The sequence below is a fragment of the Chenopodium quinoa genome, unplaced genomic scaffold (assembly GCF_001683475.1).
Source record: "Chenopodium quinoa cultivar QQ74 unplaced genomic scaffold, ASM168347v1, whole genome shotgun sequence".
NCBI lineage: Eukaryota > Viridiplantae > Streptophyta > Magnoliopsida > Caryophyllales > Amaranthaceae > Chenopodium > Chenopodium quinoa.
The window spans coordinates 1-56534 of NW_018744149.1; the positions used below are offsets into that span (position 1 = coordinate 1).

The 56534-nt window shown below is 34.7% G+C and overlaps 7 protein-coding genes and 1 pseudogene across 7 annotated transcripts; 3 read left to right on the forward strand and 5 right to left on the reverse strand.

The window, feature by feature from the left end:
- Window positions 1-120: 120 nt before the first annotated feature.
- Window positions 121-3207, forward strand: LOC110693340 (annotated as a pseudogene).
- Window positions 3183-14806, reverse strand: LOC110693342 (probable lactoylglutathione lyase, chloroplastic). The gene is made up of 9 exons (XM_021870481.1): window positions 14453-14806; window positions 13139-13343; window positions 12931-13055; window positions 12705-12769; window positions 11435-11647; window positions 11286-11333; window positions 4637-4744; window positions 4385-4525; window positions 3183-3392 (listed from the first exon to the last, which is right to left on the reverse strand). Exons 1-9 carry the CDS (start codon window positions 14607-14609, stop codon window positions 3351-3353), a joined length of 1104 nt encoding a protein of 367 aa, XP_021726173.1. The 5' UTR covers window positions 14610-14806; the 3' UTR covers window positions 3183-3350.
- Window positions 14807-20949: 6143 nt separating this feature from the next.
- LOC110693343 (aquaporin TIP4-1-like) lies at window positions 20950-23425 on the forward strand. Its single transcript, XM_021870482.1, has 3 exons — window positions 20950-21279; window positions 21949-22190; window positions 22906-23425. The coding sequence occupies exons 1-3, from the start codon at window positions 21150-21152 to the stop codon at window positions 23281-23283; spliced, it is 750 nt and encodes a 249-aa protein (XP_021726174.1). The 5' UTR covers window positions 20950-21149; the 3' UTR covers window positions 23284-23425.
- A 1664-nt stretch (window positions 23426-25089) lies between these two features.
- On the reverse strand, window positions 25090-26902 carry LOC110693347 (protein JINGUBANG-like). The gene has a single exon (XM_021870486.1). The coding sequence runs from the start codon at window positions 26469-26471 to the stop codon at window positions 25290-25292; it is 1182 nt and encodes a 393-aa protein (XP_021726178.1). The 5' UTR covers window positions 26472-26902; the 3' UTR covers window positions 25090-25289.
- A 5419-nt stretch (window positions 26903-32321) lies between these two features.
- Window positions 32322-40029, reverse strand: LOC110693344 (exosome complex exonuclease RRP46 homolog). Its single transcript, XM_021870483.1, has 8 exons — window positions 39655-40029; window positions 38839-38952; window positions 38273-38373; window positions 35888-35908; window positions 34909-34981; window positions 34634-34701; window positions 34141-34270; window positions 32322-32678 (listed from the first exon to the last, which is right to left on the reverse strand). The coding sequence occupies exons 1-8, from the start codon at window positions 39758-39760 to the stop codon at window positions 32563-32565; spliced, it is 729 nt and encodes a 242-aa protein (XP_021726175.1). The 5' UTR covers window positions 39761-40029; the 3' UTR covers window positions 32322-32562.
- A 2018-nt stretch (window positions 40030-42047) lies between these two features.
- Window positions 42048-44460, forward strand: LOC110693345 (2-dehydro-3-deoxyphosphooctonate aldolase 1-like). The gene is made up of 2 exons (XM_021870484.1): window positions 42048-42222; window positions 43318-44460. Exon 2 carries the CDS (start codon window positions 43350-43352, stop codon window positions 44220-44222), a length of 873 nt encoding a protein of 290 aa, XP_021726176.1. The 5' UTR covers window positions 42048-42222; window positions 43318-43349; the 3' UTR covers window positions 44223-44460.
- Window positions 44461-46631: 2171 nt separating this feature from the next.
- Window positions 46632-48129, reverse strand: LOC110693349 (protein JINGUBANG-like). Its single transcript, XM_021870487.1, has one exon. It carries the CDS (start codon window positions 48025-48027, stop codon window positions 46714-46716), a length of 1314 nt encoding a protein of 437 aa, XP_021726179.1. The 5' UTR covers window positions 48028-48129; the 3' UTR covers window positions 46632-46713.
- Window positions 48130-53977: 5848 nt separating this feature from the next.
- On the reverse strand, window positions 53978-54844 carry LOC110693346. The gene has a single exon (XM_021870485.1). The coding sequence runs from the start codon at window positions 54842-54844 to the stop codon at window positions 53978-53980; it is 867 nt and encodes a 288-aa protein (XP_021726177.1).
- Window positions 54845-56534: the final 1690 nt, after the last annotated feature.

Below are 56534 nucleotides of genomic sequence, written 5' to 3' on the forward strand. Positions count from 1 at the left end.
GTCATCAAGTATCTCGCCGCTCAATACTTTAAGACAGTCTTTATTTTTTACTCTTTCACTAGTTAAAAGCACGCTTAAAAGAGATATCACTGAAAATAAATTCTGACAAAGTTGATTAATCTTTATTTCTGTCTTTTCGAGTCGATATATAGAATATATTACTCTGCTTTCATTCCTTGACTTTCACTATTGGTTCAAAGAATCAGGTTATATATATCACACTTCCCTGTAACATTCTTCATTATCCAGCTAGAGTTCTAGGTTAGACAACTACAATGAAAGGTAATTATGATATCTAATAGATAATGCGAGGATGGAACACTCGCTAGTGCTTCCATTCCTACCACCCTGCCTCCTCGAAGGCAGGGGTTCAATTCTTGGAGGGTGGGGGTGTTATAATGCACCCGGCAACCCAGGTGTACCTAGAGCTAGGTGCATATAAGGATATTTTTTTGCTCATTTGATGATTTTTGAAATGAGCAAATGTACATCTGAGGGTGCACCTTATACTAGATACACCTGGGTACATGCAAGAATTTTGGGGTGCTATGGGTAGGTTATATTAGGGGGGTCCTGTAGGAGAAAGTTGCTGTGATTATACAAAAAATAAATAAAAAAAATTAAAGCAATGATATCTAACAGCATTGTATAGGAAGGAAAATTTCATAATGTACTTTACCTGTTTTGTGGATGCAGAGATTAGTATGGAAGGCATGAAAAGCGTGGCAAATAAGCTTGCAAACATTGATGAACATGGTCCTGCAAAATGGCTGCCGACATCTGTACCTCCACCAGAGACTCCAACTGAGTCCATGGAATTTTTTTAGCAAGATCATGGAGTGTTTCAGCGACTGAGCTCTCCAAGGCCCTCTCTACCACCCATGTGACGCCAAAATTGACTGAGAAGACGGCATTTGATTTTCTTAAAGATGAACTGAAGCTGAATGTTGCAAATACTCATACCATCCTTCCAAATAATTATGTAATATCATCTTATCTAAACTCATCTGATAAAGGAACATTGGTATGTAGACGTTATATATAGATATAGCAATCATTCTTATGAATTTTGTTCTCTTTTGGCAGGAAGATCAACAACCCCATCGTGGAGAAAGTCCTCCAATTTCTCCAAGAGGTAGTGATGATACAAAGGTATATACTTCTAACTTCTTCAGTCCCATGCCTTCCATCATCTTGATTCCTTCAAATTATCATGATCAGAAAATGAAGTTCTATTATTTAGACACAGTAGAGAACTAAGAAACAACTTACTGTATGTACAAATTCTTTAAGCGTCATGTAGGAGAGGGTGAAAGCTTAAGAGTGATTACATGTCTTACACAGTTATGCAAAAGAGAGCGAGAGAGACAAAGAACATGCAACTATGCCAGTGCTTGAAAAATTCATCTACTTTAAATTTGTTTATTCCATATTTCTACTCAATATATATCATAAAATGTAGAGATGAAATAATCATTGCGTATTAATTAGGGTGATTGAAAAACCAGACCTTTCAGCTTTCTAATGTTTTACATGGATTTTGGTGATCAGCTAATCCTGTTTACTCGTCACCTCACCTATATCTGACATGGGTCTAATTTGGCTAGGAACTCTTCTTACTTCATCAAGCACTTCACCCTGATTTTCTATCCAATCAACAGCTGTTAAGAAGTGGGGTAATTAAAAATCTACATCCTTTCGATCTGGTATTAAATTTAAGTTGCTAATTTTGCAAACATAACAGCAACTATTTAATACATGTTATAATTATGCAGCTATGCAAAAGCATAATAAAAGGGAGAACAATGGGGAGACGGATGAAGGATCAAAGGGAGAGAAAAGAAGCATGAAATAAGAACTCACAATGCACAGCTACATGCTGCAGTGTCAGTAGCAGGTGTGGCTGCTGCTGTTGCGGCTTTAACAGCCTCAAATGCAACACCAACCGAGGCATCATCCGGACAACCAAAGGCACCAATAAGACCAACTACTGCGGGTACTGCCGTTGCATCTGCTGCTGCACTAGTAGCATCCCATTGCATTGAGATAGCAGAGGATATGGGGGCTGATCAACATCAGATTCTTACAGCTGTTAATTCTGCAATAAATGCAAGGACTAATGGAGATATCATGACTTTAACAGCAGGAGCAGCTACTGGTATAGTAATACTTACACAAACTATCTAATGTGGTATATTTGAACTAAAAAAAAAAAGCATAACCAATACATGCCACTATATAATAAGAAAATATCTATAAATTCCTACTTCCAATCCTAAACACTCCATAAGAAAAATTTATTGAAAAATTCTAATCACACTATGCAGCGCTAAGAGGAGCTGCAACCTTGAAGGCAAGGCTACACAAAGGGTATGGAGCACCAGGTCTTGCTCTAAGTGAGGAGCAGTCTGAAGATGGCAACAGAATCAAACTCAATGACCGCCATGAACTTTGTGATGCAGGGTGGAGAACTTCTGAAACGTACCAGAAAAGGTGATATAGTAACTACTGAGTCAGTCATAGGCAATGTCCCGGTGAAGAGTGGCTAACTTTTTGTAAATGTTTGACCCCAGGTGATTTACACTGGAAGCAAGTCTCTTTCAGCATAAATTCAACATTAGAGGTAGAACAAATTGTTAATATTTTTTTTCCCCCACTTTTAAAGGAAAGACAGTATAATGCTTTGGTTTTCAACTATATTAAGTAAATAACATAGCATATAAGCAGATAACTAAATCTTTTGTGCTAAGCAGATAGTAGTAAAACTAAAAAGCACACATATAGCAGGGCTTTCACGAAAAAGAAGAAATGTAAGCAACTGATTTCCTCCTCCTTTATTAGCACTCAATATGAGCAATATCTTGCTCACCTTTGTCATGTCTGAATTTAACTAGTGACATCGTTTCAGCAGTTACAGTATCTGGAGTATATTCTGATGTTTTAGCATGGTCTGGAAGAGAGCGAGAAGACAACAGCGAGCAGAAGGCTTACTTTGGGATACAAACAGCTGACAGGGTCATAGAATTTGAATGTAAAAACAAAGGCGAAAAACAAAATGTGGACTGATGGGATCCAAAATTTGCTGAATTGCCGCATTAGCATGTAATTACAAACTACTGTAAGTGTAAGAGTTATGTTGCAGGTTGGCTGGTATAAAATCTGAAATTTCTTTCACAAGTGCATAATGAAAAAAGTTTCCTGATAAAATCTCATGTCATTTATAAAGAAACTTAAATTTACAACATACAGCAATCTTTGACATGATGCTCATACAGATAATTTCCAAGCATCAGAATTGAAAATTGTACCATCTCCATATTACAGAAAGATGGAGAAGCAGCAGCCCTTGGTCACTCAAGTTCCTTAAGAAAATCCTTGTTGTCAACAAATACCTGCAGAAATCACATTTGCAAAAACGTAAAACTGACATCATATAATTGTTCAAGTTCATACAGAATTGTTTAACAGACACTAAAAAAAATTAGAAATTGAAGGGCGAATCCACATTTGTGAAAGGAAAGTCACAAATTCCATCACAGTACATCTCATATTCTCATGTTGACAACGATTACTCTATCCTGCTTTATGTAATATGTTTATATTGGGATGAAGCAAATAATACAGCGAAGTGCAAGAAGAAACAACAAAACTGTTAATACTTTCCATATCCCCACCCCCCTCTTTTTTTTTTAAAAAAAAATGTATCTTAAGAATATTTCTATTTATCAGCAGTTGAAGTAATGTCACACTAAATCCACGCTTCAGGCAGCTTTTGGAAAGCTAAAGTACTAAAACTGTTGAGGAACTGGAACTCTGCAGGCGCATAAGGGTAATATTATTGACTTAATGTCTATGTTTTGCTAGTGTCTCAAATTAGTATAAAGGGAAAATTAAAAAATACAGTTTCATCCTCCGAAGTCAAATGCACAAAGCCTCACGCATTCAGGAGACACTCACTTAGCATCATAAGACCCAAAGAAGTTCACCCAACAAAACTAGATCTTTATAAATAAAATTAAGCCAATGTGACATGACTAGCAGTCTACTTGGTTGGCATTTGCACCTTATTTATTCCAGCTTCCTAAAATTATAAAGCTTAAACTCCACAACGGAGGCATGGTGGCCTATCAACTCCTCTAATTTAATAGGTGCTGGCCTGCAGCTTGGAGATTACTGTATCAAAAACTTACTAATACAATGCATTTAAGGAACTTTCCGGTGTTGCTTCAATCACAATGTAACAATTTAGAACTTCAAATTTTCATAAGGCTAATTAAAAATCTCCCTATACCATGAAATTGCCACCAAGAGGAAAAATCATGAAATTTAAAGCTAAATAAAAATAAAATTAAGCCGTTTCATGATTAGAGAAATCAGATCATACCGTCTTCCAGCCATCAGGATCCAAGCAAGCAGTTATCTTGGTATTTAATCCAGGCAATGGGCCTGGATCGAGTACAATTTTCCCTCCATTAAGTTTAACTGCCTCAGCTGTTTTATATACATTGTCTGTTCCAATAGCAATCTGAAAGAAAATAAATAAATAATTCACACATATGAAAGTTAAAGCCAAGGAAACTAGAGTAGAAGCAGATACCATACTTCAAGTCCAAGTTCATCAAGATCAGAAGTTTACCTGTGCATAACCATTTCCTTTGTCATACTCTTTGACTCCATAATTGTATGTTAACTCCAGAACAGCATTGTTATTCTCTGGACCATAACCCATTATAGCTGTTGTGTACTGGAAAACATCATTTTTCAGTCAGCAAAGAGGTTTAACATACAATACCAATCAATAAATTTAAAAAATAATACACCACAATGAGTCAATGACACATCAAGAATGATGAGATAGCACTAAAAGCCACTCTTTTCCATTGCTGGATCCTAAGATATCTTAACTACTTCCTTGAAACTTAGAATTTATCTGAATAGATTAGGTTCCAAGCTATTCAGTTCACTATGAGCCAAAAGTCAGCTTCCTGAAATGGTCAAGCCATTTTTTCAACGCTAATGCTTCTAAAGAGACTCTTTCCCTAGGTGGGAATCCACTACAAGAAAACAACTTATTTACAACGGAAAAATTCCGTCGAATACTTATGAAAATGTTATAGGACTGTCCATTGCAACGTAATGAGTCCCACATCGGTCATATGGGGGGCTGATGTAGGGTTTATACAAAACAATGGGCTCTCCTCCCCTTGAGCTAGCTATTGGGATGGCTCTCCTATTGTCTTGTATCAATGGTATCAGAGCCAACCTTGGAGTGGTGGCCCATGGAGTTGGTGGCCTGGAGAAAGCCAGTCGTGACCAAATGTGGCCGTGACCAACGAGGACGTTGGTCCTTAAGGAGGGACGAATGTTATAGGACTGTCCGTTGTAAGGTATGGGACTCGAGTCCCACATCGGTCATATGGGGGGGCTGATGTGGGGTTTATATAGGACAATGGGCTCTCCTCCCCTTGAGCTAGCTTTTGGGGATGGCTTTCCTATTGTCCTGTATTAGAAAATCCGTCAAAAGCCAGCTTTCCTGTCGTAAATTGTCTGTTGTTGGAAAATCAAATCCGTGGGAAAACGTATTTCCGACAGATTCTTTTCTGTCGGACCCAGATTAGCCCTGACATATAATTCCGTCGCAAAGTTCCGACGCCATGGGATCTGTCAAAACTGAACATATTTCCGACGGATATTTATTCTGCCGGAAATGTAACGACGAAATTCTGTGTAATTTTTCTGTCACAAATTTCCGATGGAAATAAAATCTATCGGAAATACATACAATTCCGACAGAAAAATCTATCGGAAATGGTTGTTTTCCTACGGATTTAAACTTAATTTCCGACAGATTTTTTTTTTCGTTTCATGTTTTTTAATCACCATAAATACCTGCACCTATTTTTGGCCTTAATTGAAAAGAATTTCATGAATAAAGCAAAAATACGCTTTTTAAATTACTACGTAAATTATGTACGGGCAAAATACATAATTTGAAGTTACTACATGTTAATACCAGTACAACAAAACATACACCTAACCAAAGATAATAACAAAAGCTATGCTACATAAGAGTTGGGGTACCTGCTAGCTCCACAGCCACCCCTGTCGTCCCTAAAGGTCTCGATGCTGAGGACGGATGGTAGAACAAGTGCCGAAATTGGTGAAGCAACTCATCATCTCATCCATCGTCTCCTCGTTTCTCTTCTCAATTTCGGCCACCCGGGCATCGAATTGAGTTTCCAATCAGCTTTCCATCTCATAACCGCACCCTATGTTCAAACTGATCCTACATTTGAGAAACAATCAAACACATGTATTGTTGTGAAGAACCGAAAACTCGACCCATTCGATTGACGTAGTACAGCTCTGCTTTTTGGCCAAGTCCCTTAACACGGCCCTTCTTACTACGCCCACCAACCGTTTGCCAATACAACTCTTTTGGACTCATCTGAATCCCTTAACTGCTTGCTTCTTCAACTTTCTTTAGGTACATCTCCTACAACATATAAATGATATGCACAAATAATCTTAAAAACAACCACCAACAACATAACTTAAAGGTTCATATTCATGGAAAATCAAGCAAATTTGGCGAAAATGAATTCTACTTTGCCTATTTTTCTCATTTCTTATCAAATGAACCCATTCTAGCTCATAACACACCAATATTAGTTAGTTTTAGGTGTCTAAGGTTTGAAATCACATGTAAGGTGCAATAAACTAAGTTTTAGGGTCATTTTCATCCAAATTGAAGCAAATAAGGCCAAAATGACTTCTACTTTGCCTATTTTTTCTCATTTCTTATCAAATGAACTTATTCTAGCTCATAACACACCAATATTAGCTAGTTTTAGATGTTTAAAGTTTGAAATCACATGTAAGGTGCAAGTAACTAAGTTTTAGGGTCATTTTCATCCAAATTGAAGCAACTAAGGCCAAAATGACTTCTAGTTTGCCTATTTTCCACATATGCCAAGATTATATGTAAAATTTCATTTTATTTAAGTTGTTACTCCAATCTGCTTGGATTTGGTGTTCCCAGGCACTTTGCCTTTCCCAAGCACGTCCTTGAAGTGTGTCTTCGAGAAAAGGTCAGGAGCAGTTGGTATCTGGCCTTGATTCTTCGCTGCCTTTGAATGTCCATGCTGAATATCCATATTAATATGTCATACCAACCTTGAACCACAATACAAATATTCCTTGTATTTTACTATTATGTTAAACAAACTTACCATTCTTTTTGCATGTTGTACAGCTGAGATAAAATCTTGAAAGTGGGTCGGTTCAACCACATTTTCCATGAAACTGCCTCTTATGTTCAATTTTTTTATGTGGAGACCGCTTTTTATGCGTCTCATCTTTGGCTGGAATTTCCATTATTCTCTTGTGGACGTCTTCCCTGATCCAGCTTGGCTTGACCCCATTCGTCTTTGTGTAACTGTGTAGAACATGTCACATAGGCGATTTTCGACCCCGTATTCGAAGTTATGCTTAAGTGCCTACACTAAGTCACAGACACAGCTTCAGGGGCAAGACGTATGAGCATGGAGGTAGCTCAAACGCGTCAGTTTTCCCAATTTTAGACCCAACTACGCTATGGTACGTCATACGCTGAACAAATTTTAGGCCCAACTACGCTATGGTATGTTATAGTGTAGTTGGGTCTAAAACTGGCAAATCGAACGCATTTAGGCTACTTCCATGCTCATATGTCGTCGTAGTATGCGAATGCTCTTGCCCCTGAAGCTATGTCTGTGACTGGGTGTTAGGCATTTACGTGTAACTTCGAATTCTATACAGTCACACGGAAAATGAATGAGATCAAGCCAAGATGGACCAATGAAAACATCCACAAGATAATGAATGATGTCAATGAGGTGGGGCGGGGCGGGGCGGATGTTGGCCTTCCCATCCCCATCCCCATCCCCATCCCCACCTAATATTTTCATCCCTATCCCAATCCCCACGACTGGTTTAAAATTCATCCCCACTTCAACGGGTACAATTCCAAAATTATCCGCGCGCCGCACCCCCTACTTGGATATCCACCCCTACCTAAAACCTGCCTAATCCCAAAAAATCATTGTTAAGATTACACACTTTTTGTTTATAATATAAGTGGATTACAAAGTATTATATTTACTATTTTATTTTACATAATTATTTAATAAAATAGTATAAAAGTATATAGTTTTGTTTTAAAAAATATATATAGATGTGGGTATGGGGCGGGTACAACTAAAATCCATCCCTTCACCCATGGCGGTAAGGGTGTCCGTTCGGTTTTCGGTTTGGATTTAGTCCAAATCCGATCCAATTCGAAATATAATTCGGTTTTCAATTTTCCAATCCGATCCGATCCGAATTTCTCTCTTGATCCAATCCGAATTACAATTCGGTTATTTGGATCCGATCCGAAAATCCGAATTATAATACATTATTTTTTTTAGCGCCTAATACAATTATAAAAATAAAGCTTTACTATAAATAAAAGTCTTCAAAAACATGATTAAAATACATAGTTCAACGTCAAGTCATTAATTAATTAATACAAAGTCTCTCTAATTTATTTTATGTAGTATTAAGTATTTGAGTTAAACTTCAAAATATACAGAAATCCATATTTATACAAGCTTAATTTTACAATTCGGTTTTCGGTTTGGATTGGATCCAATTAGGGTTAATCCGATCCAATCCGAAAATCCGAATTTCCAAAAAATCTCAATCCGATCCGATCCGATTTAAAGTTCGGATCCGATCCGAATTGATAATTCGGTTTGGATTGGATTGGATTTCGGTTTTTATCCGAATTATGGACACCCCTACATGGCGGGTATGGTTTTTATCACCATCCCCGCCCCACCACGCGACAAACTGAGACCCATCCCCGCCTCACTAGGGCGGGGCTGGGACAGGTCTCCTACTTGACCCGCCCCACTGGCATCCCTCAAAATTATAGAAATTCCAGCCAAAGATGAGACGCATAAGAACCGGTCTCCACATAACAAATTGAACAAAAGAGGCGGTTCCATGGAAAATGTGGTTGAACCGACCCACTTTCAAGGTTCTATCTCAGCTGTACAACATGCGAAAAGGATGGTAAGTTTGTTAAACATACTAGTAAAATACAAGGAATATCTATATTATGGTCCAAGGTTGGTATGACATGTTAATATGGATTTTCTGCATGGACATTCAAAGGCGGCGAAGAATCAAGGCCAGATACCAACTGCTCCTGACCTTTTCTTGAAGACACACTTCAAGGACGTGCTTGGGAAAGGCAAAGTGCCTGCCAACACCAAATCCAAGCAAATTGCGGTAACAACTTATATAAAATGAATTTTACAATATTCTTAGCATATGTGAAAAATAGGCTAACTAGAAGTCATTTTGGCCTTAGTTGCTTCAATTTGGATGAAAATGACCCTAAAACTTAGTTAGTTGCACCTTACAAGTGATTTCAAACCTTAGACACTTAAATTTAGCTAATATTGGTATGGTATGAGTAAGAATAAATTCATTTGATAAGAGATGTGAAAAATAGGCAAAGTAGAAGTCATTTTGGCCTTATTTGCTTGATTTTGGATGAAAATGACCCTAAAACTTAGTTACTTGCACCTTACATGTGATTTCAAACCTTAGACACCTAAAACTAGCTAATATTGGTGTGTTATGAGCAAGAATGAGTTCATTTGACAAGAAATGAGAAAAATAGGCAAAGTAGAAATTATTTTCGCCAAATTTGCTTGATTTTCCATGAATATTAACCTTTAAGTTATGTTGTTGGTAGTTGTTTTTAAGATTATTTGTGCATATCATCTATATGTTGTAGGGTATGTACCAAAAGAAAGTTGAAGAAGCAAGCAGTCAAGAGATTTGATGGGTCCGAATGAGTTGTATTGGGAGACGGTGGGTGGGCGCAGTAAGAATGGTCGTGTTAAGGGACCTCGCCAAAGTGCAGAGTTGTACTAGGCCAACCGAATGGGTCGAGTTTCCCGTTCTTCACTGCAATACACGCCTTCAATTGTTTTTCAGATGCAGGATCAATTTGAGCATAGGGTACAGGCTATGCGGACTGAAATAGAGGTTGAGATGGAAAGCCGATTGAAAACTCGATTGGAAGTCCGGATGGCCGAAATCGAGAGGAGAAACAAGGAGATGATGGATGAGATGATGAGTCGCTTCACCAACCCCGACACTTGTTCTACCATTCTTCCTGAACATCGAGACCCCGGGGACGACGAAGGGTAGTCGCGTAGCTGGGTAAGGTACCTCAACTCTTGTGTAAAATAGCTTATGTTATTATCTTTGGTTATATGTATGTTGTTGTACTGGTATTCACATGTAGTAACTCCTGATTATGTATTTTGCCCGTACATAATTTACATATTAATTTTAAAAGCGTATTTTGCTTAATTAATGAATTTCTTTTCAATTAAGGCAAAAATAGGTGCATGTATTTATGGTCATTAAAAAACATAAAACAAAAAAAAACAAAAAAAAAAAAAAATCCGTAGGAAAACAACCGTTTCCGACGGATTTTTCCATCGGAAATTTGCGACACAAAAATTACACAGAATCCCGTCGCAACATTTATGGTGGAATCAATATCCATCGGAAATATGTCCAACGGAATAATCCATCGGAAATATCTCCGACGGAAATATCTGTCGGAACTGGAGATAGTTCCGACGGAGACGGAACTTCGCGACGGGATTACATGTCAGGACTAATTTGGGTCCAACGATTTTTCATCGGAAAATGTTGATTTTCCGACAAAGTGGTTTACGACAGACAATTTACGTCGGAATCCCGTCGAAAAGCTGGTTTCTGACGGATTTTCTTAAGTTTCTGACAGCATTTTTCCGTCGTAAATAAGCTGTTTTCTTGTAGTGGAAGAGGAAGCCAGGCTACGCAGCCTTACCCCTGCAACGAATAATAACAAGGCTGTTTCAAGTTGACACCTGGACACCTTAAAAATCCTTGAGAGCTATGAAGATTTAAATGTGCTGGCAGAAAGTTTGAGCATAGAACTCACGAGTCCATCACATAGACACTGATGCTTTTTACAGGCTCACTTCTTTGCACAAGAGGCCAAAGCTCTAGAGACAGAAAAGACAGTACCAAATACCCTTTTACCTCATCATCGTCCCATAAAGCAATGTTTTATGATGAAGCAAGTCACTGAAAAATACTAAACCAGCCCTTTCCACTCCACCATACGGTAACAAAAGAAAACTTTCCCCATCTGATTTATACCTAATGAGGCAATGGTTTTTTTTTACCTTGTGCTCAGGAAAATCCATCTTGCGGAATAGCTCCATGCCATATGCCTTCAAACTCAAAGAAAGCGCACAACAAATGAACAATCAGACATGCAGCAGGTAAAAAACACCCCCTGATGGCCAAAAAACCAGCCATTGAGTCATGTTACCTTTTTATAGAAACTAATGGCACGATTAATATCTCCAACTCTAAGCATCACCTTGCAAAGGGGCTCTAATGTAGATGCCCTTTCCAATAGCTCAAACTTATAACCATCTGGATCTTCTATAAAAGCAATAATGGAACTTTCACCTTTAGCTGGACCAGGTTCCCTTGTGACCTTTCCACCCTTTGCCTTAACAAGATCCACTGTTTTAGCAACCTACAGCAAAATAATATCCTAAAAAACTGGCCATATTCTCATAATAGCATGCACATTTAAACAAAAACTGAAGTTTCAAATATTCAAAAGGACGTCTACAAGGAAAAAAGTCCAAAATGAAAACGAAAATTGAAATGTGACATGTTAAGAGAAAAAGGCTACACGGAAAGCTAGAATCTTGCAAAAAGATCAGTAATAATCCTTCTCAGTCAAATTGAACAAATGCGTTCACTATACTATATCTGGTGCACATGATTACAGGAAGATGTACAAGAAGGCTCATGATAACTAAAAACAAAAATAAAACTTCATCTCATATTTAAGTTAGCATATTCTATTTTGGGACGTCCAATGAGTAAATTTTCTCTCTACGTTTTCTATTAAATTGGGCCCACTCACCGACCACTTAATTTCTTTACTTTTCTGCAAACTACATGGTACACCCAGGTGCACAATGCTCATGGTGCGCTCGATCAAAAACAGCTATCTATGTTCTTTGAATTTGAACTATACACTCTTGTGGTTTATGCAACATGCTCTTTTACAGAATGTTGAGGTATTCTATTCGTATGAAGTGGGTGCTCTTTATATAGTTCTTTGTATATTTCCCTCATGTTCTATTGAGAAGGGAGGTGTGCACCTTTAAGATTGATCGAGCTATAGTTTAAGAACAGGTGCACACAAACCAAGCAATTCTACTCTTCACTCTCCGTAATCTCCATTCTCCATGCAGAAAGTAGATGTTAACCAAAATAAGAGGTTGAGACCATATATAAGATATCAACCCAAAAGTTAAGAAAAGAAGGTAGGGCCTAGGGGAATTGCAAGCTCTCAAACAAGCAAAGCGACTTTCAGGAAATATTAGACATGAATTGATTGTATCAGAAATTCTGGAAGGATATAATTTCTCCATCTAAAACAAGTTTCCAACTTTACCAAGATTATTCTAAAGTGTGACATTGGATATAGTTTCTACTTACCTCAGAAGATACTCTGCACTACATAGTAATCTATAGCGTTAAGTGCTGAAAAATCTAAGAAATTCAAGGAAACTCACATCCTCAACCGCAACACCAAAGTGACCAAAACCAGCCCCAATGTCATATTTGTCAACTCCATAGTCTGCAATCATTAATTTAATGATAACACCTTATCATGTAAGAAGCACTTCACATAGCAAAGAAATAAAGTAACCGCATGGAAGGTAAGGTTAATCAACTAAAATAATAGGCCTGGGTGTTCATGGTATTGGAAATAAATGGAGTTAAAGCCAGATAGCTTACTGTATGTAAGTTCAACAGTAAAGTGTGACTCTTCAGGTCCATAACCAAGAAACGCATTTGAATACTTCTCCTCTGGAATGTCTCTTTTCCGTAATAACTTCATGCCAAGGCACTCCGTATAGAATCTACAGGCTTCCCACACAAATAAGTCATCTGCTTCATAATGAGCAAATCTTAAAATCGCAGATGTTAAAAGTTGGAAATTTACTTTATAGTCTTATCTAAATCCCCGACACGATAGACAGCATGAAGTAATCTTCTCTTGTCATTTTTAGCCCACTCCACAGCATATTCCTCGGTGACAGAAGGTCTTGCTTCAGCTATATTACCGACTGTACCAGCCTCCAGTATATTCTTTTCTGGCCTTGGCAGTGTAGATTCCTTAAGACCAACCAACTGCGGCTGTGAGACAGCTGTAGAGCACGAAATATGTATTAGTGCAAACTTGATACTAACTTCAAGAGATCAATATCATTTCCTCCCACATTTTTCAACAAATTTCCTCCTAACCAACAACATTTCCCAAAAGAATACACAAACTTTAAACATCCAAAACTCCTGGCAGCACCACATCAAACAACAACAACTTCTGCAGATACCAAAGTACAGTTTTCCCACCTAAACCATTCTCCGGTAAGAAATTCATTGTCATAGAGAATGGACAAGAGCTTGCTTCAAAATTTCCAGATACACTTGGGGTTTCATCCCATCACCCCTTAGTTGTGAAATTCCTCATTAGGATTCAAAAATTTATATCAATTTTTATGTGATCGTAGGCTTCAAATTCTTTCTTTAACGTCTCTCAACGCTACTTTATAAGATTCACAAGCCATCATGCTTGTAAAAATCCTTCCAACAGAATCAAAAAGAAGCATCTAACTATACAATGGATTCAACTACAATTCAAAAATTGCAACAACTGAATGACATGATTTTTTTATTTTTTTTTAATCGCACAATCCTCGAAACAAACATTTTAAGTTTTTAACAATCGAACGCCACCCTACAACTTTAAAACAATAGCGTGATTCTATCCTATCTTATAAACATTTGTCAATTAATCCTCTACAGTACATCAATAAAAAAAAAAAAATAATAATAAAAAAAATAGTAACAATAAAATAATAACTTATGGAAATAGATTTTGCTACTCGTATAAGTTTAGCAATGATATTATTTCCATTTTATTTCTTCAAAAAATAAACTCTGCAAAAATGTACTTCTAATAATGAAAATCAGCAAAAATTAACAAATACTGAGTATTGTGAGTAAAATCAAACGTGTCATAAAATTATTTCAAAAAAGAAGCATTATATCTAAATTATCATCAATTAGGCCCTAAAATTACAAAACCAATTATTTCAGCATGAAAAACATGATTATAGTTTCTTATCAACTAAATAAAACAATCAAACATTAAAAAAAAAAAAAAAATCAAAAAATCAAAATTCGAAATGTATTTAGACAAATATCATCGGTGCATATGAAATTGCAGTAAGAAAGAGGAAATAGAGATAATTACCAGCACCGAAGTGAAGGAGAGAGAGGCGACGAGAAATATAGGAGGAGAGAGAAAATGCGACGCGAGAATGAGAAGCGAGAATCCTTGTGTTGGAGAATGTTGAAGAGAGAGACTTTTGAAGTGGAGGTGCGAATGAGAGTGGAGAAGACGACGCCATTGTTGCTGTGTACTGTTAATTTCTGTCTCTGCAACAGATTTTTTTGGCGCTTCTTATCCTTGGTTTGGTTCTCCGTCTTGAGTATCGACCGTGACACTTAGCCAGTGGGTCTAAAACTTTATCGAGCCCAGCCCGACCAAATATCTATGGCAGTAGTTAATGGCTGAGGTCGCGTTTGGCCAACATTGGCTGAGGCCGCCGCCTACTATAACAGAAACGAATATCTTCTAACTGAACATATTTTACAATAATTTTGTATTTCTCAATAACTAAATATTCATTTTCAAGCAGTATGATGTTTCTTTTTTATAAAATAAATGTTCATTTAATGTTGTATGATGTTCATTCTTATAAAAATAAATGGTCATTTTATTTTTTAATTAATACTCCGTATATAATTTTGTGTTTGTTCAGTTGTAAAAATGTTCGTTTTTATAATAAAGGATGTTCAATTAACATTAGCATTAATAATGTTTGACATTAACATTTTGTTCATTATTAAAAAAACATATTGTTGATTTATTTAATTGGTATTAAATCATATAGCTCAATTGAAAGATAACATCATATGTTCATTTTTATTTACAACTGAAATGTTTATTTATATAATATTAAATGTACAATCTTTTTTTTTTCAATTTCATAATCTCTTTATTTTACTCATATTATAAATGTTCATTTTTATACAATGTAATGTTTAGAAATAAATGTTCATTTTTTTTTTCTAGTAAATGTTCATTTGCTCGGCGTGACCTCGGCCAAAAATTTGCGTATCAATGGGTCACGCTGGATCGGGCCTGAAATTGCAAAAACATGGCCAAGCCCATGGGACTTTGTGGGCATGTCGAAAGCCCATGGTCCCACGAGCTATCCTCAATTAATTTAGTACTCCCTCCCTCCCTTAATACAAAATCTCATTTCCTTTTTGAGTAAATCAAAATACAATGACTTTTTTTATTTTGAGCTATAATTTTTTACCAAAATAACCTCATCCCTCATTTTTAATCCCTTATTTGCCCCTTAAAATTGGTGAGGTGTCCGTTTTATTTTTTGGAAGACTGAGCTAATACTTTAGGCATTAAATGCCTCAACCGATACTATTTACTCTCTCTCCTCACATTTCCACAAATTTCTGGATCCTTCATCTCACTTTTACTCTCTAAACTCATCTTCATCCTCCCTTCATCTCTTAGATTATTGCTTTGTGATTCAATTTTTTTTGCCAAAAAATTCTATACAATCCTCACAATAGTCCCCTAAATTAAACCCCTCGATCAATTTGATTTTTTTTTTTTATTTTTCCGTTTAATTTGAGTGGATCTGCGATTTTGTCATACAAGCTTTATTTTCTCTCTTTAGTGGAAAATTGCTATCTGGATTTTTTTTTCCTTCGTACTCCTTCCTTTGTCACTTTGATTTTGCACTGTCACGAGAAATCCCCTTTTGGTTGATTTGGCGGGACTTTAGAAATTTTCAGATTTCTTTTGGCTGTCTTTAGACGAATCTGTGTATTGTCAAACAATTAATTTGATTGGTCCTTTTTAATTTCATTAAATGAATGTTATTGGTGTACTTAAAATGTTATGGATTGCTGACATATCACTTAATTGGTGCATGTACAACTTTTTTCCTCTCTCTTTTTCTGATCAGTATTTAATGAAGCTATCCACTTCACTTGCACTTCCAATTATTGAGTTTAAGTAATCAGATTTTTCCCTAATTCTCCTGCAAAAAACAAAAGGGACTTTGTATTAAAGGACGGAGGGAGTAATTCTTAGGCTTTGTGAATTATGATTTATACTCTGAATTGGCCACGTATGCTATGAAATGATGAAGGATGGTTGGCTATAAAATCTACTTTGTTACTCCTCGTTGTTATAACTAATTGTTCAATGTAATACTCCCTCCGTCCCATAATAAATGAGACGTTGGATTTTTTTTACTATTCATGCATTAGATTTGACCATAATTTTTTACTAACATAACTAAAATATATTTTCTCAAAAAATATGTTGATAGATAAGTATTAATATAAAGTTTCATAATATAATTTTTAAAATAATTTTCATTAAATTTAATTATATAAAAATAAAGTCAAACTAATGCATTGACATGTGTATAATGTTTGACTGTGTCATGTATTATGGGACAGAGGAAGTACTGTTTATTTGGTTCTCATGTTACTTAGTGTGTGTCTTTTTGGTTGTTTTGTTTGTATTAGTTTGTCTTTAGGTTGTAATACTATTTTTTGTTAATAGAATCTGTTGTCAAAAAACAACAACAACCAAAAAAAAAAAAAAACCTAATTGTTCAATGTTTCTGACATCTGCATTAGGATATTTTGTTGTATAATGATGATGGGCAGGTCCATGGGCCGAACTTAGTGAGCTAGCCTGTGGGTAATTTCGTGTTTCTATATGTCCTTATAGGGCCGGGTGTATAGAGTTTATTTTAAATCACACCAAACCTTCTTTCTCTTCCCACCTTTTCCCACCCTTTCTTTTCCATCCCTTTTCTTTATCCAAACACATCACAAGCAACAACAAATTGAACCTTCAAGAAATCAAGACCACGTCTTCAAAAGAAGTCATGTTGTTCTGTAATTAACATCATACACACTTATTGCGTTCCTTTCATCATCTTAAGATTGTTAGGCACCTTTCTTTACCTCTTTATACCTCCATCCTAATCATCCCAAATTTACATCTTCCTCAATTCTCCAACTTAGACACACACTCCTAGTACATTTATTGACATTCACACAAACAAAACCCAACGTATTGTACAAGAGAGCCAAAATCAGCAAACTCAAAAGGGTATCATCCTACAGTAACAAAGATCAGAGCAACCACACACTTCCCACGTTATACAACTAATACGCACTGAAAGCAATAAAGAAAGTGAAACAAAAGAACACCTTAACATGCATGAAGAACAACAAAGAGGAACGAAGCAAGATCAAAACCTACTAACGCCCAAAAACCAGAACATGGGCCATAAATAGACCTCAACGGCAACAAAATTGGCAAAATTAAATCCAAAATATGTCCTTAATACAAGTATAAGAAATGGATCAATGGTTTGGATTTCTGCTGTCTTGTGCTAGACCCCGGCAACTAGCTAGACTCTAGCCATTTAAACAAGTATTGTTGACAAATGATATTGATAAAAGGGCGGCCACTCGGACAAAAGTCGTACGTACTTACGTGGTTGCCAGCTTTAGTATGCAAATAATTCACACAAATATTTTATCAACTTCAAAGGAAATCATCATCCGCCTTCATGCACGTTCAAACTTTTGGGATGGTTGTAATTATTTTTATTTGTCAATTGTGTAGTGGTGCATAAACGTAGACACCTTTTGGTCCAAATTACTTTGTATTTTTTTTTTTTTTTTTTTTTTTTTTTAAGGTAAGGAGAAGGATGCTGATTGTACCTTAATCTTCATGGTTTTTTGGTCTCATATTTGTAGATCAAGACATTTTGACAGTGAGGGGAAAAGGGTAAGAGATCCCCATCCTCAAAGTGTCTCTAGTAAGGATTGAACCTCTGGAAGGTACAATCTTTACCACTAGACCAAGCTTAGCTTGATATTGATGATTCCAAATTACTTTGTATTACTAACTTTCTTAACAAAAGTGACAAAACATAAGCATGCAACGATAAGATAGGGGGTAGGTAGTACTCGATGTTTGTCATTTAGGGGTGTTCATAAATCGGTCTGGACCTAAAAAATGGACCAGACCGACCCCGGACCGGACCAGACCGAATTAATCGGTCCGGTATTCGGGTCTAGAAAATTATTTTTTTGGTTTTCGGTCCGATCCGGTATAAAAACCCTATAAAAACCGATCTTGGACCGGATCGATTTTTTTTGCTTAAAATTATGTGTGAAACCTTAAATAATGGTTAAGATTATCCTTAATAAGCTTAGAAAACTTTAATTTTATGAGCTTTTTTGTACTAAACATACAAAAAAAAACGTTAAAATATAGTTTTTTCCCTTACTTTTTTCGACTTTTCAATAAAATTATTAAAAATTTAGATTTTTTTTTTAAAAAATTCTTAAATCGGTCCAAAGCGGTCCCGACCGGGGTTTGGATCGATTCTTTTGATCTGGTCCGGTTTCGGTCCCAGGTTAATCGGTCCGGTCTTCGGTTCTTAAAATTCTAATTTTCAGCCTTCGGTCCGATTCGAGTCGGTCTGGTCCGGTCTTTGACCGATGAACAACCCTATTGTCATTGATCCGAATTCATCTATACTACTAGACTACTACCTTCCTACCTCTATGTATTCCATATGTTTCAATATTCATAGTAATTATATTTTCAAATTTGAATTGACAATATTTGTCAACTTTACCTTGATTATTGTAGGAGTAAGTCGTAGCAATATTGATTTCATGGCTGAAAACAAGAATATTGCAATAAAAGATAATGAGGGGTGAGCAGATATACAGATGAGATGGTTCTGGACACCAAGTAGGTGGGCCCTTTCAGGAACCCAAAGAAGCATGCACCTTGATGTCTAACTTTTCTGGGCTAAAAAATGTTTTTCGGGGCTAAATTTGAAGGCTAGCTAGCAGCTATAATGCACGAAAATAGATCATTTTTAGATATTTTGGAATTTAGTGTCGAAATCTGATCAAAGGATTCAACCCAAGATAATATTGAATTGTTTGTAACTATATACGTCCTCTAGTTAGTCACATAAAAGCTCGTGACGGCTTTGAATTGATGAAAAGGCGACATATACTTCCTATGTATTTGGCTAAATCAATAATTAAGAGGCAAAGTCGATGGTTACAAATTTACAATCACCTAAATGTTCACCAAAGATCTTGTGGAATCCATAGGAACTGCCTTGTCCCCTTTCCTTTTCGAGCAAAGAAAGTCGGGAACTATTCAAACTTAAAGACTATATCCATGCTTTAAAATTAATTTCGAAAAAATTTCCAAAATTGAAGTGGTTGTGAAGGGTGTCCCTCCAAATTATAAAAGTTGGTTTGTAACCATAATAAACCTAAAAATAATAAGTCTGCTAGTTGATTTGTCACTGTTTTGAGGTCAGATGTGCGTAACAAAAGTTAAAAAAAAAATTCCAGAGTCTTCCAAAACAAAATAATGTGACAAAGACGAATCCGTTGTTACCCATAATAATAAATCAATTCAGCTAGTTGTTTAGCCTTTTTTTTTTTGGTGCTATCTTTGAATTAATAATTAGTACGAAGTATGATGGTGGGATGCAAAGCGCATAATTAGTGGAGATGGAGAATGATTTTGATTTAACGCAAAAACCTCCTTTAATTTGAGTCTTCCCTATTGGTTGGACGTTGACCTGTGAAATACTATTAAGATATATTTTGAAATATATTTAGGAGCATATTTTCTCTAGGATATATTTTCCCCATATTTATCTTGTTTCCTTAGCTAGTTGTTGGTGTTTGACTAGAATTAGGAAACGTAGGACCTTGTATTATATATTAGGTGCTCTTGCTAATTAATGAAATCAAGCCATCATTCATAATCTTCACAAATACCTTATTTAATAGAGAATGTAGTACGAGTATATGAAAATCTACAATATACTTGCACCCCCTTAAAAGAAAAGAAAAAAAAAAAAAAAAAAAGTCCCAAATAAGTGATCCATATACTTCTTTAAAAATGATTTTCTCAGCGTATTATAAATAGTTTCCTTCAGTTTTTTTGTTTTCTTTCTACTTTTAACCTTTTCTTCTCTAAAAAAAGTCCCAAATAAGTTTTAAAAAAAATTATAAAGAAGAAGAAAATAATATGGAGTAATATATCAACTCATCAAGTGGGATGTTCGGATTCGACAAGCTTCACAAAATCACAATAATCTAACCAAACCTACTACTACGAACTACGGAGTACTTTTTTGTCCCTAATTTTTTGCCTCATTATTAATATATATGTGGGTCAAACTTTAAAAACTTTGATCATAAATCTTGTTAATCTATAAGAAATAATTTAGTCAGGTAGAATCTTGTTATTAGATTCATTTCGTTGTACTCCTTAATTCTTATATTTTATTAATATAAAGTTTTTATAAATTTTACACGATTGAAACTTGAGATATATATGTACTTTTTAGACCTGCACATCTTAAACACGGGAAAAAGTCAAATAATGGGACAAAAAAAAATAATAAAGAGGGAGGGATAGCTCATAAGAGAATAGTAATATTTTTAAAATGCAATAAAGGGTGGTATAATTGAGAGATTGTTATATAATTAAGCAACAAATAATATTGTCAAGCATAATATATCATTTTCATCCTTGACCATATAACATGATCACATGGACAAAGGAATATTCACCTTTGCAGCTCCAGGCCACCCTGTAGCCTTCACTAATAATCTTTCTCACTATCATTGAGTTTCTATATATATATGTATGCACTTTTTTAGCTAAGGCATTCATTTGCATCTCATTTGTCAAACTTTTTGTACGTAAGAGTAGTAGAGTATATACTACTCTATTATTAGAGAGAAAAAGTGTGTACAATTACTCCATCAACATGAGCAGCAGAATAGCCCTTGGAACAAGCCGAGAGGCAACACAACCTGATTGCATCAATGCCCTCGTCGTTGAATTCATTTGCACCTTCCTCTTTGTCTTTGCCGGTGTTGGATCCGCCATGGCTGCTGGTACCGCCTTCTCTCCATTCTTTTGATCATTTTAAATAAATAGTACAGTATATACGGAGTACTTCAAAATTTTATACGTAGTAATTCAATTAGAGAAAAGGAAAGAGGCTCGTTAATAAATTAATTTTCTTATTAATTAATGTTTTACTACGGAATATTCTGTTAGCCATGACTCCTGTAGGTCGTCTAAGCTACTTTGCGTAATAATGATAAGGTTTATGCTCCACATATTAATTAGCTCTACTTGTATGATATTCCACACATACGTTATCCTGAACCTACCAAAAGTCATCATTGTATGTTACATGTGAACGAAAACTCATCTTAAATATTACTTCCTCCATTCTTTTTTACTTGACCTGTTTCATTTATCACGCTTGCCTAACTTTAACGATCAATAACTTTAATTCCCCAAAAGTAAAAATTATAGAAAATATATATTATGATAGTACATGTTGAGTCAAGTCAAATAAGATCCCACATAAATATGTTTTTACATGTATATAATTCACAAAAGAACGGAGGAAGTATAATTTTTTACTACGTATGACTTTATCCAGCTAAGCTAGATGATATTTATTGTCAATTGATCACTTGGTATCATCGAGAAAAATGTTTATATTCCTATCATGCATGTTTTAATATGGTTGAAAAATGTGAATTTTACAGATAAAGCAGGAGCAAGTACAATAGTAGGGTTGTTATTCGTGGGAATAACACATGCATTTGTAGTAGCAGTGATGATTGCTGCAGGATTTAACATTTCTGGAGGGCACTTGAACCCTGCTGTTACCCTTGGTCTTGCTATTGGTGGCAACATCACAATTATCAGATCTCTATTGTATTGGATCATCCAATGTCTTGCTTCGGCTCTTGCTTGTTTTTTGCTTACCTATGTCACTGGTGGACTGGTAAATTATTTTCCTTTACCTCACTTATCGTTTCGTTTTTATCTATCCTCCGCTTTCTTTTAAACTACAGAGTAATTGTTTCTTTTGTTCGGACTCAGTTGTTAAATTGTCCTAATATTTAATTGAGGATCTTATGTTATCATAATATATAAACATATTAAGTCATTTAATTATAAACTAAATAAAATACTTCGTAAAATTAATATATTTGTTGATAAATCCTTATATAATACATACTCCCTCCGCCCACAATTATCTGCACCAAACGTCCTTTTTGCGGACTCCTAGGCAAAATTTTTAGTGGAATTTAATTAAATTTGAGTGGGTTTAATTAAGTGGGAAAAAGGAGGGAAAGAAGTGGTCCCTTAATTTTTTGTTTTTGGGTGAGTGGGAAAAAGGTGGAAAATTGAGTGTAATTAAAAGATGTTAAATAAAGTTAAAAAAATAAAAGTAAGGGTAAGGTGGTCTTTTTACTCTTTAAAATTTACTAAAAGAGAAAGAAAAAAATTTGTTACACATAATAGAGAGCACCCATTTATGGCAAATGTTGCAGATAATTGTGGGCAAAGACGACTCTACGGTCCTGCCCTATGTGACTCCTATTTTTGAACAGCGGAATAATATAATAATTAAAGTTTTAATCATATCGGTGAATAAAAAAAACTATAAAACGTAGGGAGTATTAATTTTGACGTTTTTGCCTTTAACAATGCAGGTAACCCCTATACACTCTCTTCCAAAGGGGGTGGACCCTCTACAAGGATTGGTAATGGAAGTGATCCTAACATTTTCTCTCCTCTTCACAATTTACACAACCATTGTAGACCCAAAGAAGGGCCCACTTCAAAGCCAAGGTATATTGCTAACTGGGCTTGTGGTTGGGGCCAACATCTTTGCTGGTGGGCTTTTCTCTGGGGCATCAATGAACCCAGCTAGGTCATTTGGGCCGGCTCTTGTAAGCTGGAACTGGACTGATCACTGGGTTTATTGGGTTGGCCCACTCATTGGTGGAGCTCTTGGTGGGCTCATTTGTGACAACTTTTTCATTGTTAGATCTCATGTTCCTCTTACAAGAGATGATGAAGCTTTCTAATGTCATTATTGTGCAAATTAAAATGTAATTTGTTGCACTTGAGCATTTGCGAAAAGAGCAAGCTTCTTGATGTAACTTTGCAATTAAGTGGATGATTTAATGGAATATTGGCCTATAAAAAACAACATAAGTCTTTTTTGAATATTGTTCCATTGCACTTTTCTATAGCATAAACTTTAAAAACTTTTATCCAAAATATCACTTATTCACAACTGACAATATATGGTTATATGAAATATGGAATCAAAATTACATAGTTTACATGTAAAATATATACTTTAAAATGTGTATTAGATATCGTGAAAAGTAAAATGAGACAAAACTTAAAGCTAGATAACTTATACAGTACTTCTTATTTGGTATATCAAGGCCGTACTCAATTTTTACAATATAATCATAGAACCTTTGATGCATGTATGTTCAAGAAATTATCAATGCAATAGTGACATACATCAGATACATGTGATACATATATATGTGACCATGACAGATCAATTATACTGTCCAACAATTGATTACAACATTTGCAAACTTCTCTAATAATAACTCAGTAAACTCACAAAAAAAAAAAAAAAAAAAAAGAAGAAGAAAAAAAGACAAACTATACAACGGTTGAAAGGACACAGCAATAGTGAAATGAAATACAGAGTAATTAATGATTCTGCAAAAGTACTAATATTAGACTTCAATTATAAACAATACTTACAAGATAATTTTGATGCGCAACGAGTTTCTACTTTACTTTTTAACCTATAAAACGAGTGTTATAGAGTTAGAATATGTAAATTACATAACTAATCAAGTTGCAATTCCTTTGTTTCTATCAATTTAGTTGAAACTCTTTTGGACTAACGTATTTTCTAGTACTTCTAAATATCTTCGACTATTAATAAAAAAAAAAATTATATAGTGAATTAACAAATCTAAAAAAACTCTACATAATTATGTTATTCTTAAGTATATAAATCATAAGAATGTCATCCAAAAGTAACTTATATATATAGTGTTAAAAGTAATAATATGTCAACTATAAAAAATAATATGATTAAATTATAAAATTTTATTTGGATAAATTTTCCTTTAAGCTTAGGGGCTCTAAACATTGTTGTAGGTGTATTTCCTGATTAATACATCAACTTTGTAACATTTTACAATACTTGAAGATATGACAACAACATACTCGATCTACATAATTTTTCCAATGTAATAAAATCTAATACGTTAAAACTATACATATGCTTCAGAACATAATTATGTGAGATTTTTTTTTTTTTTTTATTTCATTTCAATTTTCAATTTCTAAACCATCCTAAAAAAAAGATAAATCAGAACGTTAGTTCCGAGCTCAAACCAAAAGGACTCTCAAGAACATAACGGAGGGATTATGTTTTATTAAGCAAAAGCATGTGTAGAAGGGTGATTTCATGCATGCACAGATTAGAAACTCAAGTGTCAATTCTTATCTAAAAAAGTCAAGTGTCAACTTGAAAGAAAAACTAAGTTGTGATTCTATTTATGGTTTAGACACCTACTCATACTTACATGCCTAAACAAAACATAGTAGACTCTACATCAACAACATACATAGAAGAATATAGGATGATATGAAATCCTAAATATATATATGTGATCAAATTCCGTTTAAATTACTATCGATTATTTATGATTGGTTGTACCTAAAATAAATAAACTTTATATTTTTTTAATCTTTTATTGTATTCTAGGTCAAAGGATTTGAGGTCGTAGGCAGGGCAAGTTAATTTTGCTATTGATAGATCGTGGTACGTCTTTTTTTGTTCCAAGATTTATTGAAAACTTTAATACATATATTAAGTATACAATACTTTGTCGCACAAATAAATTAAATGTAATAACCTAGAGGGCATAGCTAGGTATGGAATTAGGATAAATAAGATAACTTATGAGAGTAATAATATGGTCTATACTAATATAAATATAATTAAATAACACATTACATAAAACTTAATCATCATGTAATTAAATTATTAAACCAACTTATGTAAACTGCGACTAATTTGGAGCTTCTTCTTCACCCATGAAGGAGACAACACAGGACTTGTCTCAAACTCCATTTGAGATTTACTCTCCTCCCTATCATCATCATCATCATCATCATCTCCGAAAGGCGATTTCTTTACTTCCGGAGACAACTTAACTCTCCACGCCTTAAACGTTTGATCCAAACTAGCAGTATACACCAAGAAACTCAACGCAAACTTATCCTTTTGTAAGAAAGTAGCCAAGCATCTTACAGGCCCTCTATGACCTTCCAACACCGCGAGGCACTCGTGTATATTACCTCTTCCTTTTTCTCTTTTCCATATCCTAATCGTCGAGTCCTCAGATCCACTAATCACTATATTCTCAATAGTCACAAGGCTAAGGACTGCGAACCTATGCCCTTGTAAGAACCCTCCATGAGTGTACCTACAAGAAATCTCTTGCTCCCAATAGTTTATCGTACCATCCGTAGACCCCGAATACAAGAAGCTCTTATTTGACACCGCGACACTAAAGGCTAAGGCATGAAAAGGGTAGGCATGAAATACAAGAACCCTGATTAAGGCATGGGAGTTTTCACCATAAACCCTTAACCACATTTTTACCGTTCCATCGGACGAACACGTAATAAGATAGCCATTTTGTTGGTTAACCACCATATCATTTATATTACCACCATGAGCTATAAATGAGTCTACACATTTCTTCTCATTAACCCTCCAAGCTTTAACGGTTCGATCGAATGAGCCGGTGTATAGAATCCCTTCAACATGGTAGTAAGCCATGCAAGAGATAGTGTCCCTATGTTGTGGGATAATTATTGGCTTAGAAGTGCCCTTAATTTGTGGGGCAATTGGCCTAGAAATGATTTTTTTGAAATGACTATCATTTGGTAGGGTAGTTAACTTCCTAGGTCTAAAGCTGCTACTACTACTATTACCACTACAATCCTTCATGTTCCAAACCCTAATCTTGTGATCCTTGTGTGATGTAAAGAGTACCTCACCATGAGCCACCATGGCTCGAACCTCACCCGAGCTTGCATGTATGTACCCTTTTGCATGGCAGTCAAGTGGCTTCCAAGCATGGATACGATGGCTAGATGAGCCAGTTAGCACTAGGTCATTTGAGACCGCGATGGAGTAGATATCTCCATCGCGATGCATAGATGAAATACAACAATAAAGTAGAGATGGGTGAGTAGGGGTCAATAAAGGTGAACGAGACCATATGGATTCGGGACTTGGTGGGAGCAATGGTGATGGCGATGATGGTGGTTCGGGGATGAAGCTAAGGTGGTGTAGCGAAAATTGATTAAAACTTGGTGATTGATGAACTTCTTTATAGGCTTCATCATCTTCATCATCATGAAAAAAAACTAGACATAGAACTATTTCTCTCAATAATATTGACGCTTTGTATGGTGTGGTTCATAGTTAGAAAGAAAGAAATTGAATAGAAAGTGAAGAAATTATGGAAAACGTTACGTTGTAAGGTGGTACGTGTAGGGCATTTAAGCATGCAAGACGCATTTAAAAAACGCCGAAAAGTTGGCTAATCGTAATTTAATGAAAACTTACATAAGGAGTAAAGATTTTTGGCAATGTAATGCTTAAAGTTGGTTGAGGAAATGGCATGCATTTAAACACGCAATTCAAATTAAGCAACAATTTATTATGCCCCCACAAAAATTAATCTGTTTATTTTATGTATGTAAGAAAAATTCGCACCAAAAAAAATGCACGTAAGAAAATGTGTGCATGAATTAAAATCATTATTGTATCGACCGCAAAAATAGTTTAAATTTATTGCACTGAAGTATATATTGAACACATCGTTGCATCTATCACCACAAGAATAGTTTACAAAAGGCCAAATAATGTTTGATTAGGAGACTATTTAATTTGATTCGTTATATATGATTTTATGACATATATATGGAGTACTTACTAAGCTAATTTTAGGTTTAATTGTTGTGGTAATTAGTAATGAAAAGGGTCGGGTATACAAATTATAAAAGGGTAATGCTACCTAATAAGCTATAAACAAGCATTATATATCTTTTCTGATATGGTACTCTGTATTAGTTGAGAAATGCATAAACAAATCACGCGTAAATCAGTATAATTAGTGAACACTTTCTTCTGATCTTTTAGGTTCTTATCATTTTCCTTTATAAAATTATAAAAATAATGTTTATGGACAAATGTGAATTAAAGGTTCCGTCAACTCAAAAATGGGTAACGAATATGAGATGAGGTTGGATGTTTCCAATTAGTTGAATGGGTAACGATGTCATCATAAGCCAAGTTAGCACCTTGTTATATAATGTTATGACTTATGAATATTGGACAATTCGTTATTGAAAACATACATCCAAGACATCGAGGCACATAAAATTAGGCATAAGGACATGTAGCTCTAAATTTTAAACAAAATTCATTAAATTTAACGTGTGTTTGTCAACCTGTAAAACTTTGTATATGTACACTTATTAGTTGAGAAAGGCCGTTGAAAAAGAGGGGAAAAAAAGGGTAACGTTGTATATAAGCATTTAATATACTTCCTTTTTTAGTATTAAGTTGGGAATTTATCGACAATTTACGAGTAAATCGGTATAATAAATGTTTATTTATTGTCTATTCTTTTCACTTTTAGCTCTTATATGCAGCCTTAAGGGCTACATATATCTTTTTCCAAAAAAAAAAAAAAAAAAAAAAAGAAAGAGAAAGACCTCCACCTTTTTTTTTTTTGTCTTTTTTAAATTGTAACACAAATTCTTATATGTGACCAGCTATCATGGGGTTACTTCGTTATTGTTATAAGGATACTTAATTAGTGTTACAGGGTTAGTTCGTCAGTGTTATAGGGGTTACTCGGTCAGTGTTATCGGATTAGTTTGTTCTTTTACAAACAGTTATATGATATGCCCAGCCGCACACTAAACGCGCTGAAATTGTAGTGTGCTTGTTGATAGTGACGTGCTTTAAAGTTAGCTAATCCCTTGATCATTTGGCTTAGTAATTAAATTCACTGCAAAAAAATTAAAACTGAGAGGTCAAGGTTTACTCAGCTCAAAATTTAATTAAAGAGCTAATAATAAACATAACGATCTCTTATATAGTTAGGTCATTGATTTGTCACCATACGTACACTAATCAAGTTGGAGGTTCGTGTGAAAGAGTTTGGTGAAAGACAACTTCTTTTGTATATATGCTTCGTTACTTATGGTAATGAGAAGTATCAAGTTGATATGTACTTGTACTTCTTCATTAAAGGAGATGAAAATTACTCTCAAGCATTAGCTATAAACTTGACTTAAACTCGACTTGTATGAATAACATAATACTAAAACAACACCAAGAATAACACGTGTCACTTCTTGGTATTATTTTTTTCCTCCAAAACTCTCCTCCCCTTTTAGCAAAAGTTCTTTTATTTTTGGAATATTTGTATAATACAGTATACAACTATAATAATATTATTCCAAATCTTATATATTATCTTTACATAAAATGCAGTTTTTTTTTCTTCATATTCTTAATTCTTCCATACACATTTACCTAAAATCTATTATATAATTGTAGAGTCAATTCACCACAATCCCCAAATCCCCAATACTCAAATTATATTGATCACACATTTTTTTTTTATTTTTTTTTAATTTTTTTTAACACCAATAACTATCAATTCCACACTATATATATATATTTATTTATTTATTTATCTTTTATTTCTTTGTATTTTTTTTAAGGTACCAATATTTCACTTTGTGTTGTTTCTTTCGCATATAATATATCTCGTGCAAAGCACGGATATTATTCTAACTGTTTTTTTAATTATAGAAATAGTGAGCCACTGATTCAGCTACAAAATACTGTTATTACCGCTAGACATCTTTTAGACGGAGTATTATTGAATTTTGCCCAAAAAGAAATAATAAAATTGATTCATATAATTGATATTAAAGAAATTACTTTAAAACATCACTTTAATATTTTTTTGAAATACCTCTAATATTTTGTTTCTTAGACTAATGGAGTATTACATATGACTATATAATAAATATTGTGCTCAACAACTATATCATAGGTTTAATTCTAGGAAAATGTGAAATATCAATCAATTTTTTTTGCTATTACGTAATTAAATAAATTAATATCTTAGTAAATCCAAAAAAAAAAATATTATCTTTTGCTGAAACATGTGATTGAAATAATAAATTTATTTCATTCAACATTATAAATAAGATGCATAGTAAAAGACACGCCGGATATAGTGACAAGTGACATCTTCTTATGTATCCTTTTTTCAATAAATATCTATCATTTACAAATAAACTTTTAAGGCAATAACAAACAATGATCAAATTACAATTGTTGGATAGCTTCAAACATATTTTTATATAATAACAAAGAGCGACGATATCATTTAGAGATTCAATTCATAAATAGAAAATGTACTATTAATAATATAGGTTAGTGTTGCCTAATTGTTAATTATTATTGTCTTTTATGATCCGGGTAGTATTTATTTCCATTGAAATTATTTTATTGGATATAAATTAAAGGTGATATATTATTTGTAATTTATATATTTACATGTATGTTGTGCTAATAGTTTTACTGTAGATTTTATTTTGTTGTTTGATTAATATTTTCATGTTTATTAAAAGACATTTATAAATAAGTCGTTAGTCATAGAGTCACTAGATTGTATAATTTTATTGGGAATAATATGCATCATTAATGTAATATAATTTATACAACTTTTAAATATTTTCAACACAACTAATCAACAATAATTTTTTTTTCTCGATTGTAGTTTTAATAATTTTTGCCTTATTATTTTATTTTTCTATATGCGTTGCATTTGTTTATTCTATATCAGTTGCCTCATTTTTATATTATATCACAATTAATTATAGAAAAAAAGATTATTACTACAGTACATCGCACGGACACTGATCTAGTTAGTAAAATTAACGAGCCAGCTCAACTTCAATAATTAAGGCATAATAAAAGGAGCTTTTGAAATCCATGAACAGCCCCAAAATTCATAATATTATACTCACTTGATTCTAAATTAAAAATCACATTAATTTTGTAATTCAAATATGTGACAATTAAATCCAAACAAAACAGTATATTAGTAGTTGTAACAAAATGGTGGATACTGGGCCAATATTGAACCTCTACTTCGTACTCTTTTTTTTTTTTTAGAACCTCACAGGTCCTCCCAGCCTGAGTTATTGGGCTAGGCACTTTGAAAATGGAGGGGAAAGGTAAGGGAATCTCCACCTCAAAGTTCCTCTGGTGGGGTTTGATCCCACAACCTCATGGTTGTAAGATGCAAACCTTACCACTAGACCAAGCTATGCTTGATTCCAATCTGTATTCTTGTCCATTCAAAACAAGGGCGTCATTCTATATATATATATATATGTTGAGGCATCTACTACTTGTTTTTTTGGTATTTAGAGAGCCATAAGGGTAGGTGATTGGAATCAATCCCAAACTCTCCTGAAATCAGAAAAAAAAAACTCTAATCAACTAAGCTATCCCTCACTCTTTGAGGCATCTACATGTTAATGTTGTATGTACTTATTTTATCCATAAGTTACTACCAGGCCGAAACCTCACAGGTCCTCCCAGCCCGGGTTATCGGGCTAGGCACTTTGAAAATGGAGGGGAAAGGTAAGGGAATCCCCAACCCAAAGTTCCTCTAGTGGGGTTTGATCCCACAACCTCATGGTTGTAAGATGCAAACCTTATCACTAGATCAGGCTATGCTTGGTTCCAATCTGTACTCTTGTCCATTCAAAACAAGGGCATCATTCTATATATATATATATATAAGCTGAGGCATCTACTACTTGTTTTTTTGGTATTTAGAGAGCCATAAGGGTAGGTGATTGGAATCGATCCCAAACTCTCCTGAAATCAGAAAAAAAAACTCTAATCAACTGAGTTATCCCTCACTCTTTGAGGCATCTACATGTTATTGTTGTATGTACTTATTTTACCCATAAGTTACTAGTCGTCTTAAATTCTTAACACAACCCATGTGTGCATTTATTTTCTTCCATCATATAAAATCAGTTTGCATTAGGACGACATTACTTTGTTCTTTCTCTTTCAATTTATTTCAAATCCATATTGCATGTCCCATCTATGGATGAGAAGGGAAAAATTATACTCTTTTATCCTTATGTACTTGCTCCATAAGTTATGACACAAGTTTTAAGAGTTGTGATTTGTGAAAAGGTAGAAAAAAATAAATTCAAGTGTGGAATCGAAGATGATTACAAAATTAAAGAGTGAAACACATTAATTTTAGATATTTGGCATAAAAAAGATAAAACAGATGATTTGAGGCGAAGGAAGTGTTTGTATATTTTAACTTGGTTTCTAAGATTCTTATAATTTTCTTTTACCTTTTAGAATTTGAAGCATACTTATCCTAGACAAAAAATGAAAACTAGGCCAAATAAAAAATCTCAGCAAATGTTGACAAACATTTTTTAAATTTGCTTAGATATTTTATTTGGCCTAGTTTGGTTCCAATTAGGGATGGCAATGGTTAGGCCATTAGGGTCTCTGTAGGGATTAGTAAATTTCAACAAGATATTTGATGGTCATCAAAGATGTGCATAATAGTTGTAAAAATCGACTAAGGATGTAAGTTTCGAATATAGCAGCAGTCCAAACTCTAACAGAGGTATCATACAAGTGCAGCTCAACCAACAAACGGTTGTGCATTAGATTGAATACTAGTACATTAGATTTGATCCTTATACTGTAATAGGCATACTTGTTGAAACTTATATCCTCTTCCCGGACAAAATCTTACCATTTTCATTACGACTTTGTTGGAATTAAAATGAACATTACTATATTTCAAAACACCAACACAATTAGATTTTTACATTAAATGAATTTACTGTCATCTGAGAACCCATAAATTTGTTTGACAGTCTAGCTTTTGATCATTAAAAGACAGTGACAGTAATTATCTTTAAATATTGCAGCTACAGCTTAATGAAGAACTCTAAATATACTGACAATATTGAGCTTAAAAAGCCAGAAGTAAAATTGCTTTCAATGTCACACTCACAAGTAATGCAGACTCAGCTAGAAATAAATAATACAAAGTACAGCTGTTCATATCAGATGGAAGTAGATACAGGAAGAAGTAACTATGTGAAAAATTTATCTCATAACGACAGTAATCGTACAATTTACCTCACCAGATAAATCATGTATCCCCAAGCAGGTCGCTTGGAAGACGATTTTGCAAGCGGCTTCTTAGAAAATTAGAGAGTTTTGCTGTTGCAGCTCGTCCGCTCTTGAGACAGTTAAAATAGTCATCAACTGCAAGAGAAAGGTATAGATTAAATCTCATTAAAACTGGTGATGATGCAGAAACGAGGGTACCAATAAAAACTCTACTCCCTCCATTTCAATTTGATAGTCCCATAACTCCCATTTTGACTTTGCACGGCCTTTAAGATACACATTTGACCATCAATATATTAAATTATATATTAACAAAAATTATAAAAATCTGATATTATAAAACTACACCTTGAGACGAATCTACATGACTATATTTATATCACTGTGAGCTTTTGGTCAAAGTTTTAAAAGTTTGACTATAAAAAGTCAAAATAGATGATCAAATTGAAACGGAGGAAATACACATAAATTTATGGTAATCATATACGGAGTATGCAACAAAAACCATGAATATAGCCAACAATTTTACTGTGGAACCATACTACCCAGCACCCATGCATATTTAGAGCCTAAAGTTCAGTTCTACCATGTTTCAAAAGAGAAGGCAAAGTAAACATTATAAACAAGAAGTAAGCATTACACTGATGCAAGGCTCCAAAAGAATAGAATAAAGAATAGAGTTCCCTTAAGCAGTTTAGGGTCCTACCCCCAAAGAGCCTCTGGCTGGACTTAATCCCATGACCTAAAGATCAGGAGGAAATAAGGAAATAGCCAAATAACCACTAGACCAAGTAAGGATTGGTTGAAAAAAATAAGTTATTACAGCATACACCAGTTGCAATAATCTGGCAATCCATCTCCACAAATAAGAGTATCCTAATGGAAGTTACACTAGATGCGACTTAGTTCCATTTCAAAGATAAAAAAATACTCAGGATATAAGTGACTCTTGGATTAAGTCTGCCCGTTCATTAGTAGAAAAATGGTAGTGAGTTCTAAAACTGTTATAAAATTAATTTTAACTTTTATCCACTGGTTAATTGCTCCAAAATGCTTGAGTAAATATTTTGCTCTTGTTGAGCAATTGGGCGTCAGAAATAATTCTGAATGACAAATTATCCTGGTTCATACATGACAAAGCCTGAGTGAAGATGTTGATTAAAAATTAATGAACCCATCAACCACCCTTTCATTAAACCCAAAAATTAGGCATAGTCTTTACTACGAAATTAAGTGCATTAATGTAAAGTTAACATCTATCATAAGAGCCACCCAACGACAGGGGTTGGGAAGCAGGCAATTACACGCCAGTTCACCCAAGAGCATCCAACAATATCTTCAAAGCTATACATTGCTTATAGTAGCAATGTAACTGCATAGAGAATAGGACAACTAAGATGGCCCTATCAAGTCCCTTTTAAGTGTCATTGCAGCTCATATATTAAAGGCTCAACACCTCATATTTAAATTGGGAAGAACTACCTACTTCATGATGCTTACTACAATATTAAGCGGTTTATATTACATGTGCATGCGTGCGTTCATATAATTGGCTGTGACAGAGAGAGGGCAATGTACAATTAACAATGACAAGTACCTGACATTGCTCCATGGGTAACGGATGTGATAATTCCGTGCTCCATTGGTTCATCATTTGTAGGGCCTGAATCTTGTACAACTGATAACACGGAATTTGGGAACACCAAATACACAAATGCCTTCATTTTCTGCCAGCACACAAATATACTCAGATGAAGTAGATGTTCCATTCACAATTTGCAACACATAACCCCTCACATTTCCCCTCAACACCAGAAACAAAAATTATAATAATAAAAACAAATAAGAATTTGCTTCTCTAAGTTAGGGTAGAGGGTAGGCCCTGGTGGACTGAAAACAGGAGTAGCTATAGTCCAACTTTTCACATATTGAGAACCTTTTAAAGATTTTAAGCCTTTAACTTCTAGATTACTATTTCTTAATGAGAGGATGGTTATTCTTCTCAAAATTTTAAGAAACATTGGCCAATCACCAGTTAGTAAGATACCATACAGAATTTTAAGGAAAAAAAAAAAAAGAGCATCAGTTACCTGCTCTTCTAGTTTTGTAGGATCCAATATAATACATCCTGTTTCAGCCAAACAACAGCATATTGCAACTGCAGCACAGAATAACTGTACTGTTATAATAAAAATTAAAAATTACAAACAAAGATATCTGTACATAATCACACGTCTAAGGCTCTCAAAAGTACCTCAATGCATGAAAAATCTTATTGTTACACTAAGGTGTTTAAATCTAGACAAGACTTAAAATTTGAAACATTCGTGTCATTCACCTAATTGAGGAAGGAGTTAAAAAATACCAGCAAGATGCTTCAGAGGGATTCCAGCATCAACAAGTGCAGCACAAGCAGCATTAATTGCACAAGGAAGAAGCTAGTGCAGTTTCAGTCAAGGAAATTTTAATGATAAAAGATCTTGTGATTGGATTTAGATTTATGGTGTTGTAAAGGATGTGAGAAAGAACAAATTAACGAATGCAAAATCAATAAATAGCACACAGATTTACGTGGTTCACCAACAGTGTGTTTGGCTTCGTCCACGGGCAGGCGAGAGAGAAGCTTTATTGATCTTGAGGAAATTCAGATTGATAATGAACATCATGGTGACTAGAATTAACCCTAAGTGGTATTTATAATACTCTCCTAAAACAGAAACTGATTTGGGCCAAAAGCCCAAACAATAACCACACGGACCAAAACCACATGGTCGTGTTCCTTGAAGTCTTGAACCACACGGCCGTGTATATCGCAGAGCAAAGTAGTGCGCCCAGCTACACGGTCGTGTACCCTAAACCACAGACCGTGTGACAAGTTTTGTAGTAGCGGAACTACACAACCATGTACCATGAACCACATGGCTGTGTATATTGAAGAGTACATAGTAACACGGACTACACGATCGTGTAAAATGGACTACACGACCGTGTAACAACTCGGTCCCTGATTCAAGGCATATTTCTTACACATGGACTAGTAAAGCTTAATAAAAGGCTTTTGCTTCCTGTCAAAAAAAAAAAAAAAAAAAAAAAAAAAAAAAAGCAAAGCAAACTAGGGATTAAACCAAGTATGTAAACAAGGACACAAGGTCAGTGGTCAAATTTTTGCTCATTATCAGCACCACATCAGCTAGAAGCCAAGCAGTTTGGAAATTGGAAATAAAATAAACACAGGGGAAATAAAAAAATCACAGGTAAAACTAGAAGACAAAGTTGATAAGAAAATAGTAAGAACATCGAAGTGTACAACAAGACATTATGTATGTAGATTAATTTAAGGATACAGCACCATCATCATTGACAACCTGCAAATAAAACACACACAAAAAACATTACAACAGCCTTTTTTCCAATATGGGTGGGGAGTGGGGACATGAAAAGGGTTGGATTGATATGCTAGGTGCAATTTGGTGGCTTGTTATAGAAGAGCAGTTCAGTTTGAAAATAAGTAAAGAATATTTGCAAGCACCATCACATACAATAAGATAATTTCTGAACGCTCCAATTTTCTTCTTTCTAAAACTGTAGTGAGTTAGTGGTGATTGGGGGTAGTTTGGCTGTGGTTTCAGTTAATAAATAAACTCACATCGAATTAACAAACATGAGAAGGAGCAATCAAAACATTAGATAATAAATGTAATTAACAACATTAGTTGGTCTCCGTCACTCGTTAAAGGCGTTTACCTGCAAACAGATTTCATCTTTGAGAATGCCCTATCTCAAATTAAGAATTACACGACAAATTTATTAATGATATAGGCTTGAGAAAGTAAGAGCAACGCTCATTATCTCCATAAATTATTCAAAATCTCCTAATGTTTATCCATCAGCACCATAACGAATGCCCTCCTTTGAATAATGATATGTCCAATTTTATTGTCTATTTGGTTGAAAAAAAAAATGCATATAGCGTATTCACCCAACATCTTTCGCCATTCTTCTTATCCTAGCATTCTATAAGCTAAACCTTACACACCAATTGCACTTACTATTTGTGTAGAGTTTGATAGAAATATCTTTATGGGATGGAACATATACAAAAGTATCTCTGTTTGGAAAGTTATTAGAACTATTCCAAAACTCCCCATAATTCCCTTCAGAGAAAATCCTCAAGTACACTGTACACTAGGTTTTAAAAGGTTAAAAAGCAAGATCTCCCCTATAAGAGTTTACTGAGATGTTTTGGCATATACAGCTTGCACTGAAGGATACAACTTCCCTTCAAAAGTCTAAAGACTAATAGTATTAAATAAATTCACAGGAATGGATAATGTTGCTATATGTATTTTCCTTGAAAAAAAAAAATTATATTCACAAAAAAGAAATAGTGGACACTAAGGTTTATTATAGTCCAAAACACTAAGGTTTAGAGAAAACAATCTAGGGGTTTGGAAACCTAAAAAAACCAAGGTAGATGTGATTAATCTAACAGTGGGACCTATAATGGTTTTCAACCCCTTTTCATAGCCAAAAAGGTGAAGAGCATAAAAGGCACTAAAGCCACTTACTGCTTTCCCACCCCTCGCACCCGCACACACACACACACACAAACATCAGTACCAAAACCTTATAAAATGCTTTTATGCTAGGAACTTGAAGGGGAGATGTACATCATAATTATGTAACTGTTGGTTTTGTTGGTATCATATTCTTGCAAGATCCTCGGAGATTATAATAAAGAAGACATTTCACTTGGCCAAAAAACTTTTATGTCAGAAAGTATATTAAACACCCCACATTTCATCCTTGATTAAATCCACCCCTAATGCCCCTCCGCAACATGTTGCAAAGTAAAAGTATGCAAAATTCACCATAGTTTAAAAGGTTTTTCCTTTTAAAAAAAAAAAAAATTACAAATTTCTGGGTTCTGCAGAGAAACTGGCATCAGTTACCTTGAATTTCAACATTACTTACCTGATATTCAGAGATCAAGTGTATAACATCATATGCCTTCTGCAGATGCATAATGTAAAGGATCTTCACTGATAGTTTGACAAATTTGAAGGCCAGTAAATTTTAAATAGGTAGAAGAAAATAGAACAGAGTATTTTCTCAAGCAACTTAAAAAGCCCCCTCCCCCCCCCCCCAAGTTTAACATTAAAAAAAATAATAATGAAATAAATAAAAACTATTTTTATGTTATTTAAATTCCAACTCCCTCAAGATCTAAAGAATCAGATGGAACCTGTAGAACAATTCATCAATGTAACCACAAGGTCCACAACAGAAGCCGTGCAAGACAATCTTCTTACGTATTGTGTGATAACAATAGAAGTGAATAAGAATGTCACTATGGAGAAAAGACCATTTTTGTTCTTTTTAATAGAAGTACTCAAGACTATGAATGGAACATAACATCAGAAGTAAGTAGGTGTCTAATATATTATCAAAATTATTTTCAAAATAAATTCCTACCAAAACAAAATCTTTACATATTTGTATATAACAATTAGGAAAAGAGAACAAGGTCGCAAGAAAAGTCAGAAACAGTGCATCAAATAACTACCGAGTATATATTACACAAAGCAGATACTCATAAATTGCAACAGTAACCGATTTTAGGTGGAACAAGAACATAATCAGTTTGAGTCCAAAGGATTTTGTGTAAATATTTATTCATGGCATCCAAAGAGCCAATGCAGAAGAGCAAGTAAAAAATAAAGCCTTACCTGAACAATTATTGAGGTGGTTGTATTTGGGTTGACAGTCAATATACAGATACTTTGTAATGTTCTCTTCAGAATCATCTCATATTCCCTCTCCAATTTACCTAGTTGATAAAATGTTATTAGATGATTGAATCCTGATACTAGGTCTAGGGGAGAACAAAATTCAAATCAATTAAATATGCATGTCCAGGGATGTCACCAAAAACCATCAAGGAACAACCAATGAGAATTGGATAAGATTATAACATTCGGCAAAAAAAATATCCTCATACACATAAAATTGACTAAAAATCATTCATATATAAGCAGATCATTTCCCTAATAACCACAATTCAGGAAAGGCGTTGCAACATATTCGAATTTTAACTTATCTAAAAATTCATCAGCAGTATTTGGCAAATGGAAGCAATTATTAACAAGTAGAGACAACAAATAAAATGAACATTGACATATAAATACATGAATTTCATGAATGCATACTCTACACCAGTAGTAGCTAATCAGATTCACGAGGGTTAACATATAAGCGAGAGCATGGATGTTAAACAATATTAAGCTAACCTTACCAATTTGTCCTATTTTGGGCTTCCAAATAACTTCAATTGAAGCCTTCTCTGGATTTTCATTCTTCTTAGTCCCAGCCTTTGGTCCATAAACTGCAGCTAACACTTTGGTATCCCCTATAAAACAAAAATATACGAAATTACACATCTGAACAACATCATATCCAATATAAAAAGTGAACCCATCTTCAAAAAATCTCAACCCTTATGCAATTACATTAGAACAAGGCATTATCCAGACCCCGAAACAATAACAATATCTAGATTCAACAATTTTGTCGCTTTACAAGGTGAAACACACGTCTAGCACTTCCAAATTCTAATGGTCATTTGAGCTTGAATATTGATCCTTCACATACAACATTAAATCACAAAGAAAAACAAGTGGACTCGGCCCACATTCTACGATCTTCCTTTTAAATAAAGCATTTATGCAGCAAGTTCAAGCATTACAGAATGTAAGAAGCACTCACCATTGAAGACAAGAAGAAAAAACAATTTTTAATTGATATCAAACAATGCATGAAGAAATTGTCTTCTTTGAGAAAATAGCAAACCCAACAAAAATGGCCCGCTATCAAAATCCATTCAAGACAAACTACATTGCAACATAGACAGAAATAATCATCAAACACCCTCTCAATCAGCGTCACACTGCTAGTTCAAATTACACTATCAACGTGACAATTAATTCCGGACCGAGGGAGTATCAAAACCCCCTCATCATTAACCCAAAATATCAACAAAACGTGAATCAAAACATAAAACAATACTCAAATTTGAGGAAAAAATTACCCAGAAAGATTTAAAAGAAATTACCTTGGGACCAACTAGCAGAACCATGAGCACGATTAAGGACAGTTCTAGAACAAGCCAAAGGTCTCAACATAGTTGGCGTACGCCCATCTTCCCTATCAACCTCCATTTTTTTTCTCTCTCTCCTCACTTTTTTCGTCTTCTACTTCCGACAATGCTTTCGCTCTTTGCTTAATAATTGCACCAAATTGCTAGCAATTTTAGGGTTCGAAAGCTAGATGACGCAAATTTAAATAGCAAGATTGAACGATTTGAAGAGTTAATTGCAGAAATTTATGGAGGGTAAGAGTTTTTGGGGATTTTAGGGTTTAGCTAGGGTTTATAGTGTGTTTCCAGCTAATGAGAATTGGGACATTTTTAAGAGCGACGGAAATAGAGGTTTAACGGGCAAATCCGCCGATTTCAATTACCCCTTGTTTTTATGGATCTTCTGAATCCGGGTCTATCCATTTCCAAATGTAAAAAGTTTTTTTTAAAATTTAAATAAAATTACATCATGTTGAGGAAAATACAAAAATGAAATGCACATGTGGTAATATATATGCGAGTCAGTCTCAATCCAGCACGGTGATGTCCCAGCATAGGGGTAATGCTGAAATTTCATGTCTTTATGAATCTTTGTATGGAAATACGATAATACGTATACACATATTCATATATAAGGATCGTCTACCCGTTCTATTTTAAGTTCCCATTTGTCATTTCCCTAATAAGCTTCGTTTTCCCGCTTTCAAGGTTTGTCTGCTCCTCTTTCTCTTCAATCCTTCTCTTCCCCTCAGTATCAAAATCCTTAATTTTATTAGGGATTTGCTGTTGAATTTTAGGGTTTTCTAAAAATACTGGAACAGTTGAATTGCTTGGGGTTTAGGGATTGAGTTTTAATTTTCTGTTTCCTGTATTTATCTTCATCAATGGATGTTGTAGATCAAGTGTTTGATCCTAGATCCTTTTAGAAATTTCGCCAAGAACAGCGTTTGTCTTGTTATGCGTTGTCAAAAACCCAATCTAAAAGGTAATTTAATTTTCTCTTTCTTCAATTTTTAGGGTTGGCAAATTTTATAATGTAATGGGAATTAGTATTGTGTGTATCTATATTTCATTATAGCATCTATATAAGTCCTATTCTCATATATAAAGATTTCATGCTGATATAAAATCCTATTTACTAATATATGTGTTTTATATACTATTTTATCCCCCGTTCCACGGTCATTTTTTATACATATTTGAGCTCTACGGGGCTATTTTTAGTACTAATGTGTGGTTTCGAGTGTTTTGTAGGGTTGACATTGTATTTTGTAGGAATTTCCCCGATTTGTTGGTGATTTTTATGGTTTCCGGCTACTACGAGATATCGAAGCTATGATCACATTCATGACCGTTGTTTGTAGCCCAAGACCGATTATTTCGGTGACTAAGGGCTTGGTTTGTGGAATTGGTCCAAGTAATGGACCAAGGAAGAGGATTTGGGCCACAAGTAATTGAAGCCCAAAAGAAGAAAAGAAAATAAGACTCAGCCTAAGAAAAAGACCAGGCCCGATTGGGCGGCCTGTGGCCTGATCGGGCGGATGCCCCTGAAAGGCGGTGTGAAGAAAAATGCGGCCCTGATCGGGTGACCCTTCGCCCGATCGGGCGCGTGTTTTTCTAGAGGCGTTTAGGAATCATGTTTTGAGTTAATTTTGGGTTGAGTATTTAAACTTTTTTGTAATCTTTATTAGCTACGTTTTTTAGATTACAATTTTCATTCTTAAGCTTTTGGAGAGATTTTAGTAAGAGATTATTGTTAAACTCAAGTTTTTGCCGTCTTTTTACTATTTTAGTATTTAAAATCTTTTGTAATCTGTGAATAAGCAATAATTTGTGAATATATGATAATATTTATATCATTGTCATTTGATAAATTAAAATTGTCATTTGATTAGTATCCAAATTAACTATCCCTAAAATGATTATTTACTTATATGCTCCTAATATAGCATTTAAGCTTTAACGTGTGTGATTTAATTAATTAACTATTATGAATTGTGTTTGTACAATTATACCCTTTAAAATATTATTTACTTATTTGTCTTCACTAATGTTAACCATAATATACTGATAGCCGAATTAGTGTTAACTCACAGATTGTATTGCTTCGGATGAAGTTTTTTATTAAGGCGATCATTGATCGATTCTGCGATGTATCTAGTTCTAAGGTAATTTATACTTGTATTGGAATTCTAATTTTTCTAGGAATTGATTGTAAGTGCAATCCTTTTTCTTTTTGTAAAAAAAAAAGAGAGAGAAAAAAAATTTTAAAAAATAAAAATAAAAATAAAAAATAAAATAAAAGCTAACCCCGTTTCTCCCACTCCCACAATCACTCATACAGTCATACTCTGCGCGGGAGTTAGAACTGTAGGGTGCTGTATTAGTATTCCACCATCATCCTAGATCTATTTTTTCCTTTTTCCGTTTTAGATCATTTTCACGTTTGCGCTCTTCCTCTATTTCTCCTCCGTTGAACCGTATTCTGAGATCTCCATTGAAGCGGCTTCTGAGCTTCTCTCCTCCATTAAACCACCTTCCGAGGTAAATTGTTTTTCCTGAAATCATCGAATATCAATTTCACAATCTAGTGGCGTTGATTTAATTTCCTGTCTAATCAATTTACTGATTTAGGGTTCTTTTAAGGTGAGTCATTGAACTATTGATTATAAATGCTCAAGTTTTGAGAGATTATAACTAGCGATCTCGTTATATTTACGTAATTTTTCGAGTAATAGCTGGATTCATATTGTATTTGTGTATTACTGGATTCAATTGAATTTGTGTATTACTGGATTCAATTGAGGTTGTAATTCTAATAGTATTACTGCATTAGTAAGCCAATTGCTGTACTGTAAGTATGAATTTTTGATTGAGGTTAAATGCTTTACACTGTGCAACATTGTCGGTGGAGACTAAGGAATCTGAAAATTTCAGAAATTGAGTGTTGCATCAGTTTTTGTCCCTTGATTAGTTACGAAAATGGAGTTAAGTGACAACTCTACTGGACTACTAGACTGAGACTCTCTTTGATATCAATCACTAAACTCAAGAAAGTTGCAAAAATCATAAGAGAAGAAAGGTCCACAGAAGGCTGGGAAGTAGTAGCCTTTCGATTGAATCGATCGTTCCACCACCCGGCCTCTAAGAAATAACACCTGCGACTGCAGCTACTTACTAGGCTTGCATCCCTTATTCCTTATACTTATTCTTGAGGGGTTCGATCAAGCCGCCTAGTATTGGAAACAGGCTACTGGAATATAGAGCGCGAATTTTGTATTGGATCTTTGCTTTATCAATTGGCGGTTTTCAGGATACTGGCTGTGTAATAAGCTTTAAGTTTGGGGGATAGATAGAGGGATTCTATATCACTAAATGTTGTTGTTGGTACGTTTAAACCTGATGTTGGTACATTATTATTATTATTGTCCTAGAGGACAAGAACGATTATTGGCAAAGACTTTCTTGGCTAGATATGATCTTAGAAATCAAGATCACTAGGGGTTGCAATGAAGGGTTTTTTCCTAGTGTTATTGCTTTCTATCAACCTTGTTTCAATGTATAGTTAACTTGACATTATTTCAATGGTTCACTTAAAGCATACTAATTTGAGTAATTTTGACCCTGTTGCATTTGCAGTTTGGAATCAATTGAAGGAGATAGCTGAGAATATGGATTCTTCGGCAGCTCTATATACCAAACTTAAGGGAGCACAGCCATTCTTCTTGATGGCGGGACCTAATGTGATAGAATCAGAAGAGCATATAATGAAGATGGCTAAGCACATTAAGGCCATAACAACCAAACTTGGGGTGCCTCTGATCTTCAAGTCCAGCTTCGACAAAGCGAACAGGACATCTTCTAAATCATTTAGGGGTCCTGGTATGGCTGAAGGGCTTAAAATCCTTGAGAAAGTGAAAGTAGCATATGACCTTCCTATAGTGACTGATGTGCATGAAAGTGATCAGTGTGAAGCTGTAGGTAAAGTTGCTGATATTATCCAGATCCCGGCTTTCTTATGCCGTCAAACGGATCTCCTTGTTGCAGCTGGCAAAACAGGGAAAATCATCAATATTAAAAAGGGTCAATTTTGTGCTTCTACTGTTATGGTGAACTCTGCTGAAAAAGTCCGAGGTACTGGCAATCAAAATGTGATGGTTTGTGAGAGAGGGACTATGTTTGGGTACAATGACTTGATTGTGGATCCCCGGAACTTGGAATGGATGAGAGAAGCTAATTGCCCCGTTGTAGCTGATATCACTCATTCACTACAACAACCTGCTGGTAAGAAGTTGGATGGTGGAGGTGTTGCTAGTGGAGGGTTTCGGGAGCTGATTCCGTGTATTGCTAGGACAGCAGTTGCAGTCGGAGTTGATGGAATCTTCATGGAGGTCCATGATGATCCATTAAGTGCTCCATGTGATGGACCCACACAATGGCCTCTTCGGCATTTAGAGGAGTTGCTGGAAGAGCTGATCGCTATTGCTAAAGTAAGCAAGGGGAAGCAACAATTTGCGATTGATCTCACACCATTCCGTGATTAGGAAGATCTTCCATCATTGGTTTGTAACCTCAGCTCATTCTTTCATTTCCTAAGTGGATTTGAGATTATCAAATGCTGCTTGTTTACAAACTTTGCAGTATCAACTAGGTTAGTCATTTATTGAGAGCCTTACTCTCTTTAAAGAGTCTGAAACTGATTTATTGTTACTGGCTAATAACCTTGTATTGCTATAATGTATCAATTTATGCCATTTATGAAGTTTTCAATTGTTTCTTAAATTAGTTAGTCTCTTCCCTTTCCCCGTTCTTCTTTCTAAAATTGTTGCCAGTGCTTGGCTGCTAGAGGAAGTAGACCCCTGCAAAAAACAGATCATCTACGGTGCCTTCTCAGGTTTGCTTTAGAAATTGAAGATGATTCATAATTCACAATTGCCAATTTCTGACGGCTTTTGTCGAGATGGTCGTTAGTTAATTTCTAGTTCTAGTTTTATATTTAAGTCAATCTTAGTGAGCTTGAGTTTTATACAGTTCTGTTTTTCTGGATGTTTCCTTCGGTTTTGGAGCTGTAATTGTTTTTGAACTTCACCATTTGACTATGTCATTGTGCTTGTGGATGGGATCTTGTTCCCCCTTTAGCATGTATGGGTTACATGGAATAAGGATTAAGGAAGGTGATTGGAGTGCTGTGTGTATGCTTAAGGTGTAATGTCTGAGATGGAGAGTGCTAAAAGGAAAATAAGTTAAATAAGGTGACTCTTTTTTGAGTCTTTGAGAATTGGGATGGGAATCCATACTGTAAATGTTAAGGTAATCCCCAATTTAGGTTCTGTTAATTTGACAAAGATATGAACTCCTGATTTTGAAGATAGATTTAAAAAAATGCAGGGAAGGAATGGTGGTCAGGTGTAAGCGTGTAACCATGTAAGCTTGAGATTTTAGGATGTAAGGATTTTGAAGGGACCTTATGTTTAAGGCTCCATCCCCAAATGGTCAATCACAAATCTTATGATTTGAAAGTGTCTCAGATAGATCTTCTGAGTTATGGATTGTCAGATCATTTCGGAAAATGTATCTTAAATGAAAGATTTAGGTATGTTAATACCAGTACTTTTTTTCCAGTGATCTTGAGGGAAAGTTGGGGCAGGTTTTGACCTCCACGAAGTGAAGTGACTCTTCAGTCGAGTTTCAAGAATCCCAGGATGGTTTTACTTATCTAGAACACTGAAAATTATGTCTGCGGACCTGGAGGTTCACAATTAGTGTTGCAGCCTATGTTACTTGGACTCGGGTACCCATGTCCGACCCTGCTATTTTGTGAAAAATTTCAGTGATTTTGAACTAAAATGAAGTGTCCAAGTGTCCCACCCATGTCCAAGTGTCGAGGATCCGACACGGATACGTGAGGTGAAATGAAGAGTCCGAGTAACATAGGTTGCAGCAATTCATTATGAGAGATTTAGAAGCCTATTGTGGCAACATTTACCTTGCACCCTTCCCCACTTACTTTTCCTGGGTTCAGCTACCCAATGTGAACATTTACCTTGCACCCTTCCACACTTACTTTTCTGGAGATCCACTCCCCAATATGCACTGGTATAATTTTCTGTTGCAGGTTATAGATCGAAACCAGGCACGATGTTCATATTGAAGTAGATTGCGGATTCCAACCCTCCAAAGAAGACATCTTCCTCAAGTAATTGTTTAGTTAATTGCTTCTTAAACAGCTATAAAGTTGTATATCAGTATATACTTGGTTTCTGTCTTAAGATTGTGCAATTGTTTCACTTTACTAATTTTTATAAAAAGTTAACTGATATTAGATCTATGCACCAAATATACTATCATCAGTGACCAGAAGTTTATCTTCTTGTATTCTAAAGCTCCTTATGTTGTTTTGGATACTGTACGTCTGTCGTTTTAAACGAGTTTCCTTATCTGTAGGGCACTTGATTGATTATATACATTGCTGCAAAGGAATTAAATTTGTGGACTCTAATTTGTGTGATGTATTCTGAGCTTGAACATCTACTTAAATGCATTTATTATGAGATGTTCATGATTCATGTTCGATTGAGTTGCATTGTGGGTCGTCTAATATAGTAGCAGAGAACGTGACTGATGAAACCATTTCTGAGCAGCGCAGGGATGGATTAGTAGTCAGCTGGATCATTGGCAAGCCATGTTGCGAAGTCCTTTTTTCTCTACCTGGTAGCAGGGTGTGGCCGGGTCTACAAGTAGTAATGAAATAATAACTGGAAAATTTACTTTTTGTTTACATAATTATATTGTCATTTGTATCATGTTAATCGAAGATGACAGCGTGACACAATCCATGTAATCAACAATTTATATTTAATGATGAGATTTGAACTTATTATAACATATCAATACCTATTTTTGAATTTAGCTATCACATTACTACTTCAAATTACACTGAAAAAGTAGATAAATTCAAGGTAGATAGTGTGTTGAATTTCTTACAATACCTCGGAATTTGCGATTAACATTGCCAAAAATTCAAGATTTGAAAAACTAACTAGTGAAGAATTGAGGATTACGATATCGAAGCTTCTTCTTGACCCTAGAAGGAGATATCACAGGGCTTGCCTCAAACCCTATAGGATCTCCTTCACTCTCCATACCATCCTCTCGAGTGCTAGAGTTATCGGTGAATTTCTTCACTTCTCGTAACAACTTAACTCTCCACACCTTAAACGTTCGATCTAAGCTAGCACTATACACTAAGAAACTCATCATAGCCTTATCCTTAGGCAAGTAAGCAGCCAAGCATCTCACAGGCCCTCTATGGCCTTCTAAAACAGCAAGACACTCATGAATAACTCGTCCTTTTTCTCTTCTCCACATCCTAATCGTCGAGTCTTCAGATCCACTGATCACCAAATCCTCGAGAGTCACTAGGCATAAAACCCCGAAATGGTGTCCTTTTAGGAAACCATTGTGATTATACTGAAACGAATTCTCTTCCGCCCAAAAATTTATACATCCATCAGAAGGTCCTGAATACAAGATACTTCTATGTGATGGTGACACACTTAAGGCCAGTGCATAAACCGGGCAGGTGTTAAAATTAAGGACCTTGATGAGGGTATGCAATGTCTCCCCATAAGCCCTTAACCACATTTTGACTGTTCCATCCGAAGAGCAAGTGAAAAGATACCCATTTTGTTGGTTGATTACCATATCATTGATGTTTCCTCTATGAGCTATAATAGAGTCAACACATTTTTTCTCATTTAACTTCCAAACTTTTATAGTTCTATCAAATGAGCCAGTGTATAGTAGTCCTTCAACATGGTTAAAGGCCATGCAAGAGATAGTGTCCTTATGTTGTAAGGCAATTGCATGCTTACGAAAGGGGTAGTTCTTGAAATGGCCAGTTATATTATTAGGTAGGGTTGTGACTTTTCTAGGCTCAAAATCACCTCTAGGATTTTTCATATTCCACATCCTCACTTTGTGATCTTTATGTGAAGTGAATAGCAAGTCACCATGAGACACCATGGCTCGGACATCACCCGATGTAGTTTTTATGTAGCCTTTTGCATGACAGTCGAGTGACTGCCATGCATGGATGCGGGTGGTGCTCGACCCAGTTAATACTAGGTTTCCGGATACAGCAATAGAGTTGATGGCACCATCATCATGGCAAAGCGAGGATATGCAACAATAGAGAAGAAAAGGATAAGAGGCCGAGGCCGAGGCTGGGGTTGGTGAAGGTTGAATGGATAAGTGTGGAAGGTTGGATGATTGATCTTCTGTAATTTTTTCATCAAAGAAGGTAGAAATTAGGGTGTTTTTCTTGGTAGTGAGTTGGTGATCCTCCATTGCAAGAGATCAAAATTGTTTGAGTGAGTGGAATTTGGATTAGGGTTATTTGAGGGCAATGGATGGAGGAGGATTTATGCATGCAAAACCATGCATTTAATCATCGTCAAACAGTTGGTTAACCATTATTTCATAATTATTATGTGAGTTGTTCGAACTTTATTTCTAATAGTCAATGAATCATTAACATAAGAAAAAGTATACGTTGTGTGATGCTACATACACCATATACTCCATATATAAATAATTCATATATATCTAAAATTTAAGGTTATTAATTTCATGAAAGGTTATTAATTCCATGATAAAAAAAAGTCAAAATTTGTCGGGTCATTGTACTTAGGTTGTTATAAATCTACTATAATAATGTTTGACTTTCTGCACAATATCAAAAGAACAAAAAAAGTAGTAATATGTTTCATTTTATCCACTTAATTTTCACTTAATTAAACTTATCAAGTCTTATTTGAACACAAATGATAATCATTATCAATACTCGCTCATTGGAACTTATTTTAGCTATAGATTAAACTTGACTTGCCTTATTTTTCCCTAACTTTAAATTAGCTAATTAAACTTACTTTTCTAAATTTATCGGCCTAATAAATCTTTTATAAACATAATTACACTTTTTTCTCGAAATAAATGGATATATGACGAGCAATATAGGAGTAGAATGTCAATGGAAATCAATTAGGTTAAGGAAAAAGGGAGGAGGAGGATTGAGCAAAAGAATTAAGGCATAAGAAAAGAAAAAGTGAAATAGACCATTATAAAAACTTTTTTCCTTTCAATATCTCTCATTTTTACCTAAGCAATTACTTCTCTTTTATTTAAAAAAAAAAAAAAAAAAAATCTCCTTCATTGGGATTAACAAGGTTATAAGGGTAAAGGTATTCAAGAAACAGGGGAAATTAATTCAATTTGCCTGTACAAACCTATACCCTTTATCTCCTTCAGAAAAGAATACTCCAAGTCAAATAGTTAGTTCATCAATTCTTAATGAGCAATAATTAATTGTCATGGCTATGTAATTAAGTGCACAATCAATGAGTCTTTACTAAAAATAATTATTACTCCATAATAGACATAAATAAACACACTACGTACACAAGACTTTTTTTTTTTTTTTCAAGTACAATGTACACACTACGTAATATGAAGTACAATCTTTGACAAAATTTAGATTTCTGGTCTAGCTTCCTCATGATCACGAATGATAGAAGGATGATAGTTAATGTAGTTAATTAGTTAATTACTTAAAGAATATTTTTGAGATCGAATTTAATATACCTTATTTTCTCATTATGCGAAGATAAAAATAATTATTTCCCATCCAAAATAGCTAGGAAGCACTAAACAAGCAGATGACCAAGGCCAACAAATTCAAGCTAGGAGCAAGCCCAAAGGCAAAAAAAAAAAAGAAACAAAAAAACTTTGATTAGTGATCTTTACTTTCATCAACTTAAAGTTATTCTACATTTCTACTTAACATAGATATGCTTTCTCGTAATATTTCTTCGTATCTGAACATGAATAGGTAAATATGCACTTGTACATAACAAGAAATTAATAAGTCCTGAAAAACTTATGAAACTGTTTTTGGGTAGGTAAGTTATTAAATGACCTACTTATATCATACATTACGAAGTACTCGTATATCACACTCATGTCTCACATTTCACGAGTCAACCAGGCCAATCAAGATTTAGTAAGCATGTTTAGCTAGTAGGTCCTTTGATGTGGGACAGCTGAATCTCCATCCCAATTTGGATTGCATAGAATTAGATATTACGGAGTAATCGGTAGAACTCGCAGAAGTTAAATTTCATTATACGTAGATCTACGTACAATCGGGTAAAATGACAGTTTATTACTCTATTATACTTTTATTATGTTACAATGCTATGTGCTACTATAATGTACTGTAATATATAGCATTTCTTTTAATTAAAATGTTATGAAGTATTTATGTGTTATTTAAAATGATGTTTATGTACTTTATGTTTTTACTCAGTATTTGTTCAAATCACTATCTATAAACTTTTCTTATTAATTATTATGGATTATCATTGTACTTTTACAATGATGTTACTCCGTATGTGTTATTCTTCGGTACATACTTCCGTATATAATAAGAAAAATATCAAAACTATCTTGGTTACATATAGAACAATATTGTATCAATAATTTTAGGATTGATAAAGATTGTTCATGCATTTTCTTTTCCCACCAATTTTTACTACCTTTAGCATATTACTAAAAAAAAAAAAAAAAAACATGTGTTGACTGTAATTACAAAGATATCATCAAGTGTCTTTTAAAAATGTCCTACAAGTATCTTAACGAATAAAGATATAGAACCTGTCATTCAAAATGTGATACATATTTGAATTTGTTCGGCTATTATCAATTTTCAATAATATTGTATTTTCTCTGTTTTCTTATATTTTTAACACATTTTTTGGCATGGTATTTATTGAAATGATTAGACTTTTACGTAAATAAACGAATAAAGTTATAAAATTTAAACCGTAGTAACTTATCGTTTTCTTCTTATATATGGTCAAATTTTATCAAATCAATTAATTTGTCCTTTTACCTAATTTAATATCTCCCTTAAAATATATGCCAAAATAATGGGTTGTAAATAATTGAAAACGGAGAAAATATGTCGAACTCAAAACTCACCACCAACTTGAAGTGCCAAGCATCTTGTATAAACCCATAATTAAATTGTCCCTAAAAGCAAAAGGGGTTTAAAACTCATGAAATAACATTTTAACTTATGGGTATTTTGAGTTTGTGACAATGAAGCTTAGTTTCTTCTTAACCCATGGAAGTGACAACAGACAGCACAGGCAAGGCTTGCCTCTCCCACCATTCAATTCAGAACAAAATTTGCTTAGTCTTCTTCCCCTGGCCTCATCATCACCTCCATTGCTACGACTTCGACAACGATCGTGGCGCGGCGCAGGATCATAAGGCCAAAGAACCTCGAACAACCATGCCCTTGTAGTGTTGGTCCCCGCCAGACATGTTTATTAAACTCATGAAAAAGATAGCTTGCTCCCAGAAACCTATTTACATCTATCAATTAAAAGTCTCAAGGTGTAACAATAGCAAAGGATGTAAACAAAATTTTATCCCAAGTGGTATCATTTTTACAGATTTTAACCAACTAGTTATTTGATCATCCACGACTTAACGTAGAATATAAAACAAACTTTACCAAGTTTGGTTACATATTTTATTTGTTGAACACTTCCAATTTTGGTATAGTCCTTTTTTTTTTTTTTTTTAATTCTATAGTGGTCGTTTGAAATATGACTACCATAATATTTTAATGATTATATAGTTTATAATTGACGTATTTTTCTCCAAGTAATTAACTATACTTTATTTTTTCTATAAAATGTTATCACCAACATTCTTTTAATTTATCAAATTTTTAGTTTCATTTATGTAATTTTTATTCTTATTTTATAGTTTCTCGAAAAATATTTATTTTATGTTGGATTAAAATTTACAAAAATTATATTTGCATTGTAAATATTAGAATACTAATTATGTCCAATTTATAGTCTGAAAAAATGAATGGCTCATATTATTTATTATAAAAATAATATAATAGTTGTATTTCAAACGACTCAATTTTTTTTATAATAACAACAATTGATAATTAATCATAACTCTTTTTTTTTTTTTTACAAGATTTATCATAACTTTCATCCTAACTGTTTGTAGTGATAACCAACATTAATATTTAAGTGTTCGAAGGTGAAATCTTATTTAGGTCCCGTTCACTTCACCTTATTTTTACTGAACTTAAAATATTTTTGCTTAAATTAATTTTACTGAACTGAAATTATTTTGCTTAAATTAATTTTACTGAATTGAAATTATTTTACCAATTCTCTGTTATATTTCTTCTTTAAAATTAATGATTTTTACTGAACTGAAATTATTTTTACTGAACTGAACTTACTTTTGCTGAATTGAAAGTATTTTTACTTAATATTATTTTTTTAGGGTGAAGTGAACAAGACCTTATTCTTACGGAGTAATTTTTTAGATGTAACCTTTAAGACAATATTTATTTATTTATTTTTAAACGGTAAAAAACTGTAGACATCCGAAAAAGCAAGTAAATTAAAGAAAGCTATTATGATGTTTCTGATAAAGATAGTGTATATATCAATGAATCATCTTCATTTATTTATAAGAGTATATATACCCTACATACTACCTCCGTAAACGGTTATCTGCAACATTTACCAAAAGTAGGTGCTTCATATTATGTGCAACAAACTGATATTTTTCCATTTTTGGTTAAATTTTAACATCTGAAATTACGAAAATGCCCTTTAAAAACACTGATTAAAACTTAACCTACTTTCCTAATCTTATTACTTATCCCTATAAACAATCAATCTACCCTAATGATTCCCACCAAAATCCCCTCACTCACCTCATTTCCCATCAGATTCAATTCATCTCGCCACCTACCCTCTTCAATGAAGCTTCAACAACCTCCATTAATGACGCTCTCTAACTTCTGGAAAATGTTCTGGAAGGCTTCACTTTGCATCTGGTGTCGTTTCGTTCAAGCGACCCTCATTCTCTCTCTTATCCTGATTCCCTCTTTCCCTCCGTTGGTTGAAACCCTAAAATTTCCAGATCTTTGTGCTCATCTACATCTGTCTGTCAAAACCCTAAAATCATGAGTCCCCCAAACGACAGAAAACAAGATCAGGATGTTATTGCGACCTACAAATGTCAGCGACGAACTGGGAAGATGAGGCTAATTGGTACGCGTACGGCTATGTACCTGGATCTGAAGCGTAACAATCGTGGGGGTTCAAAGCTAACCCCATACGAGTCTGATGATGAACGTGTTGGGTCTAATGCTTCAGATCTGGGCAAAAAGGGTGAGGTTTTGAGCAAAGAGGCTCCTGATCTTGATGTTGTGAAGGGCGATGGTTCTAAAACCCCTTCTGCTGCCCTGCCGCTAGAGAAAACCACATCAGAGGTGGTTGTTGTGGGTAGATCTACCCAGATCTTGTCTGGCCGAAAAAGGGAGCGTGCAGAGTCCCCTGATGATGGTGCTGCTGAGATGGGTGGGGTTAGCAACCCTTCCACCTAAGCCTGTGCATAATTCAACAGCGTAACAATGTTCTATCCCTTCAATCAATTTTTTTTTTGTTTTTTTGTTTTACCCTGGTTTGTGTTATGTTGTTTTACCCTGGTTTGTTGTGAACTTGAATGCTATGGTTGTTGGGATATGGTTGTTGGCTGTTTCTGGGGACATGTTGATTAACCCTGATTTCTGCTATGTGTGTGTTGGTGTTGTTGATTTCTGGGTAATGGTGTTGATCATGCCAATGAGTATAATTTATGTGTTCTGCCAAATTGTGTGTCCCCTGGTTTGTGTGTACACTGTTTTCTGTTATGATGGGCATGGTGTTGTTGCTATGTGGGTGATGATTCTTCTGCTGAGTCCCCCTGTGAGCTGCCTGTGCCCATATGTATTTGGAGTCCCAAGATATTGTTTGTGTGTTTGAGAGATCTAAATGATGAAGGGACTCATTTGATGCATAAAATTCATAAGTTGGTATTGCTCCAACAACTTCCATTGTAAGTTGTTGTTGAGGTAACCACTATGCAATTTCTGTGAAATATCATAACCCTCTGATAGACTAAGTTGTGTGTGTGTGCATCATAGAATTGAAGTAAACAAGACACAAATGAAGTTATAAAATTTATCAAAAGCTTTTACATCTTAAAAGGATAGTAGTCTTGATTGCCCTACATTCACAATAAACTTGTTTTTGATAAAAAAATACACCTAACCATAGAGTCCCATACAAAAATCAAAATAAACTACCTTGCATTCAATGGTTATGTGTGGCAGTCTGACTTGGTCCTTGCTACTTTGATTCACTTGTGTTTAGTCTGCATCCACCTGCATGGCTTCATCTTCCTGATTCACTTCACCTGCTGGAATGAAAATGGTGTTGAGGTATTCAACAATTTGTTGAACCAAACCCCTGTCCACTTGTAGCACTTCAGGTAGCATGCCCAGTCTTTCCAGTCTTTTCTTCCCTTTGTGTGGGGGGCTGAAATTATTCCCCCCTTGGTCCTTCAGTATCTCTTCCATACAGCATTGTAAAGTTATCCAACAACGTTTGTTCAACACTGGGTTGAACAACTCATAAGCCTCTGTTACCTTCTCTATGAGTTCCTTTAGATTTCTAGGAAATGATTGGTATTGAATTGATTGTATCACATTAAACAACCCTAAATCTAAGACATTCAAATCAGGGGATTGAGCTGGTTGATAAATGAATTGTATGTTGAAACCATTTGATTGACATGCTTCTTGAAATTCATCATCCCTAGGAATTTGGTGTGGTCTGGCATTATCCCACTGAATCCATACATCCTTAGATAGATGGTCTGGCCATTTGCTTTTAATGGCAGGAATTACTTTAGTTAAAAGCATTTCCCTTATGGCTTCCTTGTTAACATTCTGTGTAGCCTTCACTTCCACTACCCCTGCTTCTCTGTTTTTGCTTTTTTTCTTTGTTGTGCTCTCATAAACAAAAGGGAAAATTCCATATTTCCCATCATGTTTCAGTCCTCCATGGTTGTCAAAGATTGGCTTCCCTATGGCTGCCATGAACATCCCTTTGATCTTGAACCTCCTGGACTGTTGGCACCTGTAGGGGTTTGGTTCATTAGGCAATAGATAGAATGTTCTTGTATCTGGGTTCAAGAAGAACCACTTCTCATCTATGTGCACTACCTGCTGCATGTCAACAAAATATGGGTCCTCATTTTGAGTAGCAGGCAACAGATGCCTTAAAACCCATTTGAGTCTTGCTATTTTGTGGTTGGATGATAATGCTGGATGATTGGTGCTAGTATGTGTTCTCAGCCTGCCTTTTTTTTTTTTTTTTAATTTGTGGATGGTTGTATGTGAAATGTTAAGAGCAGCCCCATAGCTTCTCTCAGTGACCCTTTTATATAGTGGGGCAGACTGCAGAAATTCATCTGTGTATTCTGTTGGTTTTGGTCCTGTTTTGCCAAGTTTCTTGCTTCTGACATCTATGACATTCCCCACTTCCACTTGGGCTTTGATGTCTTTGAATAGTCTAAGAATAGTGGACCTGTGCACATTGAATTTCCTGGCTGTCTGTGATACAAAACCCCTTGGTATTTCCCCCCCTGTAGCTTCAGTAGATACTCATCTACAATTTCCCTTTTCTTGGAAACTGTGAGCTGTTTTCTGCTTGTTGGTTGCTGGGTTGCTTCATCATCTGGACCAGTGTTGTCCTGGTACTGAGCCCCTTCCATGCTGCTTGTCTGACTATGTTCCATGTTGCTCTCATCATTGAGTATGTGGTGAATGCTGAAAAATTCATCAGTTGAATTTTCTGCCATGTTGCCTATGCTAATTTATCTGAGTTCCCAGGATGCAGGACTGCTTATGAAGTGGGCCGATTTTGAAGCGCTGTGCTGATTTGCTGCTAATCCAGTGCTAATGACGTAGGAGTAATTAGGTTTAGGTAGAAAATGAAGTGCTAACTTTTGTGAACAATGAATGTTGTTATTTGGAAAAACATTTGAAATGTTTGTTATGAATGCTTGTACTAAGTAACAATGTCTGGCTGGTGGGTTATATACCCCTGTTTTATTAGCCAGCAAATTCAGGTAAGAGGGAAAAAATCTGGGTGAATTTTGAAATTTTTTAAAAGTTGGCACAAAATTTTTTTGGGGGAAAATTTGGCCCCAAAAATTGGCAGCCTCTCTCTCCTCTTTTAAAAAAACCGGGACCCCTTCCTACACTTTTAATCACTTTATACTTTAAGCATAACCCACTTTAAACAACCCACTAAAAGTTTTGCCTAGGCCTTCGTGAACGGTACCATTGTTGCAGATAACCGTTTATGGAGGTAGTATATATCTCGGAACTACCGATTACTTTACCAACGAATCTTTGTCGCATCGTAGTTTTCTTTGACGGATTCAAACTTATATACGTAATTATATTTCACTGGATTTTGGTCTCATCGTCTTCACCGTAAATTGCAAGACTTGGTGTGATAGATGAGTCATTCACATTGTAATGTTGAGGTTTCAAAGTCATATCCTCCAAGTTGCGATACTTCGGGATGAGGAATTGAAAATCGTTTATCCTTCCCCGGTTCCCCCTCATTTTTAAGTTTCTGACCACATACATTAGATCATAAAAGCGTAAGAGTTGAGATGTGGTCTGAATCCTTCTCCTTTCCGTGAAAGGGAAAAAAAAATCTAATTTAGTTGTGCGTGGATGTTATTCGAGCACATGAGTATCCTTTAATAGTTTAATACAAGTATATTATTAACTATAGAAATTTTTTATACAAATGCATTACTTGTGCTTCCTTGAAGGCTATTCAAAATATCGAGTCAAGGTTGAAATTAATAGATTATATAAATCGATCTTATTCTTCAACCATCAG

Bases quoted from the DNA above. Each gene is read 5' to 3' on its own strand.
- LOC110693342 (XM_021870481.1), bottom strand. From the start codon at position 14,609: ATGGCGTCGTCTTCTCCACTCTCATTCGCACCTCCACTTCAAAAGTCT. The intron at 13,056-13,138 runs GTAAATTTCCAA...GGAAGCCTGTAG, and splicing joins GATTTAGATAAGACTATAAA to ATTCTATACGGAGTGCCTTG. The intron at 12,770-12,930 runs GTAAGCTATCTG...TAATGATTGCAG, and splicing joins TACTGTTGAACTTACATACA to ACTATGGAGTTGACAAATAT.
- LOC110693343 (XM_021870482.1), top strand. From the start codon at position 21,150: ATGAGCAGCAGAATAGCCCTTGGAACAAGCCGAGAGGCAACACAACCT. The intron at 21,280-21,948 runs GTACCGCCTTCT...TGAATTTTACAG, and splicing joins TGGATCCGCCATGGCTGCTG to ATAAAGCAGGAGCAAGTACA. The intron at 22,191-22,905 runs GTAAATTATTTT...TTAACAATGCAG, and splicing joins CCTATGTCACTGGTGGACTG to GTAACCCCTATACACTCTCT.
- LOC110693347 (XM_021870486.1), bottom strand. From the start codon at position 26,471: ATGCATCGCGATGGAGATATCTACTCCATCGCGGTCTCAAATGACCTA.
- LOC110693344 (XM_021870483.1), bottom strand. From the start codon at position 39,760: ATGGAGGTTGATAGGGAAGATGGGCGTACGCCAACTATGTTGAGACCT. The intron at 35,909-38,272 runs GTAAGGCTTTAT...TTTTATTTGCAG, and splicing joins CCACCTCAATAATTGTTCAG to GTTGTCAATGATGATGGTGC. The intron at 32,679-34,140 runs GTACTTGTCATT...TTTCTCTTGCAG, and splicing joins TACCCATGGAGCAATGTCAG to TTGATGACTATTTTAACTGT.
- LOC110693345 (XM_021870484.1), top strand. From the start codon at position 43,350: ATGGATTCTTCGGCAGCTCTATATACCAAACTTAAGGGAGCACAGCCA.
- LOC110693349 (XM_021870487.1), bottom strand. From the start codon at position 48,027: ATGGAGGATCACCAACTCACTACCAAGAAAAACACCCTAATTTCTACC.
- LOC110693346 (XM_021870485.1), bottom strand. From the start codon at position 54,844: ATGCAGCAGGTAGTGCACATAGATGAGAAGTGGTTCTTCTTGAACCCA.